The sequence below is a fragment of the Salvia hispanica genome, chromosome 3 (genome assembly GCF_029641045.1).
Source record: "Salvia hispanica isolate PSC_SH4W2 chromosome 3, Shi_PSC_v1, whole genome shotgun sequence".
In the NCBI taxonomy this organism is placed as follows: Eukaryota; Viridiplantae; Streptophyta; class Magnoliopsida; order Lamiales; family Lamiaceae; genus Salvia; species Salvia hispanica.
Window position 1 is genome coordinate 47,750,805 of NC_142694.1, and position 52,611 is coordinate 47,803,415.

Sequence of the window (52,611 nt, forward strand, 5' to 3'; positions counted from 1 at the left end):
GAGCCAAAAAAGCCCGGTCCAGCCCGGCCTGGCGCGGACCTATAATCATGATTCAAATAGATAAATCTTGCTTTCATTATACAAATCCAAACAATCTCCAATTTCATCCTCTTTTTATCTTATGTTCCACACATACTCAAGTTAACCAGTTGCTTGTATACTAGTACTTCCTTTGTCTCCCATTATGTGTCCCAGTTTTCATTTTAGTCTGTGCCTTATTAATTGTCTCACTTCAATTTTACAATTTTGGGTAATGGACCTCACACTCATTAACTCAATTTCATTCACATTTTATTAATCAAATTTTTCAACCCACTTTCTTTTACATTTCTTAATTGAAGATCTAACGTCTACAAAGTGGACACGGGACATTTCGTGTTTTCTATATTATTCTATCTCTTACTTTATTTTTTTCCAATTTTAATTATTTTATGGATTACTATCTATTAATATGCAATCTTAATTAATCATTTAAGGGTTAGATGCACTGACGGAACCAGCTAAGGCCAAGCCTTGGCCCTGCTCCAGCGGGGGCTTGCCGGTGCCGTCCGCCATTTCTTTTACAGAGAGTACTCGAAGTGGTGTAGAATCGGGAGAGAGAAAGTTAGGAAGGGAAAAGGGAAAAGGGGCGCAGAAGGTCATAATGATTGCCATATTACTATTCCAGTCAAAATTGGGTTGGATTTCATTTGATTAGGAATTTAAAAATTGGGTTGGATTTCATTTGATTAGGAATCTAAAAGTAGTAGTAATACAATTATTGATTTTACTTATTCAGTTTTTTATAGTGGCGATGATAATATTAATAAACAGTGTTACACATAAATTAGTATATTAAAGAGGGGGGAAAAAGTATTAGTAGTATATTTTAATCTTTAGTAGTAGTATTTTTTAAAATGATTTGGAGAATAAAATATTTTCAATTACTATTAAAAATTTGATTTAAACGTAATAGTATGTATATGTAATAGTATATTAATTTGCTTTTAGTATTATGTTTATTTATAAATTCATATTTTAATAGTTTAGTTTACAATATCCTCATATATTCATTGTATTTGTATTTATATAAAAATTATTACGGTAAAATGGAACCTTAAATCACGTACATACTAAAATGGCAAAATGAGGCTTTTTTTCAAGACTATGAGAGTAATATTTACACCGAACCTTGATAACAAGGATGTTATGCCGTACTATCGTTAAATTTCAGCCCGGACTTCTTTAAATTACTGGTTCCGTCACTGGTTAGATGCATTTTAACACTGACTCCGAATATTAATACCTAATATAGTACTACTAATTTATGTATGCTAACTCGAAATAAAGTAAGAGTACAAAAAATTATTATGCATTTATTTAACTTGATATACTTGGTTATCTCAAACAAACATTTGAAATTTTAATCTCCATTTCTTTTCTTTATAATATGAAGTTTTATTTCTAGATTAACCACAACTTTTATTATGCATTCATTTAACTTGCTATACTTGGTGATCACAAACAAACATTTGAAATTTCGAATCTCATTTCTTTTTCTTTATGTATGTAAAACAATTATTTCCAATTAATGTACCACATAATACATATAGTCTTTTATGTTCTACGATACACTATAGTATGTAGTTTAAAATACTACAACGTTTAAGAAAATGATATAGTACATGTGAATATGTGATTGTTGAGAATTTAGATGGCAGAATAAATAAGTCATATCATTGTATATAAGCATAAAATGTGTTGCTTTTAATACGTAAATCCAAGAACGTGGGTATGACTTTAAAATGTACTACTACTATTTATATCATAAACTTTATAAGATTGAGATGCAGAATCAATAAGAACCTAGAGCTTGCATCAAGCACATTGCCTCAAATACGTACCATTAATTGTTGAGATGTCTCATAGTCATAGGAATCTGTATAACCTATTATGAGTCTTAAAGTCAAGGAATCTGTACTATTTTTGCATATTTTAAGGCTTTTGATACTACTATAATACGAATCTAATTCAATAATTGTAGTAGCTATGGTGGAAATCAACTCTCGCTCACTTACCATTCATTTTGGGGGATTGGACTTTTCTAGTAATATTCATCACTAACAACTTCTATGAAAAAATGATAACATTCCTTTTAATTTTGACAGGTGCTGCCTATAAAATTATTCCCAAGAAGTTGTAGTTTTTGACCCCACGCCTACTGATAGGATAATTAATAAAATTCATTATATAAGATTTAAAATTTTAGTAAAAACAAAATTAATAGTTGTAGAATAAGGTATACCACAATAATTAGGGGATGTAATATTTTATTTGCTGAGAGCATCCACAACACATAGGGTTGGAGCCAAGCCGCCGAGTGCAACCAACGGGCACTACGCATTGAGGGGTGGGAATCAGCAGGGACTTGCTGCAAATTTGGCCAAATACTCGAACGCGTATGCAGGCTTGGCCAACCAAAGCACGTGTGCGTGCTGCATAAGTGTTAGGCGCGCAACTAGGCATCGATGCAATATTTAACTTTTTTAATAATAAAATATTTTTTATTTAATATTTTTCTTATATATTTTCTATTTTTTTAAATGGTGACATGACTACTATATGTCTTTATATACTTCTGGATTAATCCCCTTCGTACTAATACCCCACTTTCTTACTTCATATATACCTCAGTATCTTTTTTCTTATTTAATGACTCTCATTTTATTTTCAGAATCTCCCATAATTTCTCAATATTAATTTTTCCTAATTCCAGTATGTTAGACATTCAAATTAATTAATAAGCCCAAACAACCTATAATTAGATCTAAACAATCTATCTCCATTTCAAGTGGCTTCTCATGTCGACATACTCTTCATCTCCCTATCTCAACTTGTTCTGACCCCCAAAGATTTCAACCACATCCAAACTTTCTAATGAGGGGGATATTCCAAACCTTCTCTCGAAACATTTGTATAGTACTCCACAATAGACACAATTCCACAACATGTATGGACACGTAAATTGTAGTAACAGTTAGCCAACTTAGCTATGATAGCATTATCAACATCAGTGGCAAATGAAGATGTCTTTCACTTGACCATCCTCAACTGTTTGCAATTAGATCTTCTATCATTGTCATGGCTCCTTAAGATCCTTTATTTGGAAAGGAACCCCCAACTCAAATGTCTAGGAGCCTCTTCATATGGTCATTGCCCCCAATTATAGACTTGAAGAGAAATCTTGAAACCATAGTTCAGGCATCTATTATGCATCCCCTTAATCTCCATCATGTTTGTATATTAATTCATCATCTCTTTGCTTAAATTGGAAGATTTCAAACTTCAATTTTAGGTTAGCCACATAGAAAGAATTTATCCAAGAATTCATTCATCTCAGACATATTCATTTCTTTATTAATAATCCCAAAAGTTGAAAGTATTTAACTTGAGCCATTTATTATTTTTTCATATTTGGTTTCAATTTGGTGACTTAATTTTTCTAGAGGAATATACAACATTTGGTTATCAACCTAGTGGTTCAAATTTGTCTATAGGAATATTCGAAAATGACTTACACGTATTGCATATTTGATGGCTAGACGAAATCGAGTAGATTATAATATCAATCCTCGTGTGACATGAGAAAATTGTTAATCTTCTTATCACTAAAAAATAAGAGGAAAAAAAAAAAGATTGAGGATATTCTGTACCATAGACATAGGAATAGCCGAAAGTGAGTGTTGTGGGGTCTTGCCCTTCCAACACCAATAAACTATAGTATAAAATTTCACCATTTAATCAGATCAATACATAACACATACTAGTATATGTGGTAGGCTTTGACTGCTGGTTCAATCATAGAGATGGAGAGTTGACTATTTGCACACTACCTATGAATTATTTTCTACACTTTGGTGCAATTTCAATCATAAAAATGATTCCATAATATACACACGTGTGCGTTGTTTTAGAGTTTGGTAAAATTCCTTACCTCCTACAGCATGTAAAATTCAATACTCCTACAATAATTTAGGCAAAACACGTCTCGAGGTTTCTATACTAAGTAATATAGGACTCCCTTCGTTCCGCGGTAGTTGAGTATTTCATTTTCTGCACTCGTTTTAAAAAAATGATACTCCCTCCGTCCCAAGATAAGTGACTCATATTCCTTTTTGGGACGTCCCAAGATGAGTGACTCATTTCATTTTTTGGTACTCTCCCTCTCTTACTTTTTCCCTCTACTTTATTAACTCTCTTACTTTATTCACATTCCACTTTACTAACCAAACCCCATTTCCTTAAATCCCGTGCCGAAAAGTTTGTGGTCACTTATCTTGGGACAGAGTGAGTAATAAACAACTAGTTAATTAAAGTGAAGAAAAAGTAAATTAAGAGAGAAAATAATGTAGATAAGACTTTTATTTACCTTATTTTGTCACTTACTTTACTTTCTCTTTATTTTAATTATTTATTATCATTTTTCTAAAACGAGTGCAGAAAATGAAATACTCAACTACCACGGAAGAGGATATTACTTAGTATAGAAACCTCGAGACGTGTTTTGCCTAAATTATTGTAGGAGTATTGGATTTTACATGCTATAGGAGGTAAGGGATTTTAAAAATTAGTATTAATTAGTTTATCGAAATATATATTTTAACACAACATAAAAATAACTTTCTCAACTAAGTTATTGTTATGTCAAAATAGTTGGAAACTTGGAATGATGGAGTGGTTAAGGAGTTGGGTTTACATCCCTGGATAATGGGTTCGAATCCCATTGGGAGCCAGTTTTTTAAAAAAAGCCTAAAAATTGAAAAATCGGTCCAACCGGCCAACAGTACTACACGGCCGAACTGGCTAGCTCACACAGTTCGAAATGGCTCAATCTGTTGGACCGGTCCAATTTTTAAAACACAGCTTAAAGATCCTATCTATTAAAAAAAACACATCTAATGACAAAAAAAAATATATATAATGATCTAATGAACCAAAAATTTGGAGAATATCTAATGAAATAAAATGTATTAGTAGTTAGTACAACTACAAGGACCTCTAGATGTATTTTGCCACTAAATTATCAGCGCAACATGAATTTATATACAAAACTATGATACTCTCTCTGTCACATTCAAGATGTCCACATTCTTGAATGATACGAGATTTTAGGTAGAGAGTTGAGTATAATAAAATAGAGTGTTAAATGTGATTGAATACTTAAATAAAGAGAGAGAAGAGAGGAATCTGTTTCCAAATATGGAAAGTGGACATTTTGAATGAGACAAACTAAAAACGAAAAGTGAACATTTTGAATGGGATGGAGGAGTACTCCATTTGCCTCATAAAATAGACACTCTTTCCATTTTTTGTTCGTCTTATAAAAACAATTCATGTCTATTTTTGGTATTTTTCTCTATAATGAGGTAGTTCATATTTTTCACTAACAATATTCTAATCACATTTTTTTAATGATATCTCTTACTTTATCATTTGCACATTAAAACTCATATTATTCCTAAAATATCTATTTTTATTGAAGTAGTACATAAAAGAACTATTATTCGATAGAAACTTTAAAAAAGATTATAATAAAAGTAAAATTTAGTAAGATGCTTCTCAATTCATCCAACAATATATTGGAATTTCTAGTCATCGCAATAGGAAAATGATCGAGGAACCTTTAATTTTAATTAAATTTAGTACGCGTATAATTTTTCCATATATCACACAGAAGGAGAAAGCGAGTTCATTTACGTTTAAAGTGCAATGTTTACTCTCCTGGCAACACTACCAAATTACCATATATTTTATCAAAATTTGTGTTATTAATATTGTGTGAGCTATTATTGTGGAAGAAGAGAGAGTAATACTACTTTTTAAATTATACGATTAGGAATACATATAACATTCATATTATGCATGTGATACTCTCACGACTAACCAATTTCAATTAGTAACTTATTTATTTTTAGGCAGCCTCGAATGTGTCACATACATCTAACAACAATAGTATGGATATGATAGTACTACTGTTAATTAATTACAATCAGTTTTGTCGTTTTATGTAGATCCACCAGATCTTGTTTTGAAATATGTCAGTTTTTTAAACAAAAATTGGCACGCCAAAATTCGTATAGGTTGATGAACACTACTAAGCTACTATACAACATAACATGAATGCATGTAATTAACTGGTTAAAACCTCACATAAACAGTTATAAGTCATTCTCCATCCCCAAAGAGCATGAACTATTTCCTTTTTCGTCCGTCCCTAAAAAACATGAATTTTCTAATCTTGAAAAATTCAAATAATATATTACCCCTAAAAACATAATTTTATTTATAATTTATATCATTTATGTTTAACAACTTACAGTCTTATGCCATTAATTAGAATAATGTGGATCCCTTTATAAGTCTAGCTTCAATAAAAAAACTTAACAAGTAAGTAAATAAAAATGTGTTTAACATGCATATAAAGTAAAATAAAGTAACGAAAAATGAGGTTATTCATGCACGAGGATACACTTGCAAAAGTAGAATCACTTACCGACCTACCTATTTGTAGATATAGTGCACGAACTAATATGTTTAATTGTATTCAAAAGTGTTTTAATGTAAACTGTTAATTAATTATGAAATAATGAGAATCTCAGTTTTCTCCAGTGTTGGATGGTATATTAATACTAGAATGATTAAGGAAATATCTATATGTTTATTAAAATAACTTTTAAGTTGTTTGGCAAATTATAAATTTTGAGAGATTTATGTATTTGAATAAATTAAGAAGATTTGAAATAACTTACAACAAAATAATAAAATTTGTTCCAAGCCCCTTTTAAAAAAAGCAATTTCACTATCCATATCTGTCTCAAACAATCAAATTTGAATTGACAATAACAATTTGGACACTACAAAGCAAACACTAATCATATTAGTCGAAATAGTGTAACAATGAAAATGAAATTTCATGTATAAAATATTTAATAATACTGTTTAACTTTATTACGTTGTCCCCAAATAAGATAATGTTCTAAATCATCAAAATAAACATATAGATTTCATATTTAACGTGTCAATATTAAACAGAATTATCTTTTTCTTCCCTCGCAGATTTTTTATGGTAGGATTTAATGAAAATCGCTCCAGGTCTGCAGTTTGTGGCATGGGATTTTATGTTTTTTTCCTCTCAATTAATTTTAATTTAACATTAAAAATATAACTTAATACTTATAACTTTAATAAAAAGCATTTAAAGCATTATTAGAATCCAACAATCCATACTCAAACTCTACATTAGTATAATATTATTTTTTTTGAGCCAAGCCCTTATAGTTTTGTTATTGGGATAATATCCAAAAGGTCTCATTCTGAGGAGTATAGATTGCACTTATTTATTGCTCGCATATTTTCTAATATTTCCAATGTAAGATGATTTAAATTCCAACAAAATATATAAAAGTGGATATATAGCGGGTTTCAAATTTTATCAAACCAGTCATTTGCATAAATTTTAGTGCAAATTGCTAAATAAAACACGATAAGTGATCAAATTCTAGTCCCTCACGTAGATTCAAAATCTGAAAAATTAAATTATGAAGATGAAAATTTTACAATTATCTCACCCTCTGTCATTTTTAGTGAAGCATGGGATGATTTGCTAACCAGTTTTAATCATTTTTAGTGAAGCATGGGATGATTTGCTAACCAGTTTTAATCACTTGAAAGTGATATACATTTTTATGTGTAAAATCGACTGACATATCATCTCATATTTTGACGAAAAAGATCCATATGAAATAATTATGAAATTTTAATCATCCAAAAATTACTTTTAGATGTTGCAAAACATGAGATTATCCACAATTTAACCGTTTTCTTGATTTATTTGAATTTGACTAACAAAATCATAGAATACATTGAATTAGAATTTTGTAAAAACATACATCTAAGAAACCGACCACTAATAAATTGCCATGTTTAGCATTATCCTTTTTGTCATCGGCATCAAATTCTTTCTTTATTTCTCACACGTTGGTCCACCACGTCGGCAAGTTATCATTGAAGCATGTTGACATAGATGATAAATCTCAAATCTACACATAGATAAACATTTAAATAGAAAAATTATTTGACACGCATTTTGAACACTAAAACAAGTAACAACCAATGGTTGCGGTAGGTGCACATGCTTAACTAAATGTGGTGGTTCAAATTATGCAATAAAAAATTACCCTTTCCCTCCAAAATCATTAGATCTTAAGACCTTGATACCAATATTATGAAATGAATATTTAAAAAAAAACCAAAGATAAGATAATTTTCGTTAGAATGTAAGTATTTATAAAAAAAGAATAAAGATAATTAATAATTAATAAAATAAAAGAAAGACAAAAAACAAGTAGGCCATAATATCAAATATATAGATAGTGCAAACAACGAATTAGGTTGATGTGGTATTAATTTGTGTATGTAGTAAATCCAAACAAGAAAAGATGGGCCAATTATATTGGACATGAAGAAGTAATAAATTAGCAAAAAGATAGAAAAAAGCAACAATAATAGCAACACAAAACATGAAGGGCATGTGGCAGAGAAGATACATATTTATTGGAGGAGCCCATTTTCCTTTACTAAATGTCGATTATCCCACTACACTTTTTAATTAAAAATATTTATTTTTCTTATTTATCTTTTGACTTTGCTAATAACAACTTAGAACAACCAAATTTTGGTGCAGGTTCACTTCTTTTGTTTATGGAAGCTCCAAATGTAGGGGGATTCATCTTTTTGATTGTTGTAAAGTGTCTCAATTATTAGCCAAAATTAAAATATATTTCTTTGCCCACTTGATGTTGTCTTCCATTATCCCCAAAACCTTATCACTTTAAATCTCCCTTCTCTAATGTTGCCAACGAATCTACGTTTATTCGATTCTCTATTTTCTGCTTCACAATAATGCAATCATTAATCAAGAGAAAATCATAAAGTTGCGAATCATTAAAAAGTTGTCTTTCTAAGTTTCACCCATAGAATTGACCCAACCTCAGTATAATGAAAATGGAAAAAATAATTTATTTGGAAGTAAATTTTAATGTGTTGGAGTATACTCCAAAATATTTCTTCTTCGATTTTTTAAAATTTATTACTACCAAATAGAAAATTCGTTTATCAATCAAGAGATGTGATTAAGTTAATGAAAGGTTAGAGAATCGAACATTAAATTTTTTTAATAATTGGACTGTTTTTGAATGTCCTCGTTATAAATCAAAATTGAGAAAAGAACACTAGTTTATCTAAGTAAGTTTATTTATTCTATAAATTTTATTTTTGTTGCTTATAATTGATGTGGGACACTCAATTTCTCATTTCGGTTTTAATTTTAGGGTGCGCGCTTTTTTCAGGGACAAGAGTGGATAATATATGTATTAACTATTTTTCATAAAATATTTATGATAGACAAATTTCTATTGGCATGATGGAAAAATATTTGTCCTTATTTTCCCATTCCGTTTTCTTTTTTTGACAACAGAATAAAATAAGCTGGAAACCACTAAATTTGAAATAATTAAAATTGGTTATTCACTTATTAAATTCAATTTGTGAATATTAGAGTTTGGGTCTTTTGAGTTTATTTTTTCAGGAAATTTTATTGTTAGATGAATTTGGGAAATTAGTCTTCTGATCTTGTTTTTATTTTTTTTCCATCTATTTGTTCTTTGAGATTAAATTACGTTCCTTTCGTAGATGCAAAACGTAATAAACCCAGCATATAATGTTGTATAAAATTTAATTGAATAAAATGCAAAAATAGTCTCTGGATAATATAAACTACTAGTAGTATATATTTATAGTACTTCATGAAAAACAAATTACATTCGAGATATTTGGACAAAATTTTAATTGATTTGAGATACCTTTCAGTTTTCACACTTTCTTTCGCATTTTGCTCTTTCCAGCCTCAAGGACACTATTGACCTTTTCTTTTCGTCACCTTCTCAATATGTTATACTCCCTCCGTCCGCGAATAGGAGTCCCGTTTTTTCATTTTAGTCCGTCCGCGAATAGGAGTCCCGGTTCACTTTTTCCATATATGGTAATATGGTCCCACCTTCACCTAACTCATTCTACTCACATTTCATTTAAAACTAATATATATATAAGTGAGACCTCTATTCCACTAACCTTTTTCCACCCACTTTTCTAAACATTTCTTAAAACCCGTGCCGCCAAGGAATGAGACTCCTAATGGCGGACGGAGGGAGTATCTTCTATACACGAAAAATGAGGTAAATTTTTAGAAAATGTGCAAGATCAATAGTGTAAATGAAGCAACCTCCAATGTAAATGGAGAGTGAGAGTATGCAAAACATAGGACCATCAAATACTTTCATTACCTCTTCAAATTATTAATTAGACGTGTTGAATAAAATGAAATTGGCAAAAAGTCAACAAACATGGGGCCTCTTCATGACTAGTGGAATTAAATCATAGCATGGCTAAGGGAAATTAAATTGTTGATCTATGCTGTTATTTTTTAAAGAGTAGTGATTTAGAGACATAATGTCTCTATGCCATAATACTTCTATGTCATTTTGCTATAACTATATTTTATATTGTGACTAATTTACCCTTATATCATAATATCTACCATTAAGGAAAATTAAAATCAAACTAAATACATTATCTAAATGACTAAATGCATGTGCATTAATTAGAGATAAACTTGAATCATGCATTAAAGTTATAAATAGATTTCAAAATATTAATTCAGATTATAAATTTATCATTTCAATAGTAGTATTAATTAACACATTATACAACTAAAGTATTATATTTAATTATAAAATAATTCGATAACTTAATATAGTAGTATTGCCATTCTTTCATAGCTTGTTCTTTTATTTAAATATTCTAAAATATACAACAATGAAATCAATTATTTTAGTATATGAAAAAAATAAAAATTAAAACATTTTTCTTATTCAAATTTGAATTGTATAATGAAATAATATAGTTACTATGATTAAGCATTTTTTGCGTTATCGTATTTTTGTGTTATTTCTATAGCTTTTATTACAAATAATTTTTTTTTTAATTTTAATTGACTAGTACTAGTAAGACTCTGTCACTAATATTAAGAATCTAAAGAAATCAAAATTTTGGAACGAATATTCAAATTTAAATTTGTTGCTGATATAGTGAATAAATAAAGAATTCTAATATTTATTTAAAGAAAAAGATAAAATATTAACTGTATATCTTTAAATATACCTTTAAAATGCTAAGTAGATGAACGAAGAAACTTGTGATTATTTTTTTTATCGAGGTTTGATGGTAATGTTTCAAAATTTTAAAAATTACATAAATCAAAATTATGAAAAACAAAAAATTTAAATTATAATATTCTTAGAATCAAAACCGTATTGCTCAATTAGCATCGATATATTATATATCAAATTTAATTTCGTACAATATAGTGAATTGAACTAAGAATTCTAGTAAAAAATTTTGCATCTATAAAATTTTTAATTTTTTATAAAGAAATTATTGTGAATAAAAAGTAGTAACAAAAAGAATAATTTCATCAATATTGAAAATTATTTCAATTTAATTGTAAATTAATTATCAATAAGTTTATCAATATTTTGATTTATTACAGCTTATTAAAATTTGACAAAAAAATTTAATACTTCATTGTGCTAATTATTTTTGAATAATTATTCGATCATCTCATCTAAAGTCAATAAGTTCTAGTTTGATACGTCTTTTATTCACCTGTTAAACATACTATTAATTTAATAAAATTACAATATTTAAAATTATAAAATATGACTCTAAATAAATGTAACAAAAATAATAAATATTAAAAAAGATCATGCATCACAAATGTGTAGGTCCCACATAGTCAAAACAAAATTATATACTCATTATTAGTTCCATGTCCTTAAATAACTAAGCAAATTAATGTAAGGATAATAAAGTATATACACAAAATATAAATTTCTTCAAAAATAAAATTCAATGCACAATTACTATTTTAAGCTCATTATGGTATTATGGCTTGAAGACATCATGTCTCTAAAACATTTTCCTTATTTAAATTCCATTAACTGAAAAAAGTAAATTAGATTCCATATATGGCATTAAATTATTAATAATGATCATTAAATTTTAGTTTTTAGAGTTATAAAAGCCAAAACACTTTGTCCAAAAATCGAATTAATCATCCAGTTAGTTCGATTAGACTATCAAATCAGATATGGTTTGATTTTATAGGACAAACCAACCCCATTTGAGATTCTCTAGTTATTTTGTGGTGTTTCGCTTCCCATTCTTGAATCAAATTTATCAACTTTCTTTAGTTTCACTTTCTTAGTTTGATTTTAGAATTGTTTATCGAATAGGTTTATTGTTAATATTTTTATTTAATTACTTTTATTTGGTCAATAGTTAATTATTACAATTGAGTGTACCAATAGTTGAATTTACAGTTTCTTATCGTTATTTTGGTTGTTAATGTTTGTTTTTTAATAGATAATGTCATATTTTTTTATGAAATTATGAAATTAAGAAAAACTGATGAGAATCGGTTATCCAAAGTGTTTACAATGGATATGATTAGGGCATTGTCAAGCCCATAATACACCACTAGGCCCGGCCAACATAAGGCAAAATAAGAAAGCATGAGGGTACTAAAAATGGGTTGCACGCATAAATAGAAAAAGGCGAAATCGATTTCAAACATGTTCGAGAATTCTAAGATTTAACATTGGTTTCTTTCGGGTGGAAATTTTTTAGTGGATCTCGAGCATGTGAGAGAATTAATTGGCTTCTTTTAGTATCTTTTGGAATTGGGTGGAATTTACCTTTAATAATTGCATGCTTTATACTCCCTCTGTCCCATTAAAAATGCAACGTTTTTCTTTTTAGGTTGTCCCATTAAATATGAAACGTTTTCTAAAATGGAAACAACTCTATCTCTACTTTTTTCATCTCTCTTACTTTACTCTCTCTTCATTAACTCACAAAACAACACTACATAAAATCTTGTGCCGATTCCCAAATGTTTCATTTTAAATGGGACGAAGGGAGTACTTGTATGGTTTTTAATCATTTTAATAATAACTCTTTCAGTCCAATATTACTTATTACTAGAATCCTTTTGATCTATCAGTCCTAATATTTATCACACTTATTTTTCACTATTTTTTTATAATGGATCTCACTATTCACTAACTCATTAAACATAAAATTTATTATAAAATTACTATATAAAAATAGGGCATACATTCCACTCACTTTTTCAACTCACTTTAGTATGACGAGTAATGGCGGACTGACGGAGTAAGAAATATTGTTAGTTGTGATAGGTGAGATGAGCTAGAACATAACTATAACAGTGTCATTAACTTCACTACAAGAAGAAAAAAAAAAAGAAGAAAAAAAAAAAAAAAAAAAAAACTCTTCTCGGCCAAGGTGGTGGCACCTTATGGCATGGGCCGTGTGTAAGGCTTGTAGCCACACATGGTCCGTATCTCGTCACAACCTGTCTCGCCTTCAACACATGTACGCACAGGTCATGCAGTTGAGGTTCACCCTGCGTAGTCCGTGCTTGATCCAACTTTCTCAAATTCTTGTCTCTCTTCAACATTAAACGGGCTGTGCATTTATGGCTAGCGCCACACTATCCGATCCGTGCGATCCTTTCCCACAACACTTGCGTTCTAAATTAGCACCTTTACACCTTATGCCCATTTTTAGGCAGTTTTTCCTTCAAAATTGATCAACATATCAGTTTATTTGGTAGTGTGTCAAATATGCCTATAAAACTAATTCTAATGAAACAAGAATAATAGCTAAATATCACTTAAATACTGAGTTTACCAATTGTGAAAATATTATTTCAGTGACAGCGTCTTCCCTTTGACTGAAACCTGTGACAACTTATCTTGGTTTGAATCTCGGACGGAAACTATCTTCATTATGCTTCATTTTAAAAGACCCGCAATTTTACCAGAATTTTTTTGTTATAAGGGCAATTAGTTGGGGTACATACTTTTTGAATTGAAATAAACTACAGAAATGTCTACTCAAGTCGAAACGATATAAAAAGGCTTAAAAGTAAACGATGAAAAGCAACGAAAGCCAATATTGATACAACCGCAAATTAAAATACAAGGCTGATCGATCGAACAAACAAATTTTTAATTTACACAAACCTACTCTAAAGACAAGGGACCTACATCCTATAAATACACCAAAATAGATCATTGTGTGCCTCACTAACTAAACAAACATGAATAAGCAGTAAATACTCGTATTAGAACGTGACAGTCGGTCTAGTCAAGCCAAAGTTAGTTCACTTCCAGTTTTGTACACATACAAATGTCTGTCTATCCCGCATGACCTTCCAAAGATGCAACATCTTCTTTATCTGAAAGAGAAGAAGATGTTGATCAAGTTCAAATAATTGTCATTCCAACTGTACAACATTTCTCAGCCACACTTGGGAGCGAGGTAATCAGAGTAAGCTCGGCCATACTTACCGTTAAAGTGCTTTTTCTTACTACTTCTCTTTCTGAAGTATTCGCTGAAATTTCTCTCTGGAACAGGGACTAATTTTCCAACCATAGCAAGAGGCCAACTAGTAGACAAAAGGAAAAATTGATAATACAATTATCAGATCTTAGAGGTGAAGTGACTAAACATACACACTAATAACTATAAAGAAAAAAATTATATTCCTAGTGTGAAGTAATGTAGCAGAAAACTCAACCACCAACTAAAATACTGCTAAACTAACCTGATAAAACCAATGGTAAGAGAAACAAGCCACAATTTCCAACTGAGACGAACAGTTGAAGTAAACTTCCCAAGAAAAAATATAATCATAACCTGGAGATGCATAGAGAGAATACAGATGATGTCAAGTTTTCACAACTACACCAGTTGCTATTGTCAATTAGAAAACACAAGTACCTGAAGCACCACTTCGATGCCAACTATCCCCATGAAGAGAATGTTCTTTGTTACTCCTTTCCATACATTGATTTCATCCGGCTTTCGAGCATTAAATTCATTAAAGATCTATCAAGACATTGAAGTAGAAATCAGTAGCAGACACACACAGACACAGATCCATTACTAAAGTACTGAAGTTGACCAAATCAATATATCTTATTTGTAGTTGCCAACCAACAATTTGTGTCTGTAAATAAATCACACTGTAAAGACATGATACTACCAGTTGAATTTGACAACCATCTAAGTGTGTATATGCTGATCAACAGATATACCAATCATCGTAGAAAAATCAGATGGAACTCTCTAGAAATCAAGTGTATATGTAAGCGAACCTATCCTGTGTGGTGAGTTAGTTGCACAGAACCAAGTCCAAGTGCCCCCTTATCTTGTTTTTGTTAAGAATATTAGTATCCCACATCGATGACGTGACATAGTTTAGCTTTAGTCTCTTGTACTACATATATGTGGCCTATGTTGACTAATGAAATACACCTACCGTTCTCTACTATGTCTATATACTTCTCCACATACATCTATGTTTTATTGTTCCACAGTTTTGACACTCAAATCCCATCATTGAATACAACAATTTACTTGCTTCAGGTATCCTTATATAAAAGTAACCTCACCTGGCAAAAGACAAATGCATTGAATATCAATGTATTCTTCACTTTGAAAGCATGATCACTCGTATCATTCTTCAGATTCAGAATGCTCTTTCCACGGAAATTGAGGACCAACAGAACAGTTACTTGATACAAAGCCTAAAATCATTCAAGAAACCAATAATAGAAAATGATTATGTCCCATGTTTTGACACATTAAAGTGCGATTAAGGTGCTGAAATGAAGTAATATTATACCTGTATTAATAAATTCCTCCACATGATATTTGTTATAAGAGGTTCCCTGTATAAAGGCCCTGATCAGTGACTTCACAAAATCAACTATTCCTTCTGACTATAGATGTTGAAGTAAATAACAACTAATTCACATCTATAGATATTACAAGTTAGACTTGACGAATATATTATGAATATAACTGATCTTCTAGAATCCCTTAGCTTAGATAAATACTGATGTTATAGATCGATCATGGAGGATAAGGAACAAAAGAAGGACAAACTTGCAAATTTCCATTGCTTCAGAGACTAACTTTCAAGTTGTCATGATAGAGCAAAAGACCAAAAAAATACATTTAAACCAAGTTTAATCATATCACGGATGGCTTAAAGCGAAACCAGGGGAGGCAAGATGTGAGACAGCTCTGAGCCCCGCTAGCAAGACATCCACAGTTAGATCTTAACATAAAGTTACTACTCGTATTACATATGATTAGTGGACGTATTAAATTAAGAGAACATAATGACACCATTAGTTTCTTTATTTCAAACACACATGAAGTCTAACCTTCTTCCAACAGGAGGTCTTCCCATGAGGTGATCTGTAGGTGGTTCCGTGGCAAGTGCAAGGGCTCCTAGTGTATCCATAATAAGATTTACCCATAGTAGCTGGAAGAATATACTAATAAGCAGATGGGCTAGAACATGGAAAAGTTATGCATAGAAGATACAGTTGGAGAGAGAACTGCACCTGTACTGCATTGAGTGGAACATTTCCAGAGGAAACTGCAGCCGCAACATTGATTACCAGAGCTGCAACATTAACTGTAAGTTGAAATTGTATGAATTTCTGGATATTGGCGTACACAGATCTACCCCATCGGACAACCTGCAATTACTTTACCAGCTGAAGTACCAACATTGTGACATAATATTTGATGCTAACAATTTATTATTTTGTTTAAAGGCTGAAATTCCAAGAGAGAGCAGCTAGAAAAATCATAACAGAGAGATTTGTCTGAGGTAGATATAACATATTCTGTTCCAAAACAGTTTTATGAAAGTTAGCCTGTATGAGAATGTTACTACAAAATTCACTATGCATATCCAAATAGCTAAACAAAGACCGACTAATCAGCACTTAATTAAAAGGCCAAGAGAAGTTAATTGCAAATGATTTTGAAATTAGAAACCTCAAGGGATGAATCTGAGTGTCAAATCCAGACAACACAATTGCATCAGCATACTGTGACACTAAAAACCAACCTTTACTACAGATGCAAAATTATCATCCAGTATGATGATATCTGAACTTTCTTTTGCGACTTCTGTGCCTTGAATACCCATTGCTAGACCAATATCAGCCTACATCAAGACAGAATCGAAAGCATGAAATGGAGTCCATAAAAGTAAAAGAACAAGAAAAAACAGAAATATAGGATGTAATCCTAAATACAAAGAAAAGCAGTTATATGAAAGTTATCCATGAGAAAAATTCAATTTGATTTCTACCAACGAAGAAAATGATCAGTTATCTTTTCCCATTATTTTCTTAAATCTTAATATCAATAGTAAAAAAAAAGAAGAAAAGAGGATCATATTGTTCTAATGACTGCTGATTAATCATCTTAATGAACTGAAACAAATAGAAAAAAAAAAACTTAAGGTTGAATAAGAATATTCAACTAACAAAAGAATGTCCCATTTCTGAGATCCTCGTCTATTTTAAAGGAGACTCCAAAATGGTAGAACAATGAAAATGCTAACCTCATGAAGTGCAGGAGCGTCATTAGTGCCATCTCCAGTCACAGCAACAACATGTTCCTTCCTCCTCAATGCTTGTACAAGCAAGAGTTTGTCATTGGGTGATGACCTTCCCATTACCTATAAGCGAGAATTGTAAATGGTACTTCTCTTCTCCTCTTATACAGAGATCACAAACAGGCATATCTCCTAGCAGCACTATAATTCTCAGCGCTTACCGAAATCCTGTCCGCCACTTCTAATCTTTGTGACTCAGTCATGTTACGAAATGTCTTTCCTTCAATTAGATTGGGCTCTGTAGCATCTGCATTTGACCCTAATATCCCACACTCTAAGGCTATTGCTCTGGCTGTTTGAAGATTGTCCCCAGTGACCATCCGTACCTATAAATAAACCAATCATCTCAAATGAACAATACCAACATGATTGCAATAGTTTATAATACAAGTTTATGCATGCATGGTTCCCTGCAGGGAATAAATAAAACAGAAACAATATAAGTTATATAGCAATGAACCCCAGTTTACGTAGGGAAGTCCCCATTTCAACACGTATCTGGTCGGGAAATGTTCGCACAGTTCTAGTGGCCATTTGGATTACAAATTAAGCATTCTAATACTAATCAACTCAAAAGAATTATTAAAAGAAACTATAAAAATATGAAATCCAAATGCACAAACCCTATTCAAATATACCAAGTCACACAGGGAAAAAAATACTAGATAAAAACTCTAGACGCACTTAGGTAAGGCAATCATTTGGCGAACCAAACAATTTGGCATAATGTAAAAAACAGATTGCTCCAATTGAATGCTGGACTACAGATTTGAGTTACAGACCAGCATGGCCAGTTTTAGAGCTATAAATATCTTTCAAGTTTGAATCAACAAAAATTCAAATGGTCAAAACCCCCAAGGCTTCTTCTAAAACAATTCTCCAGTACAAAGAAAAGGAAAATGTGGAACAGGCTCAGAGACCCAGAAATCGTAAAGACATGAGAAAAACGAACTAGCCAAAGAAACAGTCTGAGGAACACACAATACTCTACATGTGTGTAAATGATGAATGTACACACCTTGACGCCTGCATTAACACAGAGTTGAACTGCATCTCGTACCCCTGGCCGACAAGGATCCTACAATATACACACCATGAAGAACAAATAATTTTAATTAAAAAAGAGGCATAGAAAAAGGTATTTACCATAAGTATGGGAAATAAGGAGTAATTTATATCACAATTGCATAAGATGCCGGAGACGGGAAACTGACGTTAACCACATGGGAGGGGGGTTGAGGGTGGGAAAAAAGTCAAAGAACCAATGAACCAAAAAGGCCAAAGAACCAATGATCACTTCACTTCAGAGTCAAGTAATAAAGGAGAAAGATGGCGTGCAACAGAGTATCCTACATTCCTACTAATGCAATCCCTTCTCTTTCCAACATGTTAAACTAACATTAGTGAAAAACCATCACCCAGTCAATTTATTAAATGTACACAAATGATTACTCAATAAGCTGTACTCAAATAATTAAAACCTTCTAGTCCTGAAATGTAACTCAAGTACTCTGCAGAATAAAAACAATAAGTAAAATTCTCAAAATATATTCAGTCCACCAATAAAATTTAACTTATTAAACTCATACTAGAGTTGTTAGTTTCCTTAGTGTGATACTGTTGCGCATAGATTAAGCTTCCCACAGATACTTTACAAGCAACCAAAAAAAGTGATTGGAAGAAGCAGACTATTTTGTCAAATGTCTTTCAGTTTCCAGCATGTTCGGCTGATAGTGGCTCACCGGCTCAAAGACCACCTTTGGTGAAGGCAGAATACGCAATTAATTTTTTAGCTAAGATTTCTAGTTATGGTACCCATGCACAAACACCAGATGAAAATTAATATCTAAATTTCATATGCATTGTTTAGGAATGCTGGTTCATATATTTTTCATTTATTTAAGAAAAAATTCAGATAATGTTGTAGATGTCAATTGACGAACTGACAAACCCAATGTTGATTGTTAGAGTAGAAAAACACCTTGATCCCAACGATAGCAAGTAAGATTAGGTCTCCTTCAGGTAGCTGCCAATTTTCCAGTTCCTCCTCAGTAGTTGGAACCTCATCCATTCCACACGTTCTGTAGGCAATAGCTACACAACGCAAACTTTCTTTAGCCATATCTTCTATTGCTTCTCTGAAAAGTGAAAGCTGCAGGAATATACATCAAATATTCACATGTAAGATTCAAATGATATTAAAACATAAAAACAAATGAACAAATCATTGAGGTCAAGATTTTAAGCCCAATAACTTCATCAGCTTTATGTTTGCCTAATAAAACTCTACTATAAAAATAACTATCATTGGAGCAGACCTTGTCTTCATCCATCTCGACTACATTATCATCTGCATCAATGTAGTGGGTACAGGATGCAAGGACTATTTCTGCAGCACCTTTCCAGTGCACACGGATCTCAGAATTTGACTGCCAATAATTCAAAACAGCTATAAATTGGTTTGCTAGGAAAGAATATATCAAGGATCGAGGAAATGATTTCTAAATGAGCAAGTTGAACCAGTTGAAGACATGGAAAAAGTAAACCCTCCAAAGTCCAAACAGAATATTGTGTACCAGTTTTAGGGCGACACCACCTCGCTTTTTCTCTGAGTTAAACGGGAAAGCATGAATTATGGCAGAATCTGATCGAGAGGCACCAAAATCCATTCCAAGCTAAGAACAAATCAACAAACAAGGCGAATAGAAATTACAACCAATAACAAGAAGACATGTGCAAACTCGGATAAAAACAAACACAAAAATGAAAGGAGACAGAACAGTCACACTACATTTACTGCCCATTGCAGAATAGCCTTTTCTGTTGGTGATCCAGAAATTTCCATAGCTCCACCCTATTGGAAAACAGTAACAGATAAGCACTCTTCATTCATAAACATGAATATTGGTTTAACATATACTACTGAAAGGCTAATTCATCCTTAGGCAGATGAACAGAAAAGCTTCAAATGCTTAATACTGTGGGCTTTACTTTGTAAAAATATAAGCAATCATATGCCACTCCAATACTCTTTAATAGATACCTCAGTTAAGAAGACACTTCCAGTGGTATTTTGAGCAATGCCCTCAATAAGCAAAGAGATCATCCTCGGAGGAAGCAGAGACTTGTTGTCAGGTGAGTCTGTTTTTTTCCCACAAACATAGGCCTCAACTACCGTCATCTGGAAATAAAATAACAAAGATAAGCAAGCAACTTTACGAATCAAATAAAGTTACGCAACAAATTTTTTACTATAAAGCTAGAGCAACTGACTCAACACTAGACCTACAGGCTACAACAGAAAATTCGGAAGCATATAAAGCGGGCTGAAAAGCACCTGGTTCAGTGTCAAAGTCCCAGTTTTGTCACTGCAAATGGTGGTGGCAGAGCCCATTGTTTCACAGGCTGATAGCCTCCTAACCTGCAGTTCAATTGTTAGTGTTGCTCTGCATAACAATGAAATAATTTTAGATAAAAGTAACTAAACTATACATACCAATGCCTTATCAGCCATCATTTTTTTCATGGAATAAGCAAGCCTGCAAGGCAAATGCAAATTAAAGAAGTCAAGAGGTAGAAAACAGTTGAGTGTGTAGTAACAATTGCTTATGTGTAGTGCTGTGTCAAAGGATTCAAGGAAGCACCAAAAAGATTGTTGGTGTTACAATGAATAGCGTATTAGCATCAAAGAAAAGGTAGGTTGAATTATATGATCTCAACGATACTTTCAGTAAAAAATATAGACATTTTCTTAGGGATAATGAGAGTGAGTTACAGAGAACTAGTTATTCTGTATGATATCTGTCAAGAAAAATCTGCATAATCATAAGCAACGGACCCATAAGATAATGCATAATAAGATATACTCACGTCAGGGTAACAGCCAATGGAAGACCTTCTGGTACAGCAACAACAACAATGGTCACCTAGAGTTAAGTCCAGATTAGTGAAGTATCCACAGATAAGCATAAGCTGTCCTGTGACTACTTCAAATAATAATTAGCGGATTACATACTGCAACAGTGAAAATTTTGATAAATCCATCGACCGCATCACCGACTTTCGTTTTCCCAGCTATAAATTGTACCGTGCCATCGGGGTCCTTCGTGTTCCCAGTAAAAAATCTAGCAGTTCATAAAAGGTTAATTTACTCTAGACCTATTGAAAATATAATGAGAGTAAGCAATTCATTACTCAAAACCCCAACTCTGACACCCCTTCAGTAACACAACTACCTGACCACAAGGATTATAAGAACTGCTGCAGCCACTGCAAGTCCAACCATTCCAATAAATGTGGCAACCCCATTTAGTCGTACCTAGAGAAGTAACAAGTAACCCTTGGCATCAAAATATGACCATTAGGCATTCGTGTGAAGGTTCAAAGATCCCAAGAAAAATTAACCTGCAATGGTGTTTCTTCACCATTATCCTCTGATATGCTCGCCATAAGTAAACCCCACTCTGTGTTTATGCCCACGCTTGTTACCTGGAAGATAAGTAGAAAAATCAGCTGATATAAAAGAGAGTGTATGCACATAGTCATACTGTGAAGAACAGTTCATCATTACAATCTACAGAGTGTGGCTCCTATGTCTCTATGCATTAGTTTGTAACCATTTTATAAGTTGCAACATATAGGAATGCTGTTAGGAAAAGAATTTCAAGAAACGAGTATATGCGCTAGCAATAAGAATTTCTGTTAGAAACAAGGTGAACATAAAACCTCTCAGGATGAATTTCAAGGAAACGATTCATTATAATTGTAATCACTGCTATGTATTCATTTACCAAATAATGGAAGCTAAATACACAATCCATCAAATCATTGAATGAATATGTCACAAGAAAATATGCACAAAAATACCCCAAAGGAAAAGCCAAATAAACAAACAAACTAAAATTATCATTATCCAGGATTTATAATATAGTTATACAAATGCACAAATATGTAACCAATGTTCGCAATTACTATGCAACAATACATAGTAATTGCTGAAAATGAAAAATAAGACACCAAAGGTTTCAATATTAATATAGCTGATAATTCTCCATTAGTATCACATATTATCTTATCTTATGGATTCAACAGCGAAAATTCCTAATTAGACTGGAGGCGATGAAAGTAATATTACCAGCATGGCACCATACCCATCAGCAACCTTGCATCCTGACATAAGAAAAGGTGATCTAGTTGGGTCCTTGTGTACCTAATTCCACATTTAATACGTTAGAATATTAACACAACAGCGACCAGCAATTGCAGCTGTTGATGTAATTAACTCACAATTTTACTTTCCCCAGTCATACTGGATTCATCAATTGAGAGAGAGTGGCCAGAGATGACCAGTCCATCAGCTGGAACCTGTATGCATAAAAGCAATGGCTATAGTGAAGTTCCTGAACATTCTTGCATATTCAAGAATTGAGTAATCAAAATGCATCTCAGTAGCTTTTGCGTTTGAAAAACTGGTCGACACAGTATGAAGGAAAATATAACTCTACTAAAATGGCTTCAGAATGAAATACATCCAATCAGACCCAAGGCATTTTGCTGCCTACTATGAGAAAAGTGAGACTTGTTATTTAACCAGCCTACTATGAATTTCTATTTCTAGTTTCAGCCAATGATGTCAATATGCAACCACATCCTTCTTCATATGCAACTGATTGGCATGCTAAACTTGACCAAAAGAAAAAAAGTATGTGATCATTTCTCTCAAACAATAAACTGAAAAGGGAAATATACTAGTAGTAGTATATTTTATCCTTTAAGGTGAGGAGTAAGAAAGAAGAGAGTGTTTGAAGTGTATTACTACCTGATCACCAATTTTGAGAGGCACAACATCACCAACCACTATATCAAATATTGAAACCTTAATTCTGCGCCCACCCCTGACCACCTGGAAACGGTTACCAGAAAATGTAAGAAGAAAACAAAGGAATACATGTATGACCTACTTCATTGTACATACCTCCATTTGAATGTTTTGTTTCTCCTCATTTAAGTTTTGAAATTGTAGAGACTGCCTGTAGTCGCTTACGGCTGCAAAAATTATGGACATCTAAAAAGTCACTAGCAGCAAAGACATTGAACAGAAATTGTCAATCATCTAATGAAACCTGAACTCAGAATGAACTTCAATTAAATATAGTAGTAGACATTTTGACTAATCAAACCAATTTTTAACTTGTTAGCTTTCATTGTGAACTAGCAATAGCATCCATTCAGTTCATTTGTGTTCTTTTACTCTTTCTTGTTCAAAGATAATCCCAGTTCTCTTGGAATCAAGATTTTTATCATCACTGGATCTCAGAAATTTATTAATTTTATGTTATGGAGCAACTTCTTGTACTCACTTTTGAACAGAAAATTCAAATGAACAAAAATTGTTCTCTATCTGCATTTAAATTATTCGTAAAGCATAGCACATTCAGACCATGCACTTAAATGAAATATTCAATCAACAAGTAAGTTGGCGATACCAGTAAATATGATGACTATGAGAACAGCCATGGCAATGCTCCCTCCATCATACCAACCTTCTTTTATACCCTACAAAGTACAAAGTACAAATTGCAAGATTGAATATCTTAATATAAATTCCAGGAGCATGAAAACTACATCCACATCAAAAGCATTATTTTGTGTTCATGTTATTGAATAAAGCTTACAGGGATTAATAATGTTTACAGCTACCAAGTACCAAGCTAACAATTAACCATAGTTCCAGGAACTCCATACATTCAGGTAAATGTACGTAGAAGAAAATGTGGTACACTATGTTACATCTTTTGGGTTCTCTAATCTGTACCTGGTATGCTTTCATTAATCTTTTGTTCAGGTGAACTCTAGTTTCGTTGGCATACGAATTTTTAATTCATAATGTGATAATTTATTACTAACTTTCATGTTTATATTTATTCACAACATAGTTATAAAATGACTGTTTTAAAAACTGAAAGTTTTTACCCGAATTCTTGACCAAAGACTTTTACAATTAGCTACAGAGTTCATACTCTGATTATATATAACATGGAATATTTAACGTGATCCAAAGTTGAAAACTCAGGCCAAACTAAACCTGTATTGCACTCATATGAAATCATGAACAAGTTATGCTCCCCATGACCATACCTCAGTCTTTATGCCTAGTGCTAGCGAAGCAGCTGCAGCAACCATCAAAATGATGAGCGTTGTATCTCGACAAGCTTCCCAGACAAACATCTGTATGTTGTATGGTAAAGAATATTATAAAAACTGCCTATGAGGCCAATGAACTAATCTTTACCATATACATGATACAGAAATGCTGGAATTAATCAATGTTCACCCAGAAACTTCGTCCTTTTTTTCGAGGATATGTGTTTGATCCAAAAGCTTTCTTTCGCTCTATAAGGTCAGCCTCATCAGCAGTGACACCTTTCTCCACATTGCACTTTAACTTCTCAGCCACTCCTTTAACCTAATCCAGGATATACGTAAGGATTTAATAATGGAAGTCAGGCAGATAAGAAGCTATTTATTAGATGCTATGACAGTGAACTTACCCCTCCGCTTTGCTGCAGAAATGAGAGATCATGCTCCCTGGACATAGCAACCAGTTCCTCTGAGCTAATACCAAATTCACCCACTCGAGTTGGACTTGATGGTAACTTTGCAGGAGTTGATACTAAAAATACAGAAATGACATTATCAAGAACAGGCTATTAGAGCTTCATAATAGAAAAGACAACATCAAAGAGAAATTACCATTCAGTCCTGTACCAGCTTCTTGGAAAAGAACAGCAGCCTATTCAACAAATTATTGATTAGTGAATGAAAATAGGCAGAACATTCAAATACGAATAAGAAATATATAAGTACCCTAACGACTTGAGCATGCATCCTAATCTTAGCAATCAATTCCTTCCTCTCCTCTTCTTTCTTCAAATCCAACGTATATCGAAATCTCCGAGATGCATTCAGCACAAGAGCGGCTTGCTGGAAAGCATAGCCAGATAAATCAGTTGCAGAGATTTGAATACAGGAATAGTAATTCATGAGTTTTCAGTAATGTGATCATCAACTTACCCGCCAGCGACGCAATTTGTCGATTGGAGCACGTTTTGTGCGCACAATAGAGAAAGGAGAGCCCGCGTCGTCGTCGTCGTAGTCATAGCGGCTGCTGCCGCCGGCTTCGGGGTCGTTGCGGTGGCGCCTGTACGGCGAGCCTTGCAATTCGTCCTTCATTAATCTGTCGTAGGAGAAATGATACCGCTATTTATCTCAAATCTCATTAACTATCTCTACACACAGAAACAAACAGTTGAATGCCATCGCAACCTTGGCGACATTCTCCTAATTTGATTCAAATTAGACACTGCTACTGCAACAGCAGCAGCAGCAGCAGTATTATTGGCATTTAGCAATACTACTACTAGAATTGATTAACTCATAAAATTTTGAATAATTTTTCATTAGATCGTAGCGAAATCACCTGAAAATAGGTTTGCAGGTTGAAGAGTTGGCGGAAAGAGGGAGAGGAATAGTGGAAACGAAACTTCTCCTAGCAGTTTCTGGCGAACTAATTTTGAAAGTTCTTTCGTTTTCTTTTTATTCTTTTATTCTTCCGAAATGGATATACTCCAGAAAAGAGTGCCAATTTTTATTTTTTTTTGTGAGAACTGAAAAGTGAGTACATCATGTCACATAATGATAGTGTTATGATGAATAAACATTAGATTAATTTAAAAGACCATAAATCTTGTGCGGTGAATCGGTTGGTTAATGTCTTGGTGAGGAACACCTAATGTTTGTGTAGAATCTAGAAAGACATATGCCATTACATGCATTGCACCACGTTTCAACTCAACATCTTCCTCTCTTCACACGTTATTCAATTTCTATATGTTAAAGTGTAACAAAAGTAAAACCTATCACTTACGAAGTCCATTCTAATTGAATACTTAAAAGTTAATGTGATCACTTTCGAATTTTGTTTCTAATCATCTTATTCCCTACTCGTAAATTAAAGTTGCATGTTTTGTGGTTTCCTTAGTTGATTGATATACTGTTTATCTTTGCTTAAGGGACACGGAACTTGAAAAGGATGAATTGGAATGTGTTCGTGTTTAATTCGCCCCTTATTCTTCGATTTATCATGTAATCATACTTGTGTGGATTCTTCTCCAATAAAATGAACCCAATTCCAAACGGCCAAATAATATTCAAATAAAGCTGACCTGTCCTCTCCACTCGTCACCAATGTAGATGCTTCTCTGTGTACGCGACACGTGGATAACTAAATATACAACTGCGTGTAAATTATGACAGAATAATATACTTATAAATTTAATCATGTAAGATGCATTTTTATCAAGTATAGTACTAGTATATTATTTTATTTTTTTAAGATATCATCATACTATTTGAATTTATTTTATGGAAGAGCCTACTTTCAAGATTGAAAAACGGTTGTCCGGAGAAAATTATTCCCATTCGAGACATGTACGTAAAAGCAAATTAATAACACAAAATTATTGTCTTCATTTTAAAAACTGAATCCACAAAAATATTCCTTCCAAAAAACATTTGTAAAACTGAATCCAGAATAAACATACATAGAGTCATAAATTAATCTAATTCCAAAATATAGGAGCTCCACTTTGTTTCTTCACAATGTAATACGCCACCAGAATAACATATAGTAACAAATGTTTTAAGAAATGGATATAATTAATCGAAAAAGATAAATAATTAATGGAGTACTAGACAAGATTAGATAAGAAATTATTGAATAATAGGATATTATAATGAGTATTATGTATGTACTATGCATGTATCTCCAAATCAATATCTATAAACACGATATATAATTAATATTTAAATTTTCTCACCAATTGACTGCGAATTAATGATGGTCGACGTCTTCAGTAGCAGCGGCAGATGCACACTCAATTCAGATGAATATTTGTTGATGAAGAAGTTAGTATGATCCGTGGACATCAGAGCTACATATAGGAATATCTCCTTTTGATTTGTTTAACTAATTAAAGCAGAATATAGCTTTTTTTCAAAGTATATATTTTGCTTCGATTACAAGAAAGGCATAGTTGATCATGCTCCATATTTCAACATAAAGATCACACATTACTATCTATTTAACTTACTAAACGTGCAAGACACATTATTTCAACTTTATGTACTACTAGTAATTATATGTAATTGTAGACTTGAACGCCCTCTATGGTAACCGCGGTCTCGCCCACAAGAAGATGAAATGTGTGTGTCTCAGGGCACCACCGCTCAATTAAGATATTGATCGATCTCTTTTGACTTTGGACAAGCCAACATTTATATAAGTCCTAACATACGAGTGCATAGATAAATTCCTTTTTTCGTCATATTGCCAAATAATGAAAAGACTCAAGATTTGGGCTGAACTTATAACGAGATGTGCTCGCCCCGGAGATACAACACCGAAGGATTTTGGGGCCACAGTAACATTCACATGCCTTGTGAGATGAACTCACCACAATCTTAAATTGCAAAATAAAACACAATTGCTCAACATTACAAAATTTGCCAAATATATTATCCTAAATTGTTCAACATCATATAACTGAATCAAAATAAAAAAACAACCAAATTGCTAATCAATAGCCAAATTCACAATCTAGACACAAACTCTAAATTTATCTAACACTCAAGTTGAACATACATGCAAATGAAATAAGATGCAACATGTACAAAATATTAACTACTCCATATACCAATTATAGAACAAAATATACATTAAAAGCTCGAAACAATTCATTATGAATGAAGAATTTGCGAAAAATTACATGAAGAGGGGATGAAAAAAACAACGCCCTAGAGATAGGGCATAGACGAGCACAACTAGCCGATTTTTTAAAATTTTTTTATAAATATTCTATTCCCATTTCATTTTTTTTCTATTATGTTTTTCTTCAATTCATTTTGTTGTTATTTTTGGTGTTTTTTTCTTGGAAGGGCTAGGACATTGACTAGATTGTGGTAAAGACCATGAGAAATTTTTGGTTAGCTATTGCTATGGAAATCCCACACAGGATAGGATAGTATTTTTGGCGGGAAAATGGCATGACTGCAATTTCTTTCAACTTTTCAACTCGTTGAACCCTAATCCCCAAATTTGTCTCAGCAGCTGCCTGCAAGCATTCACCCACAGCTACCGGATTTGACCCCCTCAAAACCCTAATGTCTTCCCAACCACGAAGAGATGGTGGCCCAGTCCCCCAATTGGCCGCAGATGAACAAGAAGTGTTGAAACTAGAAGAAGAATTAGAGGAAATAGCTCAAAACTTACTCGACTACCGAATCAATCTTTCGGGACAACTTAGCTCCACCATCTCTTCTCTCCTTGAATCGCAAAGGCTACTTCTTCCAGATCCAGTCGCGGATGCCCAGGGTTTGTGAATTATTTCTTCGTATATATCAGGCACTCTCGCACTTATTATGTAATTTAAATGTTTTCATTTTCTTTTAGATACCCTTATTAGATGTGGGAGTTATGCTTTTTGAATTTAAAAACAATAAGACTAATGAGTTCTGTTTAGCTGCAAAAAAAGACTTGAATTTGACTGTAACACTGATTCTGGCCGTTGTTTTAGAGGTTTTGGTGTTATTGAAGTTTTCTCTATAATGTTTTATTTTGCCTGATTTTTTCAGTGACCAGAAGTATGTTGTTCACCAATCATTTCATGGTAAAATGTAAAGAAGACACTCTTTCAATAGATAGCAACCTCTATAATATTTCAAGTAGCTCTTTTTGGGAGTGAATTTAAATGTATAATATGCAAGAACATAATTGTAATGAATTGTTTGCTGCAGATGCTGTTAGAAATGGCTACTGGTTAGGCCTTTGTGCTATCTATCTATTTCTCTTGGTCTTAGGCTTAATTCTTTTTCAGCTTCGGATTTAGTTTGTAAGCTCTGGTGATGTTGAACAAGTCTGCAGAGTTTTTTAATTTCTTATTTCTTGCATTAGAGAATTCTTTCATGAAGTATTCTTTATTTCAGTAGAGCATCGTTGTCTTTTTGTGTCATGATTTCATAGGGTTGGGCTGCTCTCCCCCCCACTCTCCTTATAAACTCCTTTGCTTTTACATAAAAGAGACACAGGAAGCATATACCATCTGCAGATTCCATGCACGGGTGTCTTATTTGAAGTAGCTCTCTTGAGAGTTTAAATGCATAATCTCCAAGAACACAGTTATAATAAATTGTTTGCTGTAGGCACAAATGTAGTATATGAAATCTGTAGTTCATGTTTCAACTGACCTATCTCTTCCCTCTTTTGCATCCTTTTTTTGGTCAATGTTACATATATGGAATTTGAGATGAGATTCACAATAGAAGTGTAAGTGATGCTCTCCACCTTCTATCCGCTTACAGTATATACCAATTTTCTGGTCCCGTAAGCATGAGTGTTGTGTGTCAATCTTGTCCTTGATCTTGGGAACCCTGTTGCAACATCTTCATTGAAAATAATACTAGCAGTTATGATCATAATTGCATCTGTAGAATGTAGAAATATTGCTCATATATGCCATTGGTAAATTTCGGGTCACCTAAAGCAAATTTATATGTGTATGCAAGCTTTATGGCTTATGTCTTCTTCATCCGAATATTAGAATTTTCTTCATAATTGTTCTTCAATACCTAAGGTTTTCTTGCTTGCACAGGTCTGATGAGAGATACCGCAGGCCTTCCAGTTATGGCAGATTCAGACGAAACTGAGAAACTACAACTACTCAAACAGAAAATCTCAAGTAATGCCTCTGCAATGCCTGTCGTCTTGAATAGGTTGAAGGAATATATGGCCAGAATCGATGCCTTGGACTCTTCCAACATGATTATCCATCCTGCTTTTAAAATGAAACAAACCAGTTGATATAGTTATGTACTGGATTCCCCTTTGTGTTGATCTTTATTTTACATGTGTGTTTACTAAGATGTATGTTGATGACGAACTTGATGTAATCAGCTGAAACCTGAAAGCATCGAATTACGTTGAAATTTAGAAGGATGGCTAAGGAGGAAAGAAAAGATGGCTTGTTTGCTTGAACTGCGTCTTGTTGGTGACTTGGTTCCCTTCCAACCTATAACATCAGATTAGTCTGTTCGTTATACATAATTTTTTTACTAACCTTTTAATGGATTTTTGATTTATTGTCATTTTCTTCTTCTCCCATACCTGCACCAAATGCAACCAAACAAGAGAAATAAAATGCTTACCCTGTCTCAATCTGCTTGTAAAGCCCACTAGCTTGAATTCCATAGTTTGGGCTCAAAATAAAACCAAACACCCCCTTACTATAATTATTTTAGGATTAATTATAACTTTCTAACATTTTCAATTTATAATCTCAACTTTGACATAATTTTTATACAAACCAAACTTTCAGCATTTTCAATTTATAAGATCAGTTTTGAAGTAATTTTTGTGTAGCCTTGAACTTTTAGCTCTTTTAGTTTATAGCTTCAATTTTGATAAATTTTCAATTATAGCCAGGTAAAAAAGTTTGGCGCCAAAAGTGTAAGTCAAATGATAGGTAAAATGAGGTGGATATTCATTAGAAAATAACATGAAAAAAAACAACTTATTTATTTATCATGAATAATATTGTTGGCAGCCAGCTAATGGCTATCTCAGCAAACATTGCCTTTTGTGAATGCACCAATTACCAAAAAACAAAAGAAAATACATCATCCCCTCAGTCCTCACATGCACTAACCTGGATCACTAAACACACTATATTTATTCCTACAAAAATAATATGTTCATTGAAAAGTTTATATTATCTGATAATACTGTATTTATTGGCATCCTTTCATGCACGCTATGGCCATGGCAATTGGCACCCACCAATTATTGATCAGGTATTGACAACTTTTCATATACTGTTTATATTTAGGTCATCCACGATGGGAACGATGGTTAAATCACGGACGATGCGACGGACGCGCGTTTTCGGTTATTTTTTTGATACCTCTCACTTTTCACTTCATTTTTCACTCCTTTCACTCTCACAAATTCACACTGCATTTTCTACATTTCAAACAAAATGAATCCCAGAGATTACCCAAATCTGAATAGTCCGATGTTCGGTGGTACACGATGGCCAGGTACAAAACCCGATGAATACCAGCCATTTGACACCAACACCCAATACGATCCCGATTTCAACACGGACTCGTACGGGCTGTCCGACATGAAGCCTTCTCCCACCCGCACACCGGCCCCATCTCGCGGCCGGTCGTCCGCCGCCGATGCCTCGGGCTCCGCGACCAAGAAGAGGCGGCCCAAGGCAAAGAAATTGCCTCTTATGACGGTGAATGAAGAGTTCGCCCCGGGTAGGACGAACTACCAGCCGGAAGAATCCATCGTCTTGACGAGGTGTTGGATTGAAATTTCAGAGGATCCAGTGTTCACCAACAACCAGAAGGTTACTGCGTATTGGGAGCACATCGCCGAAAAATACAACGTGGCCAAGCCGCCGACAACCTACAAGCGCAACGGGAGCCGCTCTGCAAGCACTGGAACCAAATAAAGAAGCAGGTCAACTTGTTCGTGGGGGAGTACGACAAGTGCGAGAGGGAGCAGGCCAGCGGCGAGAGTCTCGCAGATGTGCGCGACAAAGCAATCCATTCGTACACGTCATTGTACGGTGATTTCAAGCACTACCAGTCCTGGGCGCTCTTGAAAGAGAAGCAAAAGTTCGTTGGAGGTATGCTGCCCGAATCGACGGCGGCGAAGAAGAGGGCATCGAAGCGCATCTTCGGGATTATAGAAGAAGCGAAAGCGGCGCATCTCCAATGGACCTCAACAATCCGGTGTTCGAGGATGAGAGTTCTCCTCTCGGCGTCCCCCCGGCATCAAGGTTGCCAAGGGCAAGGGCAAGGCGACATCCTCGTCTGCCGCGCTGCCTGAGTAGGCCCCGAGCTCGACACCGAGCGCGACCACGGCTCCGTCTTCGGCTGCGGCACATGCCTACACGAATTTGGTGGCCTCCTCTGACTATAGGACGTTGTTGGACGCGCACAACGCCCTGGTGCAGGCGACCAACCCGTCTCAAATCGAAGGCATCCAGCGGATGATTGATGGCCTCAGCCGCAAGTTGGGACTACTCTAGACTAGCCTCCTTTTTTTATATGTAGTGCACTTTTTTTTTAATTTCTTATTTTGTAATTTTTTTTAATTAAGTAAATGTAGGATTTGTCCTAATTGTGTTGTTTTTATTTATTATTTTGCTTGATATATTTGCATAAATTATATAAATACAAAATAGAAGTAAAATGCTTAGGACGGGCTATAGTCCGCCCCATTGCAGGTGGAAAGGATGGAGAATAAAATGCTGATGTGGCGGTGCATAGGGCGTCGGGACTTAGGACAGGCTATAGTCCGCCCCATTGTGGATGCCCTCAGAGGCAATTATGAAAAATATTTGTATTTTTGCGTGCATCCAAGCTACACTAGAACTTCATTGCATATCCTTTATTTTCTCTAAAACACTATACTTTTGTCATTGTTTCTCACACAAAAATACTGCAATTAAGTAAAATGATCCTGATTTTTTAAAAATTAATATAGATGCTGGAATTTTGGTAAACTGCAACGATATAATTCAATTATCAGACAAAAAAGAAGAATAATAATTTTATAAATATATTAGCTTAATGGCCATAATATGTGTAATTAACATATATTTCATTTATAACATTTATGTATTAATTAATTTAGTTTAATTTTCTTGTTTTATTTTTAAAGAGATTACTTTAATAATTCTTTTATGATTTAATTAACAAAATTATTTTAGTGGAATATAAAAATTCTGTTGTTCCCAATAATTATGCCAAACATACATAACACATAATTAGGGTAACTAATAAAATTATTATTAAATGATTACATGGAACAATCAATAATTATATAAAGCTAAAAAGAAACTACATGTGCCACCGACTTCAATTAATGTAGGTTGTGTGAATAGTAAGGAATACAAACATCAAACACTAATAAATAATAAGGTATTCAATTAATAAGGTTCTATAATATGCATGAATCAGAAATGCAGATAAGAAACAAAAAATAATTAGAATTCGCGCAGTAGAATTATAATTATTCCAAAATATTCGACATTAGTAGTAAACACAATTTAGGATAAATTATATAATAATCTATCTTGGCCTAAAATTTTCAAGATACCTTTCTCTCCACATGCTAACAAAATAAGCCAAAGAGGTGGGTAGGACCGCTAATGCATACTGATGTGTCAAATGTGACATGCACTTTTCTCTCCGTTTTAATTATGAATAACAGAGCCGAAAGTATATACTCATAAACATATTTTAGACATAATATGTTCAATTAAACCACCTGTCACACCAATCAAAGGATCAGTATATCCAATAACATTTTAACCAAGTATTTTCGCCCACTAAAAACAAATACTTGTAACATTTTTTTTAAGAACATGGCGTATATTTGTAATTAAAAATACTGTATAGTGTAGTGCTGTTTCACATCCACTTAAAAAGTGAGAAGTTAAACTCGCTTTCTCATACTAATTAAAAGAAAATTATATTTTTTATACTTAATGTGAAAGTATTAGGAGCGTTTTTGTTGGACGTTAAAGGTTCGATGTTGTTGCAAGATTACACTGATTGATTTGTACATATATTACACCATCTGTCCCACTCTAAAAATCCCAATTTACCATTTTCTGGTGTCCCACTTTAAGAGTTCCGGTTAAAATATTCTAAAAATGGCAATAGACCTACAGATTCCATTAACTTTTTTCCACTCACATTTTATCATACAACTATTCACTGTCCGAAATGTTATTCAAGTTTGACTTAACACGGATTTTAAGAAATGTGAAAAAAAGTGAGTGGAAAAAATTAGTGGAATATAAGTTCCACATTTATATATGGTTTTTATAATAGATTATATATGGTTTTTATAATAGAATGTGAGTGTAATGAGTTAGTTGAAAGTGAGATTCATTTACTAAAAATGAAAAAAAAAATGGCAAAGCGGACAACATTTCACGGACGAACTGAAATCACAAAACTGGATTACTGAAGGATTAATATATAAAGTAGGACTCACATTCCACTATCATTTTTTACCAACTTTTCTTAACATTTCTTAAAACTCGTGCTAAACTCAAATGAGACTCCTAATATGGGACGGAAGGAGTATATATTTTTTTGAATTTTGTGTAACATGATATGAGGCAGGGAGTACTAATCTTGAAAAAAAATACTAAAACAATATTGGTATTAGGTTTGAAATTGACCGCGCGTGCCAGCGATAAAGAGCATTTTCCAATTCCTTCGGAAACAATGAAGAACAACATTTGATTGAAGAAAGTGGAAGTTTGAATGAACTCAGACATTGTATTGTTGGAATCCTGCTCAGTCAAAGTGTTTTGACCAAGAATAAATGTAACAGAATATTTAATTTTGTGAAATTAAATAATTCAGTGTCGATCTACTCTTGAAGTAGAAGACTGTGATGTATTCATTTAAACCGATTCCACGAGAATGAGAAATATGAATTAAAGTTGTTAACATTTGCGAATTATAAAAGAGCCATGAAAAGTCTAAGGGATTAATTAATAGTGTACTATTAACTATCCGCATTGAAAAAAAAACCTTATTAAAGATGTAGTACTAATAAGGGGAATGGATCTCCTGCTGTGCTCCCACCGCAGCAGAATTGAAGTTTACTTAATATTTTAATGTTTGATTTTATAAGTATAATATTGTGCTGTGAGTGCACAGCACACCCTGCTGTGGTGGGAGCACAGCAGGGGATCCATTCCCACTAATAAGTCTGAAATAAGGTCAATAATGCCCTTGAGATTAGAAAGAGTAAAATGTGAAAGAAAATATGAAAATATACCTCAAATAGATTAAAATTTTGTTCCTGTAGTGTAATTTATTTTTACGAAGTACTAATACAAATATATATTCTATATTACTAGAGACCATTTTTACACGTTCACTCAAAAAAGAAATTAGTATTAACCAAAGACATTTTGTCCAAAAGTACTAAAATCAGCCAGTACTACTATATTTTACTATTAAAACTAAGTCGATCGATATTGATTAGATTTCTCTTTCGATAATTTTGTTTGTTAATTAGAAAATAAAGTGTACTTCATTTGTCTTTTAAAACCGATAGTAAGTATCGAAACGATACGGATTTTAACATATAACTAATAAAACAAGAAAGATAAAAAATAATAATTATAAAGTATACGTATAATTTTAAGAACGAGCCAAAATAAAAATAATTGTTATATTTAAAATTATAGAGGGAGAATGTATTATTGAGAGGGGTGGGGAATAATGAATAATAGTATATCTGACACTACAGCTTATAAACAAAAGCAAAAGGAGAAAACATAAGGCGAAGAAGGTGCTGTGCTTGTTGTGGCAGCGATGAGGAAGCTGAGATGCAGCAGAGCTGTTATGTGCATGTTTCCTGTCGCCGCAACCGCTTCTTGTCTCTCTTGTATTGGCAATTCGAAGAAGACCAATTTTGGCGATGATGATGAATTCCATGATATTAAGCCTCTCATCCCTCTCAAGCTCAAGGATCTCATTGCTCCAACCCCAACTCCAACTCTTGCCTTCCACTTAAAGCCTAAGGTATTTGTAATTAGTTGAGTCGTATTCCTTTTTTGGATTGTCTTAAACTAGTTGACTCATTTCTCTTACTTTTCTCAGTCTTTTACTTTACATTTTCAACTTTAATCTTTAACACATCTGTTTCTTAAATCCAAGTGATGTGAAAGTATGTTAATTCATGTATGTATGCAGATGGTGGTGATGAAAGTTTCAATTCACTGTAATGGCTGTGCAAGGAAAGTGGAGAAGCACATATCTAAGTTGGAAGGTAAGTGTAGTCCAATATTATTAAGATGAGTTGAATCCACCTAATCAATTTTTTCTAATATTTCATTTTTGGTGGGAATTAATTAATTAAGTGTAAATACTAACATGATGCAGGAGTGAGTTCATACAAAATAGACTTGGAAACGAAGATGGTGGTTGTAAGAGGTGACATTGTGCCTTCCGAAGTCTTGGAGAGTGTCTCTAAAGTCAAATATGCTGAGCTTTGGGAGTCTTGAATTTTGTCACACTCGCACATGCATTTCAATAATCTTAGATTAATTAAGCCATCTTTATTTTTATTATTATCCTCGATAAATGTGTTGGTGTGGACTGTGGTGTAGAATGTAGATATAATTTCTCCTCAAATTAGCTTTCTTATTAATCATAATTTTCTTGGTTGGTAATGAACTATGTTGATATACTCAATTTTGATTTGGTTAAGTTGTAAATACTACTGTCTAATTAGACAGTTTATTTCGTTGATTCATACATATGGATTATTCTGGTAGTGCTGTTTTTTTTTTTGGTGGTGAGTATTCAATGAGTATTCTGAGCACATGTATTTTATATTTTTTTGAAAATGGGATATAATATTTTATATACACGAACTTTTGCAACTATCAATAAACATGCCAATATGCCATGCTCTTCAATTGTTTACAATTTGATTCTGAATCTTTGAAAAAACTTTACTATTCTATCTTGGACTTTGATTTCGACTATCGAAAAACTGACACGAACCGCTGGAATTTTTGAAATAATTTCCAAAACAATTAGTAATCTTTTGTTTAATTGTGTCGCTCAAAAATTTTGTTGTCTGAATCCGAAGCTTCATTATTTAAGTAAAAGAAAAGAGTGAAATTTGATTCAATATTTCCAAAGAAACGGTTGAGTTATAAGTTAATAAAAATAGAAAACTACTAATTCGAATATCATTCTCTTCTCTTCTTCTCCACTCGTTTTAACATAAGACCTTTTTTTTTTAGTTTTGAAACACTAAACCTTAGTTAAGGCTATTTGAGAGAATGGCACCATAATTCGAAACAATTATACTCATCATTTTGGTGTTTGGATGGTACAAATATATAATCCACCCAAGAATAAGACGAATGGATTGATTATTTCATGGAATTCCAAAAATTGGGATATGTTTTATGAAAAAAGTAAGTTAGAGTATCCACAATTGGCGAAACAACCACGCCAAAACAAAAAAAAAAAGAAATTCGCCTGATCATCACAGTCACAAAAAACTTTCGGTCATCACAGCTAAAAAAATAAAATCATTATTTTTCACATTATTAATTAATAAAAATAAAAAATAAAAAATGGAAATGGCGGCCGCCGCGGCGATCACGCGCCGCGCAATAGGCCGCCGCCTCCGCCCCGACCCCACCGCGTATGCGGCTATTCCTCCGTCGCGGCGGCCCACTGTGGACACTCTGAAGGGGCAGTTTAAAATACTAGTTTGAGTTGCTAATCAAAGTTTTTAATCCAAAACTTGACTAATTATCCCAAGGTATTTCCATTCGCATTTAGATTGATTCGATATCTCTCTTTAGTTTTGAAAATGTTAAATTGCCTATTCCAAAATATGACAACCACTACATTTCTCTGTTGCTCTGGCCATCTCTACATTGTTTATTTATATAGTTTTTCTCAAGCTTACGTATCATTTACTAACTCAAAAAATCATACTAACACACATACTAACTTTAAAAAAATCATATTTCAAGCAGGATTTGACTTTTAATTTGACGGTTAAAGCAAAAAAAATGATAGGAAGAGATAATGTTGTACAAATTCAGTTTTTTTATCGCTCCAAAAAAAACAGACTAGCTTACTATTTTTATCTGTCCACCAAAATTATATCAATTTCTAAATATAAAAAGGTTTAGACACTATTTCTCTTTTACTTTCTTCTCTCTATCTTATTATATGTATCATATAAAATTATATTTATTTTTAGTGGATAAAGATAATACAAGGTATTTTCATTAAAATGGATTAAAAGATTTAAGATTCACATTATCACATAGTATTATTTTACTATTCACTTATTTTAGAGCATTTTATATTACTACACTAATTTTCAACATTTTTTTATACATATTGTCATAATTGATTGATTTCTTTTGGGCATGAGCTTTCAAAAAATAATACTATTTATTAAACTAAGTAGAGAGAATAAAAAATAAAAATAGAAGAAATAAAGAGAGAATAAAATAAGAAATAATAATAAAATAAGATAAAGAGAATAAAATAAGAGATAAAAAAATGTATTATTTTTTGTCAAAAAAGAATTAATCACTTGCAACAATCCAAAATAGATAGTTGATCATTTACTGTGGGACGGAAGAAGTATATTTGTTCCAATTCAAATACACAAACGCAGTGTTCTTTTGATTTTTCCCAAGAAATCCATTTTTCCATAAATTTATTGAATATACTTTCTAAATCCCATAAAGTACGTACTTTTAGTTGGACATGAATTGTAATGCACAATTGATAAAATAAAAGAGATAGAATACTTCAAATATAATTTTAATAGAAAATATGTTCTTTTTAATAGAGGTAATTTTTTTTTAAAAAAGCATATATTCCTCTGTGGACTGAAAGAGTAAGAACTATGAATTTTTGATAGCCCATGACTAATGTAGAGTCAGTTATTAGGTGTGTGCTGTCTTCTCTGTCATTTGATGGGATTGATTCCTACCTTTCAGAAATCAATAATGATGCCATGTATTTCATGCACATAATGTCTTGATAAATTGTTGCAATAAACAGAACCTATTATGGAGTAATATATATACAGTCTTCAGCATAAATCATGATCTGAACGGAAATTTTCTAAGAACACAGATAAAATAGTGCATACTGTTTTTTGAATAAATATAATTCATCATCAATTCTCTGACTAGTTTCAAAAAATTCTAAAATAGTTATAAAAATCAAATAAATAAAAAAACACTAGCATTTGGAGTTTGGACTCAAATATGGCACAAGCATAAAATCGAATTCAGAATATGAGCAATCTCACTAGGATTTCTCGGCTATTTTATCAAATCAAAATAGAGTAGAATAGTAAACTAAGCATTTTAAAATGTCAAAGAAAAAAATTAGTCAAGAGTAATACAGTAGTCATTAACTAGCTATTAGTTAGTCCTATACTTTAGGTTTGATCATAGGCGTTTCGAACCTATGTTTAACAGAAATTAACTAATCTAATTCAACCGAGTTTGCAGATTAAGACCGAAAGTCTTCCAACAGATGATGAGGTTTAAACCCGTGACGGCATGACCTCAAGATCAGCCTTTGTTCTCCACGGCCTTTGTTCTTTAAATATTCAAGCAATATGACCAAGTTATTTTTGTTACTACTTCACAACCAAACTTATTTGAATTGTTGTACTAAGAATATGTCTGGTCGTTGACTATATTTACTCTAAATTTGATAATTAGAGACAAAATTAATGTTTTGTTAGTTACAAAAATTAATGCACCATGTCACATCATAATGTCACAGTTTAAGTTTGTGACATACATCACCCATCATAAGACATTATATCACTATTGGGACACTTTATATCACAATGTTGTTTTTTTTCCTTCAAAAAATCGAAAACCATTCATATTTTTCTCGGTACCGAAACAAATGACATACATTTTTTTGATTTATTTTAGAAAGGCTCAGGCCATAGCAGATAAGCATAGGTTCAAAAAAAAATGAGAAATAAAAGCTAGCAAAAACAACAAGAAAAATAACTAACAAAGTCTACAAATGAAATACATATGTGATTCAAAATTAAATCGTTTTTTTAAAATATTAAAATTCCTAAAAATTGATATTGCACCAACATATTCTTTCATTATAGCATTAGGAATTTCTTTTATTTCATGATAAGAAACTTAATTAGACAAAAAAAAGGATGGAAACCAAAATGGGTTATGCCAATTGGTGGCTTACTTTTCATTTTTCTATATAATTAAAATTTCAAATTAGAAAAATAAGATGAACCAATCTAAATTATCAAACAAAAATAAAATTAAATAATACTACTCTTGGAAAATGGTCTCACGTTAATGCATTATATGCGAAAAGTAGTAATGTTGGATCATTCGAATCAAGACTGAACAAGCTTTAAAAACTTTGTTTTGAAACAATTAAATCGAACTAAAAGTTTAAAAGCTTTTTATAGCTTAGATTAAAACTCAAGAATTATATAAAACGAAGCCTAATTAATAAATACCCCATCCATCCCACCAAAGATGGTTCACTTTCATTCTTAATTTGTTCCATCCACAATAATTTATTACTAAAAATAAAATTTCTTTATTTATATTTTATTCCACCTCTTTTACTTTATTATTTCCACGTAAAACAAAAAATAAAACTATATAAAATCGTATGCCCAAAAGGAAGGGGTCATATTCTTGGTAACGGAAGTTATAATAAATAGTTAGACTCAAAAATTAGGCACCTCGTATCATTTTCACAACATGCAAAATTAGGCACCGACCCACTAATATAGACTCAAAAATTAGGCACCGATACAAAATTATGTACAGTGCGTTTGAATTCTACATACAATTTGAAACTCAAAATAAAAATGATCAGAAACTCAAAATATGATTCACATTTTAGAGCGATGGTAATCAACATAGTGTCAGATCAAACATTCATGTATGTCAATTAAATAGAAACATAGCTCTGCATGGACATCTCCAATCCTTATTACTCCATAAAATTTCCTATAATTAACCAAAATTGTCTTAATATATTATCAGCACACCATGACCATAAGTGAGTAAACTGCAATTGTATTATTGGAAGAAAAAGAATAAAAGAACAAAAGTGAAATAAGACAACACTAGTTAGGAGTTATTCACATGAATATAATGATCCACCAAGTTGGATTCAGTGGTACAGATAGACAAGTCATGTGCTGTTGGCTTACCTAGGGACTCAACTTGCCCAACATAATTAATGTCTGAGACTGTTGTGTGAGCCCTAAATCATAAGTATACCTGCAATTGCAAAAACCACCTAATCTTCTTAGACTTTCCAACTGGGCCGGTCCGTTCCATTAATTAAATGAAGCGAACTTCGGTTCGTCTGATCAATGGTTGAAGCAAGCTCCAATTAAGCCATTTTTCAAACTCAAGCTCAGTCCACCAAGGCTCATCATAAATCTAGTCCAGTCCATTCTAGGATCTGTCCGAATAAGACCAGCAACTACATACCTTGTCCCTGCGAAAAGACATGCTTCTGGCTGTTGGTATTATAAATTCTATATTTCCTAATTTATAAGGAGAAATTTATACGCATGGTTTGTGTTTATTAGTATTTGTTGATATAATTTACAAAAAATAATAAATAGCAAAATAAACATATCTTTCTTCTATATTGAAGACTAATCGGTAGATTCATGGTTACATACGATCTTCCAGTCTGTACCTTGTAGAAAGAAGTTATTGGTATTTTCAATCTAAATATATGTGGACAATCTATCGCGAACGATTTTTAGTTTCGATCCAAAATCACTATATAGTGAATAAACAATGACACTGGAATATCGCATAACACTAAATGAATATGTTAATTAAACCAAATACAAGATCTAGATGAGTATTTATCTCTATACAAGTAATATCGCACATACAATATTTATAAATTTCAAATTCAGTTTGAATTTCAGTTTTCACTTTATTATAAAAATAAATTAATTCAGATTCTAATTCCAACTTCATTTTTAAGGTACCAAATGGACCTAACAATTTCAAAAAGAGAAGATCATGTTATAAAAGATAGTCTCACAAAAATAAAACTTAACTGAGAGACTATATATGTTTCGCTAAACTTAAATTAGACTACTTTCAATCATCAGTGAATTCAAAATTTTACCAGAGTGAGCAAGTGAACTTTCTAGTTAATTAAAATTTAGAAGAATAAACTAAACTATATTGGAAACAATAAATCATTGGATAATAGTTAATATTGATTATTGCTACATTTATCATGACAGAGCTTATAAACACACAAAGAACTCACAAGCTGTAGGCCAAATCTGAACCTCATTCATGATCTACAAAATTCATGTTTAAACTCTCCAACATAATCACCCAAATCACTCTTTCACAAAAGTAATTCAAATGAGTTGAGCATGTGGAAACAATTACGATAATAATGCCACACAATCCTGCAGATCACATATATAAACGAGGTTTGGAATCATATATATACAATTTTCGAATTACAAAATACACAACTGAACTGATTATTGGAGAGTGCCAAAATAGTCACCACTGCATCGGCTATAACCCCAATGTTATTCCCTAATAAAACAGCTCCTTAATGGAAGTGCATATATGTTGTTGAACACATTTTGAGCAATCGCCACATGAATCTTTGACAATTCCTGAACATATAGTACGTACGGTTACAAATGGCTTCTCGAAGTAAAGATCTGAAAAACAACCAACAACACTCATGCTAAACATTGTCAACGCAAATACGGCTAGAAAACTATTATATACGTCAAGGGCGTTTGGTAGCTACATTAGAGCAAGTTAACAGCTTTCATATTACTTTAATTATGTGCTTGGTACATATGTTAGTTTTAGTGAATGACCCGTATTATTTTTATAGCACGGCCCAGACTAGGAAATCAACTCACTAATTTAGTGGGTTAGACTAACATCTTTTGAACTGACCTAGTTTAGCCTAGAATACTCAAAAACAAGTTTGAATTTTGTGTAAATGGTCGGAGATGACTAACATCTTTTGAAATTGGACCTAGATAGTGGACGAAAATATAATGTTGCCCTCTATCTTTTTAGTCCACATAAAAATTACTACTAACATGGTACTCAATCTTTTGCACCAAATATGAATGAAAGATGTGCGTGTGTGAATTGGTCAAGCGATAGAGCGGTATTGCCTGAGTCCGTAATTGTCGAGCTCGTGACACAATCATTAAATTTATAGAGTATTCATTTACCCATACAAAATTATGAATAAAAGATAGAAGAATATTTAACTAAATTTCCAGACACAACTGAATTAGCACAAATTAGCCTAAATTCAACACAAAATCACTCGATATTGCCCAATCAAAACTCAATTTAAGAAAAATCAAAGAGCAAGAGATGACCTATTAATCATCCCTCTCTAGGCGGAGGAAGCGCGGCGGCCCTCGCAGGGCGGAGACACGTCGAAATTCTTCGAAGGATACTTGGCGGTGAGCATACCAACCTCGAACACCAAATCCTGGCCGCTGGATTTGATTCCGGTGATCCCCCACCACTTGAAGAACGCCCTAACGCTGATCCCGTCGAGCTCGGCGATCCGATTCCCGACGATTTTGCCGGTAATTCGCTTGGAGTAGGTTGCCAAATAGTTGTCAGGGGGCAGCGTGACGCGGCAATTACCGCCGAGGCGCACCGAGAAGGCGCCGGAGGTGTGGTTGAGGGTGTAGGACTCGATCTCGGCGGGGAGGAGGCCGACGGGGAATCCGTACTTGACCAATTCGTCGTGCGCGGAGGTCGCCGCAGAGATCGTTGAGGCGGCGGCGAGGAGAGAGAGGCAGAAGATGAGGAGAATCGGAGATGGTGGCGCCATTACTTTCTCTTCAAGTTGGAATTGAAGGTTTTGATTAAGTTGGGGGAGTGGTGCTGAAATATCCCAAATTCCCAACGGTATGACGCAGTCTCATCTTCTGTATTTGACTGCCACGTGTCTGCGTAAACAGTCCAAATCATGATATCGACATATTTATTTTTTAAATATTTTTTTTAATTCTCATATTTTTAGATATTTTTCATTTTGGGTTTTATATGTCTATTTTATTGGGCCTCTATTTTCTCAACTAACTCCAATCCTAATTTCAAACACTCCAAATACTACGTCCGTTTTGTTGGGCCTCTATTTTCTCAACAACTCCAATCCTAATTTCAACCAATTAATTCAAACAATATCTAATCCATCCAATTTTTTTAGATTTATATTCCATTAATTTATAGAGGATACAAAATAAGTACTCTCCTCCGTAAACATAATGTCTCGATTGGGGACGTCCACAATTTTTACACCACATTCTACTTAAACACTATTATTTCATGCACGAAAATGAGATTCACGTCCTACTAACATTTTTAATCATTTTTCTTTATATTTTTTAAACTGGCACTGAGTTAAAGTGGGATTTAAAATCTTGGATGGAGTGGGTAGTGCATTCTGGCAAAAACTGAATCCCATCAGCAATCGCTCTATTCTTTAGCGATTTCTCCGCAATTTATATTTTCAATATTTTACACAGTATATAAACGATACATGATCATTACTAAATTGATGCAGGAAAAAAATGAGTTACAACATACCCTGGCCGTGTGGACCAATATGCACATCAGAATTCCATACACAATAAAGAGATAAAACGCTTCTCCTCCAACCAATAGGTTGGGAGTCATCACAGGAGTAGATCGAAAACCATTATTGATCTTCTTTAAAAGAAAATAAAAACACAACAAAGAGTTAGACAAAGAGATCCACATCAACTTCAATCACGAGGCTATGACCATGGGCTGACGCAGAAATATTTATCGATAGGGGCTGAGATTTCTAAATTTTGTTTTAAAATATATTTTTTAATAATTTAGATAATTTGTAAGGATTTTTACATTATAATTTACACTAAATTTGAAAAAATTTAAAAAATAATTAGTAGAAAAAAACTTTAAAAAAATATTCGTTGAATTCTTAAGCCCCTCCCCAGTACATATGGGTCCGTCCATAGCTACGACAAGCGAGGTCTACAGGCCTGGTGCCATTGGACTAGTGTTGGGGTTTGCAGTAGAAAAATTGCAAATTAAATCCAAAAGAATCTAATTTGATGATTATTTGATTAATTCAATTCGCTCATAAATCACAAATTGCATGTCAACAACGCAATAAATTCATGCATAGAAAATAAATCCTAAACACGAATTAATTGAAAAAGCTAACTTACTGCTTTGATTCTTCAAATAATCGATGATGGCTTGTGATTTCTCTATGCGACATTCTTCGTACTCTATTGTGAGTCTTCTGATTTATGTCCTAATTCCAAGTACTCCCCCCATCCCATAAAAATATGTGCGCTTTTAATTTTCGTCTGTCCCATAAAAATATGAGCATTTCCATTTATGGAAAGTTGTCCAATTTATTATCCATATATATCAAGTTATTTACAACTTATAGCACCATTACTACTCTTATATTAATGGGGTCTCATTATCCATTAACACTACTTAATTATACACTTTTCCATATCTCTCCTACTTTACCAATTTTGTTTTAGTTTACGTGTCATATCATATCACTACAAAAAAAACGTTTTGCAAGCACCAAAGTGCTTGCAACTAAGCATATATGTTCGCAAAACGTCATTTTGCAAGCACTTTGCTAGTAAAAAGGGTGCTACCCATTTGGCTCGACGCAAAAATTGTGAGAACTTTAGCAAGCACATACTAAAAATTTGTAAGCACATTGACTAGTGCTTGCAAAATGGCTTGCAAAATCTGGTGGTCAAATTAGTACATTGCAAGCATTTTTTGCTCGCAATTCTTCCTCAATGTTGTCACCAAATTCAACTTCAGCGAGCATTCTATTGTGCTCACAAATAATTCCATTTTCTGGCTTCATTTTGCGAGTACCATTGTGCTCGCTATTCAGCATCTATTCAAAAATATTTTCCTATTAAATTTTTGTAATTTTGAAAAAAAAATTAATATTAGGATTTATTTTTCGAAATCATAGTATGAAATAACTCAATTGAATGACGAAAATTCAAATTTTACATAGATACAAAATACACCCTCCGTCCCAGATAGTTTGTCCCATTTTGTCATATCGATCCATCCCACAAAGTTTGTCTCATTTCACTTTTTACCATTTTAATAGTGGACCCCATATTCCACTAACTCATTTCTACTCACATTTTACTATAAAACAAATATATAAAAATAGAACACACATTCCACTAACTTTTTCAACTAACGTTTCATTACATTTCTTAAAACTCGTACCTGGTCAAAGTGAGACAAACTATCTGGGGTGGAGGGAGTATTGTTTTACACTTCAATTCAATCAAATCACAAATTTAGTTCAAATACTACTAGCTCCCAAAATTTAGTTCAAATATTACTAGTCACTTCTTCTAGACTCTTGAACTTGCTGACCGAGGACCTTTACTAGCTCCCGCAATTTTTCGATCTCTTGATGCAATGGATGTACTCGTCGCTCGAGAAGCTCATCAACATGCTCAGTGCTAAGGCCAGACAAGCCGGAAGATGCAATGCCAACAGCTGAGCCGGTAGCAAATGGAAAATACAAGCTTGTCGCTTGCCCAGCTCCAGGAACCTGTTTCCTTTTCTTAACCCTCCCAAAAAGCTCGAGAAAGATTGCATCGTAATCTAGATATTCCCTTCAGCAAGCAACTCTTCTGCCCTTGCCAAAACTCTCTCCTTCAAAACAAACAAACGTACAATAGCAAGCAATTAACAAAGGATAATAAGCGAAACAAGTTTTATAATGTCAATAAAATTGACTGAAACAACCATAGCTTAATAAATCACTAATCTACAATTTCATGGCATGACATTCAATACAAATGACAACAATTCTCATGTGGTCTCGTGCACTGATAGTATAACACATCAATTCACCTAAATTGAAACAGGAAAGAAGTAAAACTCAAGCAAGTCAATTTCTATAGATCCAGCTACTCTTAACTAAAAAAAACATCTAGAATCCGAGATTTTGAGGGTCTAAAGTTGCATCTCATTTATCAATTGAATCATCAGGCATCCAATTCAAAATTTCAAAGACTCAGACTTTTTCTTTCCTCACGACAATCTCAAATTCTCAAATTCATCCACTTACATTCCATCCCTTAGATGTATGATTTTTCTTCCGTATCGATCAAGGAGATCAGGTTGATTAGGTGCTATTGGTGAATGTACTCCGAAATTTTAGCCCTCGGTATTCTTAAACTATTGTAATTTCACAAATATAATGTCTAATTAATAACAATAATGACTATTTATAAAGTTGGCAATATTATTAAATTTAATGAAATTAATAAAGAAAATCACTAAAACGAAGCCAACCTGGATGGAATAAGCCAATTTGCCTTATATTTTTTTTCTCGGAAAAGGTACAAAGTAAACTTGAGAAGCTTGCTGGGCTAAGACAAAAAGATCATATTTCGGGTACTCCTTCAATATATTCACTTCTATAATTTCGTACTTCGGATGAACAATTGTACCATCCCATGGATGTCGAGTCTCATCAAACCATACACAGTTGAACAAGAGTCTCATCAAACCATACACAGTTGAACAAAACAACTTTCTTTATCTGTCTTGCACATTATTCCACCTCCACAACTTCTTTCAAAATTCCATAGAAGTCATCATCGTCATATTATTTAATCTCATGTATCTGTAAAAATATATAATACGGAGAGTTCAAGACTTTTGCAAGCAATTAATTATACATTTTATCAGTACTTTTATTTGCGAAGCAAAAAGGGCCAAGTAGATGAAGCTTGTTAGTTAATAAAATGTTCACACTAAGGACCCGTTTGATAAAAAAGATGGGATATGAGAAGATATGTAAAACAAGATAAGAAATACGGGCTTCATGTCAAGATATTCAAAGATAAGATTTTTTTTCATTGTTGTTTGATAGAAAATAAATTATCTAAATTTGTATAGTATATTAAATAATACTCCCTCCATCCACGAATAAGAGTCCCGGTTCATAATTACCATAAATGGTAAAGAGACCACACATTCCACCAACCCATTCCACTCACATATCATTTAAAAATAATATATACAAGTGGGACCCCTATTCCACTAACTTTCTTCCACTCACTATTCTTAACATTTCTTAAAACCCGCGCCATTTAGAAATGAGACTTTTAATCATGGACGGAGGGAGTATGACTTAACTTGACAAATTAGTGGGTTACATAAACAAAGTTAAAGTCATAATTTTGGTAAGATTGGAGAGAGCCCTTGTCTTATATTGGGCTTTGAGTTAAGCTTAACTATGATATCAATTAATAAGTTATTATAAATGTTGAGCCCGAGATTAGGTTATCACTATATGGGCCTAATTTCTGTTAATAGTTCTACTTCAAAATTCCAACTTCTGTGATAGCTAGTGATGGAGTATTAATTCAATTATTCTATTTTTTTTTTATAGTTTTTAGCATTTCTCACCTTGATTTGTTATTTAAACCATAAATTAGAAGAGCAAATAAAAAATAAAAATTGTACCTTGTAATAATAGGAAAATAGCAAGTTACCCAACCACGAGAAAAAGAAACACGTTCAAATCGAAAAAATCGCAAGGAAGAAGGAAATAAAGAAAAGGAATGACAATGGGAAAAGAATGAGAGATGGAGGTACGATGATTAGATCCAATATTTGCGAGCACCATAAATTGTGCTAGCAAGTTTTCGAGCACAATTTATAGTTGCTAGAAAAAAGCGAGCAAAAATGCAAGCACAATTAGTTTACTCGCAACCTGTATCGGTGATTGCGACCAAACATACTTTTGCTAGCATCGCGTGCTCGCAAATTAGCAACCATAATTAATTTGCTCGAAGTAGTTCTCGCAAAATTATTTTCAACCACCTATTTTGCATTTTGCTCGCTTTTGTGCTCGAATTATTCTTCCAGGTATTGCAAGCACAACATGTGCTTGTGTTAGTATGCCTTGAATTTGTATAGAATTAGGTTTCCTAATAGGGATAGGATTATGTTTCCTAGGCCCAGTCTGTCTAATGTGTGTCTATATATATGGGAGTAGAGCACATAATTCTGTGATCTGAGATCTGACAGATCCAATCTGTATCTGAAAACCGTAGTCATAATACAATTTGTTCTCCGTTTTTGCCCGTGGACGTAGCCAACACAACGTTGGTGAACCACGTAAATTCTGTGTCTATTTACGTTCTTTTGTTTCTCGATTCACAATTGCCCTATTTGTCATAACAAACTGGTATCAGAGCCTTGGTTTTCGAATTAGGGTTTTGAATTCCGCTGCGAGGGTTTTGTCTGGTAAATCGAGATGTCTGCTCTGAACGTGAAGGTTGACAAATTCACCGGGAGAAATAGTTTTGGTTTATGGCAGATCAAGATGCGATCTCTGCTGAAGCAGCAGGGTTTGTGGGAGCCGCTAAAAACAAAGAAGGCTACGGAGGATGATAAGGAGTGGACAACCCTAGACGAAAAGGCCCACTCGACCATCATATTGAGCCTGTCTGACGATGTTATCATCGAAGTTGCGGATCAGGAGACGACTGCTGCTCTTTGGGCAAAGTTGGAGAGTCTATACATGACGAAGTCTCTAACCAACAAGTTGCTCTTGAAGCAACGTTTGTTTCGGTTACGCATGCAGGAAGGTACGCCCCTTCGGGATCATCTGGAAAATTTGAATAAAATTTTGCTAGATTTGCTTAATGTTGAAGTTAAAGTAGAAGACGAGGATGCTGCTTTAATTTTGCTTGTGTCTCTGCCTGAATCTTACGAAAATTTTGTTGAGTCTTTTATGACTGGAAAGGAAACTCTTTCGTTGGAGGATGTTCGATCTGCTCTCCACATCAGAGAGGATCGTCAACAGGCAACGAGTTCAGCCACAGAAGATCTGCCATCGGGATTATCTGTTACGGGTAAAGGACAGAAGAAATTCGGACAGAAGAAGCAGAACTCAAAAGGTTCAAAAGGTCCTAAAGGCCCTAAGCCAGATGACATCTGCAGATATTGTAAAGAACCAGGGCATTGGAAGGTTGATTGTCCAAGGATAAAGAAGAAATTGGGCAAGAAGGAAGATGCTAACGGTTCTGCGACTGTGGCAGAAGCTGATGACACAAATTCGGAAGAAGAATTGGCCTTGGTTGCGGATGAACAGCCACACTGTAATGATGTGTGGATTTTGGATTCTGGAGCGTCATATCATCTCTGTCCTCACAGGGAGTATTTCAACACTTATGAGCAGATAGATGGAGGCAATGTTACCATGGCCAACAGTGCTGTCTGCAAGGTGGTTGGCATCGGCTCAATCAGGATTAGGACTCATGATGGGGTCTTCTGCACCTTGAACGATGTTAGACATGTTCCACAGATGACGAAGAATCTGATATCCCTGAGTACATTTGATAGTAAGGGGTTCAGTTTCAAAGGTGAAGGTGGAGTAATGCGTATTTTGAAAGGTTCGAAGGTGGTTCTGACAGCTTTGAAACGGGGTACCTTGTATGTTCTGAGAGGTTCCATCGTAGAAAATTCTGCTGATATTGCATCATCCGAGGTTGCAACCAAGGATATGACCAAGCTGTGGCATATGAGGCTCGGTCATATAGGAGAACGTGGCATGAGAATCATGTCGAATCGTGATTTTCTTTTGGGCCATAAGGTGCAGAAACTTGATTTCTGCGAACACTGTGTGTTGGGGAAGCTTCATCGCAGCAAGTTTCCAAAGAAGGGTGTTCATCAAACGAAGGGGACACTTGACTACATTCATATGGATTGTTGGGGTCCCTCACGTGTTGAGTCTATTGGAGGACGCAAGTATTTTGTGTCGATGATTGATGACTACTCGAGAATGACTTGGGTGTTTATGATGAAGCATAAAGGTGAGGCATTCAAGAAGTTCAAAGAGTGGAAGACTCTAATTGAAAACCAGACTGGGAAGAAGATCAAGCGATTGAGAACAGATAACGGTCTGGAATTTTGTTCGTCTGAGTTCGATGAGTTTTGTAGGAGTGAAGGGATCGTTCGCCATCACACCGTTAGACATACACCACAGCAGAATGGTGTGGCAGAACGCATGAATCAGACGTTGTTGGAGAGAGCAAGATGCATGCTCTTCCAAGCCGGTTTGACTAGGAAGTTTTGGGCAGAGGCAATAAACACGGCTTGTTATCTGATCAACCGTGGACCTCACACTGGCATTGACTGCAAGACACCGTAAGAGGTATGGTCTGATTCACCTGCAGATTACTCTATGTTGAGAGTTTTTGGGAGTACTGTTTACTATCATGTGAGTGAAGGTAAATTGGAGCCAAGAGCTAAGAAGGGAGTATTTGTAGGTTATGGAGATGGAGTTAAGGGGTACAGAATTTGGTCATCTTCAGAGGGTAGAATTATTCTCAGTCGGAATGTGGTATTTGATGAAAATTCTATGCTTAACTCTACTGTGAAGTCTATTGCTACAGAGGATTTGGATGGTGTTGATGAACAGGTGGAGCTGCAAGTCACTCATGATGTGAGTGAATCACAACTCCAAGGTGGAGAAGATCAACACACTACTGCTGAAGTCGCCGATACTTCTAGTTCGGATGTTCATCCACAAGCTCGTCAGAGAAGCATTGCTATTGACAGAGCTAGGAGGACAAATGTGAAGCCTCCGTTGAGGTATGGTTTTGAGGATATGATGGCATATGCATTGCAGGTTGCCAATGAGGTCGAAGATGAGCCTTCGGCAGATGAACCACCTACCTACAAGGAAGCTATTTCAGGCAGTGAGCGTGCCAAGTGGCTCGCTGCAATGCAAGAAGAGATAGAATCACTTTTGAAGAACCTGACTTGGGAATTGGTTCCACGGCCTAAGGGGAGAAAGATTGTTACTTGCAAATGGATTTTCAAGAAGAAGGAAGGGACTACACCAGATGAGGACATTAGATACAAGGCTCGTCTAGTTGCAAGAGGGTTCACGCAAAAGGAGGGGGTTGACTATAATGAGATATTCTCACCAGTGGTCAGACATACTTCCATCAGAGTGTTACTTGCGATAGTTGCACATTATGATTTGGAGCTTGAGCAACTAGATGTGAAGACGGCTTTCCTACACGGATTGCTTGAGGAGGATATCTACATAACTCAGCCAGAGGGATTTGTGGTTCCGGGCAAGGAGGATTATGTGTGCAAGTTGAAGAAGTCCTTGTATGGACTAAAGCAGTC

The 52,611-nt window shown here is 33.7% G+C and overlaps 4 protein-coding genes across 8 annotated transcripts; 2 read left to right on the forward strand and 2 right to left on the reverse strand.

Moving 5' to 3' along the window:
- Window positions 1-14,114: 14,114 nt before the first annotated feature.
- LOC125212658 (calcium-transporting ATPase 10, plasma membrane-type-like) lies at window positions 14,115-27,691 on the reverse strand. Of its 4 annotated transcripts, none has more exons than XM_089067769.1 (36): window positions 27,550-27,659; window positions 26,896-26,954; window positions 25,745-25,907; window positions 25,538-25,654; window positions 25,424-25,463; window positions 25,222-25,343; window positions 25,005-25,136; window positions 24,809-24,898; window positions 24,157-24,226; window positions 23,646-23,716; window positions 23,490-23,573; window positions 22,958-23,035; window positions 22,806-22,880; window positions 22,076-22,159; window positions 21,907-21,989; window positions 21,687-21,795; window positions 21,542-21,597; window positions 21,168-21,210; window positions 21,009-21,092; window positions 20,715-20,852; window positions 20,463-20,525; window positions 20,248-20,346; window positions 19,990-20,100; window positions 19,653-19,823; window positions 18,690-18,749; window positions 17,833-17,997; window positions 17,618-17,734; window positions 17,117-17,215; window positions 16,602-16,739; window positions 16,419-16,519; window positions 15,872-15,917; window positions 15,639-15,773; window positions 14,965-15,072; window positions 14,789-14,880; window positions 14,532-14,629; window positions 14,115-14,419 (listed from the first exon to the last, which is right to left on the reverse strand). In XM_089067769.1, the coding sequence occupies exons 3-36, from the start codon at window positions 25,901-25,903 to the stop codon at window positions 14,379-14,381; spliced, it is 3,279 nt and encodes a 1,092-aa protein (XP_088923895.1). In that variant the 5' UTR covers window positions 25,904-25,907; window positions 26,896-26,954; window positions 27,550-27,659; the 3' UTR covers window positions 14,115-14,378. The 4 variants fall into 4 exon arrangements, with proteins under 4 accessions (XP_088923895.1, XP_088923897.1, XP_088923896.1 ...); XM_089067771.1 differs by having other exon boundaries at window positions 26,896-26,966; window positions 27,550-27,621; XM_089067770.1 differs by lacking the exon at window positions 26,896-26,954 and having other exon boundaries at window positions 27,550-27,691.
- Window positions 27,692-28,681: 990 nt separating this feature from the next.
- Window positions 28,682-30,761, forward strand: LOC125212858 (uncharacterized). Its single transcript, XM_048113135.2, has 2 exons — window positions 28,682-29,102; window positions 30,379-30,761. Exons 1-2 carry the CDS (start codon window positions 28,892-28,894, stop codon window positions 30,585-30,587), a joined length of 420 nt encoding a protein of 139 aa, XP_047969092.1. The 5' UTR covers window positions 28,682-28,891; the 3' UTR covers window positions 30,588-30,761.
- A 5,291-nt stretch (window positions 30,762-36,052) lies between these two features.
- On the forward strand, window positions 36,053-37,112 carry LOC125216606 (heavy metal-associated isoprenylated plant protein 35-like). The gene is made up of 3 exons (XM_048118358.2): window positions 36,053-36,358; window positions 36,530-36,605; window positions 36,719-37,112. Exons 1-3 carry the CDS (start codon window positions 36,149-36,151, stop codon window positions 36,838-36,840), a joined length of 408 nt encoding a protein of 135 aa, XP_047974315.1. The 5' UTR covers window positions 36,053-36,148; the 3' UTR covers window positions 36,841-37,112.
- A 5,676-nt stretch (window positions 37,113-42,788) lies between these two features.
- Window positions 42,789-44,271, reverse strand: LOC125209656 (DUF538 family protein (Protein of unknown function, DUF538)). 2 transcript variants are annotated; one of them, XM_048109244.2, is made up of 2 exons: window positions 43,755-44,271; window positions 42,789-43,067 (listed from the first exon to the last, which is right to left on the reverse strand). In XM_048109244.2, exon 1 carries the CDS (start codon window positions 44,219-44,221, stop codon window positions 43,772-43,774), a length of 450 nt encoding a protein of 149 aa, XP_047965201.1. In that variant the 5' UTR covers window positions 44,222-44,271; the 3' UTR covers window positions 42,789-43,067; window positions 43,755-43,771. The 2 variants fall into 2 exon arrangements, with proteins under 2 accessions (XP_047965201.1, XP_047965200.1); XM_048109243.2 differs by having other exon boundaries at window positions 42,789-43,019; window positions 43,755-44,270.
- Between the last annotated feature and the right edge of the window lie 8,340 nt (window positions 44,272-52,611).

Coding starts and splice junctions, on each gene's coding strand:
- LOC125212858 (XM_048113135.2), top strand. CDS start 28,892: ATGTCTTCCCAACCACGAAGAGATGGTGGCCCAGTCCCCCAATTGGCC. Junction 29,103..30,378: donor TCCAGTCGCGGATGCCCAGG/GTTTGTGAATTA, acceptor TTGCTTGCACAG/GTCTGATGAGAGATACCGCA.
- LOC125212658 (XM_089067770.1), bottom strand. CDS start 25,903: ATGAAGGACGAATTGCAAGGCTCGCCGTACAGGCGCCACCGCAACGAC. Junction 21,598..21,686: donor TCAAAATTTTCACTGTTGCA/GTATGTAATCCG, acceptor ACTTAACTCTAG/GTGACCATTGTTGTTGTTGC. Junction 16,740..17,116: donor ATTTTGCATCTGTAGTAAAG/GTTGGTTTTTAG, acceptor AAGTAATTGCAG/GTTGTCCGATGGGGTAGATC.
- LOC125209656 (XM_048109244.2), bottom strand. CDS start 44,221: ATGGCGCCACCATCTCCGATTCTCCTCATCTTCTGCCTCTCTCTCCTC.
- LOC125216606 (XM_048118358.2), top strand. CDS start 36,149: ATGAGGAAGCTGAGATGCAGCAGAGCTGTTATGTGCATGTTTCCTGTC. Junction 36,359..36,529: donor CCTTCCACTTAAAGCCTAAG/GTATTTGTAATT, acceptor GTATGTATGCAG/ATGGTGGTGATGAAAGTTTC. Junction 36,606..36,718: donor GCACATATCTAAGTTGGAAG/GTAAGTGTAGTC, acceptor AACATGATGCAG/GAGTGAGTTCATACAAAATA.